General features: G+C 40.3%; 1 protein-coding gene across 4 annotated transcripts; it reads left to right on the forward strand.

Annotated features, from left to right (window-relative positions):
• The first annotated feature begins 4,360 nt into the window (after nt 1-4,360).
• On the forward strand, nt 4,361-36,193 carry MAP3K7CL (MAP3K7 C-terminal like). 4 transcript variants are annotated; one of them, XM_076352625.1, is made up of 7 exons: nt 4,375-4,428; nt 6,544-6,688; nt 6,891-6,951; nt 7,206-7,314; nt 16,072-16,130; nt 25,695-25,810; nt 34,310-36,193. In XM_076352625.1, exons 3-7 carry the CDS (start codon nt 6,934-6,936, stop codon nt 34,488-34,490), a joined length of 483 nt encoding a protein of 160 aa, XP_076208740.1. In that variant the 5' UTR covers nt 4,375-4,428; nt 6,544-6,688; nt 6,891-6,933; the 3' UTR covers nt 34,491-36,193. The 4 variants fall into 4 exon arrangements, with proteins under 4 accessions (XP_076208748.1, XP_076208768.1, XP_076208740.1 ...); XM_076352633.1 differs by lacking the exon at nt 6,544-6,688 and having other exon boundaries at nt 4,361-4,428; XM_076352643.1 differs by lacking the exon at nt 6,891-6,951.
• Nucleotides 36,194-62,746: the final 26,553 nt, after the last annotated feature.

Below are 62,746 nucleotides of genomic sequence, written 5' to 3' on the forward strand. Positions count from 1 at the left end.
TTTTTCACCAGTCAGGCTTTCAAATGATTCAAGATGCAGTTATTTCCAGATGGTCTTAAGGCAGGTGTAAAAATTGTTGGGTCAACACCTGTAATTCCACGTTACAGTGACTGAGCCAATTTTTTCATTTCTCTGCAACAAGCTCCTTCATTAGATCTGTGTGATCCTATGTAAGTGAATTCAGCTACTGCATATCAATTTGCCTATAAAGTTTCTTATGTGCTATCTTTAAAGTCAGTGCTCAATATATGTTTCATGCTGGTTTTAATGACTTAATTTCATCTGATAGGGTTCAGCCATTTATGAGTGTAGAGTGCGGGGGAAAGTACGTTATTTTACCTGTGATAAAATACTGCTCAGGCAAGGAGACTGGAGGTATCTAAGAACAGTAATGGAGTTCTCTGTTGGCTGCTCCACTTGTCAGGACTTGGGATGTTGGGTTGTGAGCGAGGTGCAACAAGACTAAATAATGTATATTTGATCTATACCTTTCCATTATCCAAAAGACAAGAAAGAAGTATTCTTCTCTGGTTCTGGATTTCTGGCTGGGAATATTGTGATTTGATTACATCATATTGGATCTTCTGATCTCACCTAGGATAACTGGTGCTGTAGAAAAAAACACTTCTCTACCCAGTTCCATGCAGACTTGAAAAGGTTATCCTTATGGACTGCAAGAAGAGATAAGGTCAACAAAGAAATTCTATTTTTGTGGCTGGTGTGAAGGCACTTATTGAATTACCATGGCAGACAAATGGAATATACCATCTAGATTTTAATATTTGGCAAATTCTGAGCCATGCAATCGAAGTGGTATTGGAAATTCGACATGACTTACCAATGTTTATGCTTTCAAAATCAATTCTCTATAGCATGGAGCAGCTCCACCCTGATCAGCCCCAGTGTCAGTAAAGGGGACCAAATCCCTCACACAGTGGGATTTTTAACAAATTTTGCTGCAGAAATAAGTTCATCAGAAATTGTCAAAAATGGGATTCTGTTTGTACTCAGAGGAATCTATAAAATGAAGATTTTGCTCTGTGTGCGGTTTTAGGCAAAGCATTTTTATTTTTTTTAAATTTCTTCCTGGAACATCTTCCATATGCTAGAATATTTAAAGTGTATTTTTAAATAGTGACTGGCAATCTGTGTAGCACCATTTTAGCACAAATGAGGTCATATGCTACTAGAATACTACTTATACTAGGAAACTGAGATTAATTGAAAGTAGCACAGCTAAAAAAGGGAAGGCAACAGGTGTTTTATTAGATAGCAGATATTGGCTTTTTTGACATCTGTAGAATAACTGATACTTCAGCCTAAAAATTGTTACGAATTTGCATGTTTCTACTACTGAATATCAGTAAGTCCCCGTGTTCCTAATTTAGAGTGTTTCTTTAATGTGTTTTTGATGACTAAAACATGATACCCTCTTCTAGCAGATCACCAGTTTCATAATGTGATACAGGACTGAAAGAATTTTGCTTGGGTACCAGGCATCTGATGACTAAGAATATGCTAGAAACGAAACAGGGCAGGCTGTGCTGCACAAAAAAACTGGAGTTATCAGCATTCTGTAATTTTCAGAGATGACAGTAAGATGTATGTGCAGCCTGTTATAAAGAAGTATTTTTTGTGTTGCAATGAATGGGAGAGTAATTTTCTTAGATGCGCAGATTTTAGTCACCTACTTAGTGAATAAGAGAAGTGGGATTTATCTCTACCCAAACTTACAACGCCTTGGACTATTGATTTGAGCAAGTCACGGAAGTGAAGCACCCTGGACTTCAATTTCCCCGTTGTTTAAGACTGAGATCTTCCCTAGTTTATTGTTATAAAGTAATTTAGAGAACCTTTTAAAATGTGCTGTTCAAATCCATATTATTGGGGATATTAGCACCATAGCCCCAATAATAAATAGATGATAAAACGGTTACAGTCAAATCATTCATCCTGCTGCTTCAAATTTAATGTTCTGTATACAGAATGCTATCATATTCTCACATTTTAAAAATACGCTGCCTTCCATAAAGTAGTAGTTTCAGGTGACTAATCATTGTGTAAAGCATGGAGCTGATATTTAAATGCAAATCAGGGGCCTTTTGGTTTGTGCAGTTTTGGTATCTTAGCACATGATTCATAGCTTTCGGGAGCAGCACACCTCTTAGAAGAGGAGTGTGCGTATTAAGTGAAGTACAGGTGATTCCACCTTCTTTTGTAAAGTGTGTATAATAATACAGATTTAACTAGAAACTCTGACATTTAAAAAACATGTATACAATGGATACAAAACATAAAATGATTATGAACTCAATTTGCAAATGCATATACTGTTTAAACTGAGTACAACTGAAGCATCAGTCTGGAAATGTGCAGTGTCAGAGACATCTGGAAAAACCACCCCTGGGCCATTCAGCCATCATTTCTGTCCAAGACCCTTGCTGTCATGGCTATTGAAGATTTTGCATGTCTTAAGATTTTACGTAGAGAGCCTTTTTTAGGCTTTGCTGTAATGGCATGTAATGAAGGCACTCATACCATCTAAATACCATCTGTCCATATAAAGCAGGAGAGGATCTTACGATTTGGGGGAAACCCTGGCTCCATGGAAACTGAAGCAGAATATTTTTAGTGACTTCACTGGAGCCAGGATTTTCTGTATCTTCAAACAAATACTTTCACAGTAATGGGACCTGGAGCTGGAGATCAATATCAACTGCTGATGGTATTGAGCTGTAGAATGTTATTTGCAATAACGGTAATGATCAGAGACAAATCTCTCTCCCTCCCCTTCCAAAGGAAACATATAGGGAGGAATCCTCAATCTTTTCAGAAACACATCAGGAGAAGAGAAAATGGTCAGCGTAGTCAGAGGCGCAGTCCCGCTTTTCACTAACTCTTTGGGGCAGAGCCCATAGTCTGCTCTAAAATCACACTGCAGTTAAAAAGACAGCCTCACCAGATACCTAACTAATGGTGTAGCTGTCTGATACCCTCCCGGGTCATTGCTGGGGGAAAGGCAGTGTGGGTAGAATATCTTTGCAGTTTAGTCATTTCAAGGGATGAAAAAGGTCTTTTGAGGCCACAAGGGCAACTGCTGGCTTCCTGAGATTTGCACCGATTAGATCAATCTTGGGCTAGGGCCAGAAAGTGAGGGGGTGAGGAAGGATGAAAATTTGACTTCAGACCTTCACGTCTCTATTTGTCCTGCAACCTCTCTGTATCTAAGCTGAGTCAAGAGAATCTAGCAGCGCACCTATACAGGAGATCTGGGTTAGCTAAACCTTTCCCATTTGGAATTTAAAAATATAAAATATACCTTCAAAATACATTTTGAAAGATAAAAGGAGGAGAAACCCCTTTTCAAGCACAGAACAATAAATATGAAGACATTTTGTATAATCATTCCGTAATTGTTCTCCATTTTTCTGCGTTTGATTTAATGACTGTGATAGCAGTCAATCAAAGAAGTCATATGTAGGCAGTACATGTGCGTGATACAGCTACAGAAAATAAAAGTTTAAGCCGAAGAAATTCATCTCTCTTGTGATACTTCAAGATTTATCTATTAATTGCTTGCCTGTGGTTTCAAAACTGCCAAAAGATATCCAAAATCGCACTAGGAAATCCTCTGAGTTCAGTCAAATCTCTGATTTAGTCAGCTTCAGCTATCACTGCCATCACCAGCTCATCTATAAATACATCTGCTTTCACAGCATACGCATTCTGAAATTTGCCCGTTGCCTCCTCAGAAGTGCAGGGCTATCGTCTGCTATTAGACAAGCCCAGCTTGACCAAAGCCAACATGAACCCAGCCTAACACGCCAAGCCCATCCCTTGTTGTTAGCTTTGATAGTCGCTGCTATCATTTGATAGTTTGCTTGTAGCCAGTCCAAGTTGGCAGTGTCAGCCCAAGCTGATTGGAGCCGCAGACATTTTTGCTGACTGGAGTCATGCTATCTTTGCCAGTTTGCTGGAATAGACACAGACACTGATTGGGTCATGCTGAAAACATTCCTGTCCTATGAAGCAAGTCTGTTTGTATTTTAGGTTTGCCAGGACTAATGAATTAAAAATCTTGGGCTCGCCACAGTTTGCTGCTTAATAATGCCTGTGACAGAAGGATTTTTTCCTCCCTGAAGCGTGACAGCATCATAATCCCTCGTCACTGGCAAGGAGAGGAAGGAAAAGCGGAATTGTGGAGAAAAGCGGAAAAGGGTGATCTTTTGGGACAGCAAAGCCTATGGGAAGTGCAGGTAGCAGCATGTTGCCCTGACAGCTGTCTCAGCTTCTCAGACCTTGTCAGTTTGTTGCTATGCAGCAGGTGCAGCCTTTTCTTTTATTGAAGCTTTACTCCATAAAGGCAACGACAAGCCAAGGCAGTGGCTGGCCCTGGATTATACAAGTGCAGACACTCCGCTAAGTGAGGTAAGGCAACAGGTGTGAAAACTGAACTAAATTGATAGAGCTGTAACAGCACTTAATCTGAGTTCTGCTGCAGATTTTTTATGGAGAAACAGCAGCCAGTTCTATAGGCAATTGTTGTGAAGAAGAGAGCTGCTCATTAAATCTTGTTAAATTCCAGGTTGCCCACTCACCCTCATCTCTGTCTACAGAGATATTGTTCTTCATGCAAGGAGAAGGCAGGTGGGGAATTGGGGGCAGTCGGTCTGCGTGTTTCCTGTATCACCTCATTTGCACACAGGCTGCTTCCATCCCTCTCTGTTCCCTTTGACTGCTTTTTGTGGTGAAGAGCTTGAAGATTCCGCACAAGAAGGAGTGAAGGGATAAATGCAATATAAAAAAAATGGATAGCAGGGTAATTGCTGCGTACAAAGATGAGATTTCTTTTTGGAATAAAATGAAAACGCTCTTTTGTGTTATGGTAGAATTGACCATTGCTTATTGAAGGGGTATTGATTTTTGCCCTCACATCGTAGGTGGTTAAAAGAGGTAATTTAAAGACATCACAGACCACAGAGTATGTGACTGGGATAAGACAACAGATTTACTCCTAGCAATATTGTTATGGCAACTTTAAAACCTCTAGCAGAATGCATCATTTTAATTTCTTAGGCTATGATACGAAATGTTAAGTATACTCTTATGTGGAAGACCACTTGAGATAGTAAGCAGATGTCAGGGGAATGTGTACCACCAACACAGAATGAAGAACAGCCTTGTTTCAAGGATGTGCTTATCATTTAAAATCTCTTCTTTTTTTTAATTTCTTCACCTTGTGTTGAGAGGTTTGGAAGGGAAATATGATAAAGAATTTTGGATTAGTAGTTCTGCTGTTTTTTAAAAACAGTGAGGTGTCTCAGATGTTTCTTATAAAGTGAGCATCTGGGGGGAAAAAAGGGATCAAGTAATGCTCAGAAGGTAGAAGTTATTTAGTCTAATGCAATGCACTTAAAAATAGAATATTTCAGTTGACTCCAGGGATCTTTTCCTGAGTCCAAAAACATACACTGCGGCAGTTTAGTTGACTTTTCTTTGTCTCTGCCCAGTAGATATCAGTTCAATTTTTGTGTGTCTTGATTATTAGTAATGGGGAATAAAAAACGATCCCTGATATCCTTTATGTATTAGTAGAAAGAGACACTCTCAGCTCCAAATGATTTATTCAAAGTAATGATTTTAGAATATTTGTTGTTATTTTAGGAAAAGATTATGCACATCAAATAACAATTTCTTGGGTAGCATTGCTACAGAGTAACCGTATCACTCTGCTAGCTAAATATTAAGACAGACAAAGCAAATAAAAAAGAAATGCTGAAATTAATGGGCCAAATGCAAATTTTATACTCTTCCACTGATTGCAAGGCAGTGATGCCAGGGAAGAGTTTGATTCACTTGTACATCACCGAGGAAGATTATAATCCTGAAATATCATTCTGTTTTACTGACTTTCTGAGACTGCCAAATAATTAAGTGTAAATTAGAATGAGTTGTTGGGATTTCCGTGCAATACAATAGCTGCTTTACTGAAAAACTGCAAGACTATTGGCTTAGGAAACTGTGTTGTGTTTTCACTAGCTAAATGCCATGTTGTTTACTGACATGTGGTACAACTTTTAGTAAATTAATTGGTTTCTAATTGACTGAGGAGTTTTTATGGTAATTTAAAAGCTACTCTCATAATTGTCCACATAGTTGGTATCGATACAATGCACTCTGGATAGCATAGTCTTCAGTCCTAAAATAATTTCTTTATGGGCAGATCTTTTGCGTGCATGAAGTCCCACTGACTTCATGTTCTCCACACATGGAGCTAATCAGAAGATTAATATCTGTGAATTTTAGCAGCTTTGTGCTAGGTATACAAGGAGATTAAGTTTGCGTTCAGCTATTTAATAGAGTTTAACCAAAACTGCTCATTCAAAAGGATAAATATACATGGTAGAGCTCTGAGTACAACTTTTGAGTGTTCAGAGATGCTTTAATTATACCATTACAGATCAGTAGTAGCTAATTCTTCTGTTGCTCAACAATTCTTTAGTGCCCTGCTTGAAATGAACTAGCAGTTTTCTTAATGGACAGGGTTTCATCTCAGTAAAACCACTTTTGGGAGTTGGTGGTCTCAGAAGAAAGACCGAGGACTGAATAAGGTCCCAGTCCGGGAGTCAAACCCATGCAGACAGACCCCTACACCTGCACAGAGTTCCACTGAAGAATCACCACCAAGGTTTGGAGACCCAGTAACTTTCTGACCATTAAGTGCGTGACTATCAGGCACAGTTTGACTGGGGGAGTATGGGTGGAAGGTAGGAGGACGGGTGCCTCCTCATTGACACCATGTGGAGTGGTGTGCACGTTTCCAATCACATGGCAGGCTTGGGGTCATGTTACTCTCAACTCCCCACCCCTTCTTCCTTCTTCACCTTCAGAACCAGGCAGCATTGCCACGAGTCAAGGCTTGCTGAAGGGGCAATGGCGGGGAGCAAGCAGGTGAGGAGAGGGGAAGCTTCCTTTGCCATCGTTCTTTCTAATCTGTAAATAGCAAAAGAAAGGCAGTCTCTGCGCTGAATTTCACTTGAATCCTTTTTAAATGGAAAAGTGAAATGGCGCTCCCTTGACTTTGATTCTAAACGTTGCTTAGCTAGAATGAGAAAGGTAGTTGTGAATGCATGAAAAGCATTAAAACTCATTTGTTGAATGGTGTCACATGCTCTGTAATAAATATATTGTTTGTATTATTGCAGCTGGAACAAACAAGTAAAAGCATTGACTCAAGTGCCCACATGATCACCACCGCCAGGGTACCTGCTGATAAGCCAGTACGAATTGCCTTCAGCCTGAATGACTCCCCAGGTACAGTTTAATTTATGGAGTAAACCACAATGAAATAATTGCTTTTAAATTTTACATGTTCTTACTGGTGTTTACAATATCAAATGAAGTCCAGTGTTATGGGTGGATTTTTTTCCTGAGTGATAGCATGTGATCAGTTTTCCTGTTTGATAACTTTTAATGTTTCCATTAACAATTTCATTAGACTAAAACCCCTAGACTGACAGTTTAGATCTTAGCTTTCTTTCAGTGCTTTGTGGAATATACTTAGGACTGTAATTAACTATAAAATTTACTTGCATATGCAGTGTGTCTGATTTTAAGGAATTTTAAAACAAGAAAAATAAAAGGGCATTTTGTACTGAGGATGAGGCTAGAGCAGGAAGAGACTTTCCCTTCAGCAGGAAGGTTGGAAAGCGCCACACGTGCCCAGCTTGGTGAAAGGTTTCAGGAAACAGATGCCCCACATGGCATGTTCCCTGAGAAAGCAGCAGAAATTTCATTGATGTTTATCCTGCCAGCTAGTGCTGATTGAGCATTAATTCCCCCAAACATACCCTGTACATAACATGGACCCTTTGGAATAGACAAGTATTATTAGTTTGCACCTTAAATATTATTAAGGTCTAGAGAGCTTGTTGCCAAACAGTAAAAGTCAGAATGGAATAAAGTAAATTGGAAGCTGGGAAGCATCCCAAAAAAAGTTGGCTGTGCTGTTGCTAAAGGTGAGTGCCTGGAGTCAGGGTTAAGATGTGTTTATGGTATAAAATAGAAGGATCTCTGTTAACAATAACTGAAACCCACTGCTGATGAGTGCTTTATGGGACGGTATGCATTGCAGGGTTATGTGTGAGGCCGCTTCCTGAGCTTTGTGTGAATAGAGTCTCAGCTTGAACACAATTTTCTCATTTTAAAAATATTTTAGAATATGCATTATCTTTCCTAGCTAATTGTTGCGTAATATTGATTTGCAGCTACAAGCCTGAAATAGAATCTCACCCTCTATGCAAGGGAATTTAAAACCAAACATTTTCATATATTATTGCACATAACTTCCAGCTCATAAAGATGAGTGACACAGAAAGATTGGGACAAGGAATATAAAGAAGCACATGTGGCTACATATGTGCCTTTTTTCATAAATTAAAATAATCTGGTAATTACATCTTTATTACAGAAAGTAATAATGAATCATTCTCATCTCTCAAGATACAGTAACATGGTAAATTTCTTACAGGAATTATGGCAAAGATAGGTCTTGAAGAGAGATGTAAAAGAAAGGGGAGTGCTCTTACAAATTATGGAAAAAGAATGCTTATGTGAGACACTGAAAACAAGTCAGGGAAAGCTGAGACCAAGGGAAAATCAAAGAGGGAAGAGTGGTTTGTGACAAGAGATGGCAGTAGGAAATGACAAGGTTGTGAATAGCTTGGAAGAAGAGGACATGAAAGGCAGGAAGCCTAGCTTCCTTAACATGGCATCATATTTTATTTTTTACTTTTCTATCCTGCTAATAATTCCAGCCTCTCAACATTTAGAGAAAGAAACTCGATTACAGAAAGGTAATCTTTTTCTGCCACATTTTGTTAAACTTTTCCATAATTTTGAGTCCTTTATTGTATATATGCAAGTGTTCCTGCAGTATGCAATCCAGAATCTCTGAGTACTGATAAAACTAAATAGCAACCAGTAAAGTGAGTGCCATGTTCTTCTCAGCATCACATTGCCTTGGGGGCTACCAGGAGGTCTAAATCAGCATACTGTTTTACCACATCACAGGAATTCCGCTCTTGCTCTTAGTGGTAAGCCTGAACATGGTTATTATATTTGATATATTTACAGAAGGCAAAGGAAATAAACTTTTATCCGGTTTAAAAATTTCCAGCAAACCATAGTTGAATCAAGAGAGTACAAATAAGTATTTAACACTTTTTTTTTAAAGATGAGCTGCAAAAACATTTAACAGATAGACCTTTAGGTATTCCATACTTGGCTTTTCTTTTTTTTTCTCCTAATTTTTTTAAATTTCTTTAATATTTTTTTTCTTCTTGACAAGGATATTATTTTCATTTCAAACAGGAGTTACCTGCTGTAAGTGTGATAGTAAAGCATAAGGTGAGGCTTGTGTACTGCTAGGGTCTATAAAAAAAGTCCTTCACCAGGGCTAAGTGGTGAGGGAATCTGTCTGACTTAAGCGTTTCCTTGAATTTTACCTCACTTGAAAGGCACAGTGACAGTTTTCACCAAGTAAGGCTGCATTCTCCTTCCGGGGGCTGTATAACTGCTTACTAGGAGGAACTGGCAGCATAACTGGATATAAAAAGGGGAAATGGAATGTTTCTTCTGGGTGGTGATTATCTCACTGGCTAGGATTGTAACCAAGCACTGGGTGTGAGGAGCAGCGAAAGGAGAAACTGCTCTCAACTCATGAGAAGAGATTACTTTGTGTTAAATGACCTACAAGAGCGGACCTGGCTTATCCTGAGTGTACAAGAAATAATTTAATTGTGTTATATTATTTGTCAGTCAACACCTGATGACTGAAATCCTGGCCAGCTTTGTGTAGTATTTTTAATGTGAAAGTAGGCTAACCAGTTCCTTAAAAGTCTCAGGAGCAGCCCATCAGCAGGTGCTATATAAGACAGTTTTATTGTGTATCGCTTATTCCTGTATATATATAGATATCTTTTACTCAAGTTCACTAAGCTGCCATCAAACATAGGTTTCCCAGGGCGTGTCTGCACACCATATTGCACCAGTTTGACCTAAGGTACCATTTTAGATTAATGAATTTGAGACATATTATTTCAGCCTATCTTGTATCACTTGGAAACTAATGCAAGTTAAACTGAATATGGTGTTCCAAAATTTAAATAAGTGTTCCCAAATAGGAAGTTCGTTGTAGTTTATCAACATCAATTTAATTAAACCAGTGAAATTCAGTATGTCCTAATTTATATCACTGACTCTTATTTACTGAACGTATCAAGATAGAATGATTATAACAGGAACTTTATTAAATTTAGACCAGTGGATTTGTTTTGTGTAATAGTTCTAAGGGAAGGTTTATAGGTAAACATCTCTTCACCTTCCCTCCTAGAATAAAAGCTTGAATCTAGCTGAAAAGGTCTGCTAGTGACATGTGGTGATAAGTGACTGGTTTTGAAATTATTAGTGATTTCTTTTGTTTGAAATTAGTCTACCTCTGATAGCACTCTCCAGAAAAATCACTGATAACAAAGGCAAAATATACATCTTCTAATGAAACTGACAGACAGTGGAACAGTGTAATATTTTTGCAAGCATAGCAAATGACTTATTTTACTCCTCTTTACGCCTTTGTTATCTAAGTGACCACGAAGAATTTTTTGCTTTTATAGTTAATCGTGCAAGACTGTTTTGCAATGGTTGCTTCTTCAATAGCAACCTTCAAATCCCTACTCCATCCTCATTCTGGTTGTAATGGCAACAGAGGCTTTCCAGCAGATAATGTATTAGTTGAAAACCAGTGGGGATTGCTAAAATAGATGGCTAAAATTTACAAAGCTAGTTTCCTAAAACTACACCCAACCTACAAGTAAGTGGCTTGATCTTTGGGAAGTTAGACAGGAACTTAGGTGCGGTACCCTCAAAGGGATAGTGGCTGCGCGTTTATCAGAGGATGCTTTAGGCTTAGGTGAAGGTATATGGAGTAGGAAGGCTTTGCTCTTATCTCTTCTGTTATGGGCCGTTGCTATTTTTGGGAGGTCCACAACTCTTATTATTGAGCAAGCCTTCATAGCCTATTCCTGGGTCAGGCAGTGACCAATCCCCACTATTTTATGAGTGAGGTAACTGCGAGGTTGTGTAAGGTCACATCAGGCAGGGCTGTGAATAGAAGCCCGGGAGCTTCACGCGGCAGTGCCAAGTCGCAGTCACTTAGCCACACAGCCTTCCAGGATGAATTCGATGAGTCTATGCTTGTCTGTCAGTAACCAGGGCTGGAGCTGCTGGATCTCACTGCCCTCCTAGGGCCAGGACTGGACCCCGATACACAGTTTGCCAGTGTTGTCCTGCTGCGAGTTGCAGTGCTTGCAGTTGAGTTTGAGCAATTTTCCTGTGTAAGGGCTGATCCACTTACAGGATAACAGCCTACTTATGTTACCAATTTAATTCTTTAATTTAGGAGGAAGAGATCTGAATACACTTGCCCACGCGTGCAGGAGAAAAAAATAGTACCTGAGTGTATAATTAAAGACTGGATCATAACTCAGTTACTCAAGGAAGCAGAGCTGTGATTGGCATTTCCTAAATTTTGAGTGCTTGATTTAGCAACCTTAATGTGCTTTCAACACATTTAAATTTTTATTTCTATTTCTGTCTATCTTTGTGAAGATCCTAGAGAAACTGTAATTTGTGAGTTTATACTGCAAGTAAATCAGAAGTTGTTCTTAAAGTATTTATTCATTAACTACTGACCGTAGCCCACAGTTCAGCTAAACGGAACAGACACGTAGGAAGAGACTGAGGTGTTACGCTTCATTGTACCAGACATTGTGTTAGACAGGCAGCGAAGTGTGAGGGATTTCGCTCGTTCATCTACGTGATGGAGGTCTGGGCTATTGGAATCTCCAGACGGCCAGAACATGATTAAATAAGTGAAGCTTTCCCGAAAGCATGATTCATTCCCAAATGTGCAACATTAGCATATATCAGGGGACTGAGTGCATTAGGACATCACTGATAGGTAGTAAGCCTTTTGTATGAAGACAATCAGTCTTAATACAGTTCAGCCTTCTAAATCAGGTGGCTTGTGTGGATCTCTGTGCCACACATTAGAAGCCTATCTCACGTTTGTATTAATAGGTGCTATCAGCAGAGAGACAAGAGCTCACCTGGACAGTGAAGGTTGAACAGCTTAGCCTTGCTGTCTTTACACAAAGCTGCCCATCACGCCATTTCAGCATGAAGGTGTGTTGGCTGGGCAGCATGCTTAGGGAGCTTGTTCTTTTGTTATGTTGTTTTGCTGTAGGAATGGTCAGAGAGCTGTCTCTGACATAGAAGGGTACTTTGTCTCAGCCTGACTGAGTGGAAAGCAAAAGGAGGAAGTGATTTCCCTGGAAACCCTCCCTCAGATGCTCTCTGTTATAATGACAGTTTTCAGCAACAAGCACGGCAAATGTATGAACCTGATGAAACAAACATGAAAGTCAAACTATTCCATACGCATGAACCAAGTCTTTGGTTAAAAAGAACATCAACTGCATGTGCAAAGAGTTCATCTTGTAATCAGAGTACAGGTCTTTACCTTTAGTGCGCTTGCAAATATAGACCTTCAAAATTAGTTTCGGGATCTATGGGAAATCGGGAAGTGCTACTCATTTAGAAATCGTGCAACAGATACTTTAACTTAGGTGGCTGTGATGAAGTCCCTGATCTGACTCTTTCACATCACAGGTTAGTGCTGTGGAGTTCGCTGGGATGGTCATAACATTCACGTGTATGTTTTTCCTCCTTTCTTGTTTTCTTTTGACCAGAATCTTGACTCATTTTCAGGTGCAGCAAGTTGCAGTCTCCGATTTTTTTATATTTTTATTTTTAAACAAAATATGTTTTCAACAACCAGCTTGAATTATAAATCCTTTTTCTTTATGAGTGACAGGGAAGGGAGCAGTAAAATAGTGACCACAGGGGTGAGATGCTGTTTGTATCTGGTGAAGAATCAGCCTAGTTATTTTCAGGGTTTTGTGGTGCAGAAAAGCCACTAACTTTATTACAAAGGGGGTCTTTGATTATATCAGTTATTCCTTATAACAATCTAGGCACTCATTAAATATTGATAATAAATTGAGAAAAGGAGAAAAAGAGATCTTTCTGAATTCTATTGTCTAGTTAAAGAGATGTAGAATAGAAAAGAAATACAGACAGGCAAGGAGATAGTTATGAGAGTGTTTTGATCTTCAGAGTATTTGACATTTCAGACATTTTCACTGTTTCTGATTTTCAGAGTCATAGATTTTTAAGGCTAGAAGCCAATGTGATTTAGTCTGATCTCCTGCGTAACACCAAGTATTCAAGCTTGTAAGGGCGATAGTGATTCTTTTGGAAGAAAATGCAGGAGTTTATATCTTTCCGCTTGACTTTCTGAAAACATCCTCAAAAAAGTTTTAGGAGGCGAATGACTGCTGTCATTTGCTTTCCCCTTGTGTGAAATCTAAACGTGTTTAGTTTTTATCAAGTGATCTTTGTTGTTATTGTTGTGGTTACTTTGACAACAGTGAACTACAGACTGACATGATGCAGTAATTTATTTCACTGGAAGCTGTGGGGAAAGTTTTTTGTTGTTCTTTTTGTGGAAAACAAGCTTGCAGTTAGCTGTGAAGATTTCTGTTAAACTAGTTACTTCAGCTGAAAATTTCAGAGGAGCCTAAGAGAATTAGGAACTCGGAAAAATTTCAAGCCACTGAAGTCCCCAACTTTTCTCGATGATGTTCTGCACATCAGATGATGATTTAAACAAGTCTTAAACTATCATAACTAAAAAAAACCCTAGCAGCTGTTCAATAGATGCTAGGGCAGGCCCATTATAAAATGTACTATGGTATGCCATAATGGTTAGGATACCAATATGTTCTATTTTTAGTACCATTGACTCAGTCACTTGAGTTCAAAAAATAAGCAGGGAACATCTGTTTATTGAAAGGATTTCCTCTATAGTAATTTCTCTCTCTATTCCATCCTTTTTAAAGTATTTCCAGACTTTTTTTTACTGGTTCTTTTCTGAAGATAGTCCAATATATTTTCTAATATTCTGACACTGCATTAATTTTGTTTTCATATTAATATCCGATGCAGTGAAAAAGTAATTTTTGGCTGATGTTTCTTGAAAATTCTTGGGGTTGCTTTTACTTTCTTTTTCTTAAGTTAAAATTGTTCGAGGTCCCTCCTTAAAGCTACTGTACCAAAGCTTGTACTGCTGGAATTGTCAAAACAAATAGCAGCTTAACTGCTGTCCACGACTCTGGTCCAATATCTCTGTCAGAATATTTAACAGCTATTCAGCCAAATATTTGTAGAGCAGCTGTACCCCTAGTCGGACTGAGTCCTATTCCGTCCTTCCTTTTAGCCTTGCCATATGATTCATCTTTCTTCTTTTAGAATATTAGTCTATTTTAAAATATTGTACAAGAAAGCAACAGCAAATTAAAGGTAAACACTTGCCTATCAGCGTGATACAATTCTATACAATTAAAGCAATTTAAGTATTTTCCAGAATGGACGTGTTCGGGACCTGGTGTGAAAAATGAAGGTGGGTGGGTGGGTGGGTATGACTTTTTGTTAATACTAGCAAGACCCCTACCCCATGAAAATACAGAACTTCACTTTGTTTCCTGAGAAAGTTCAAAAGCTTTTGCTTTTGCCCTCTGTATCACTGTATTTTTTTTTTCTTCTCTGGGCATCCCTTCCTAGAGGGTGCCCAGCTCTGGCTATGTTAGTTAAAGTAGGGCTCTGACATGTTAGCTAGTATGTTTATTTTTCGTAGGAGAAGGTGGCTTATTTTACTTGTTCCCCCTAACCTACTTTGCTGTATGACCACTGAGGGCAGGATGAAGATAACAAATATTTGACAAATAATTTAAATCCTAGTCTGAACTCTTTAAGAATATTCAGAATCCTGCTTTGATATGTGGTCCTTCTTTTGGGGGATTTTTTGGGGGTTTTGTTGTAGCGTACAAGTCTGCCAACATAGAGCAGTTTGCAGGATCTGACCTATGTTAGCAATTTTCTCCTATGAGAGTCATCCTTGTTTAATTTTGACACATTACAAATAACTAACTCTGTAAGCTAGCTAATAGTAACCTTCTCTTCACCTCCTGTAACCTGTAGTAAGATACATAAACAGTCATCACAATCCAATGCAAAACTGATAGTGTGAAAGTCACTGAGAAAGAAATATTGCAGTGGCTAGCTGTGATGCTACCAAGTATGATTCATATTTCTGATCTCAGTCCAGCTACTAGTGGGCAGGTGTCCACATCACAACACTGACGTAACTGGCACAGTCTGTCCCACCTTTGCTGGAAGCCTGTACTAAAAATAAAGAAATAAATAAAAACACAGTTTGGCTTGTTGTCATGAATGAACTAACTCTAGCCCATAAGGATTGTTATCTACAGGTTAGAGTAAAGACATTTCTTTGCAGTATGGAGAAACTTGTGGTGCTTCCCCATTCTAATCACATCTGTGTAGGTAACAGTCTTCTAGTGCCAGGGTTGCCAGGCTGGTTTGTATGTTCTTGTGGTTGCCTTTGGGTGGCGGGAGAAAAGGTTTCTATTATTGTTGGTTTAGCCCTGATAAGTCATTGTATTGTGACGGGGAAGATGTCTTTCCCTTCATTCTAGTAATGAACTCTTTGGTAGTAGGGATGCTATCCTTGGAACGTTCTTTACTCTGCAGTGTAATGGAGAGCTCAGGAAGAAAGATTGTTTGGATTTATTGTTTTTATTAAATTGTCACATGTTCTACTGCTCTAACTGGCTTTGTTTTGTTTCTTAATCACTGCAGTACAAAATAGGCTTTCTGTCTTCCAACACCTAAACACTTTCTTATTGCCAACCCACTAGTATTTTCAAGGAGTCTATTAAGGTATCTCAAGGGTAGAAAAATAAGCAGATGCGGAGGTGTTTGCCGGATCCTGATATTATTGTGAATATATGCAACGTAGAACAACATTAAACAGATCATTTGAAATGCCCTTTTTGGTAGACATTGACTTTTAACATCATGTTTACCTTTTAGATGATGCTTCCTCTGAAAACTTGCCTTTGGCATTTCCAGAACTAGAACAGCAGCTGCAGGTAAACTTTTTTTTTAAACTACAGTTCTACTTTACATTCACTAGATTTGTTATGATAAAAAACCTCTGGTTGTTACACTAAGGTGAAAGTTTTCAGTGGTGCTTCTCTAACCTATTAACATTTAATAAGACTGTATGTTTCCATAGAAGAAAACATTGTCTTTTCAAGATCTGCAGAAAAATTGATTTGACATTTTTAATTCAGTTGCAGGGAAATGACTATTTTAACAATCATCTCACCTGCTTTTTTTACAATTCCTGTGCAAAACACAGCATGTACTGCTGCACTGCAATCAAGAGAGTTCTTGTGGTTTTGATGGGAGAAAGAATGAGCCAGGTATTATATTGTCATGCCTACAGGCTGTGCTAAGACCGATATGATCAGCTTTCTCTGAAGCATTCCAAGAGAATTCAAAGGTATATGTTGTAGTGCCATCTTTTCTCTAATCTTGGGTAACTAAAGTCAGTCATCAGGATTGATGAGAGCCTCCTCAAAGTTACTCTAGTTCATGCCGCCGCATAGCCAGCCACCCTAACGGTTGCCCTAGCAGGTGTCTGCAGACAGCATGGGATAAAAGTGGTGCATCCTTTTGTGACTGGTCCGATTTTGTCAGCATAGCACAATGGAGCCCCGATATACTGGACAATCAGACGGCGTTGATGGCAACTCCATGGTTCACCAGGCACAGAGCCAGTTCTGTATCCAGGGATTATTTCCCTTTCCTCTGTGGCGGTTCTGGAGTGTTTGTTGGCTTTTGTAAACTACTTCAGATCATCTGTTTCCCAGGAGCATTTAGACTTCCTCTGATATTTCAATATGAAGGCAGTTGTTTCCTGAGTGTAAACTGAGAAAGGCATTAGCAGACCGTGTTGTCCAATGATGTCATCCTTCCTGTCCCCATCAACTAGTGAGACAACACTGGAGGGCTGCTGACTTAAAGGACTGACTTTTCTCTCCTGCTGCTCTCATCAAAAGGATGACTGAGGAAGGAATGGAGGATGACAGAGCCTCTTCTTGCTCTATCCCTCTAATCCTGAGAATAGGGGCAGGTTCTTCAGGCATAACTAGGAAAGATTATAGGAAATAATAGCAACTCAAGATTTGGGCTGAAAGGAACACAGTAGTACGTTGGCCTCTTTATTCCACTGACTTTCCAGTGCAGCAAAGACAATTGATATTTTTTTCCCTCAGAAGAATTCAATTTGAGAAAAGCAATATTATTTTGTGGCTGAAGCACTGAATTTAAAGTAAAGAACCTGCATTCTGTTTCCAGCTCTGTCAGTGACACATTGTGTGATCCTGGAGGAGTTGCTTCATCCCTCTGCTAATCTCTGAAACAAGGTTAATAATTTTTACCTTTTTTGTTAAAGAGCATTGAGATCAGTGGGTGAAGACTGCTCTAAAAGAGCAAAGTATGATTATCATTACTGCTGTTGGTACATAAAAACAAAATTACTAGTGTTAGATGTAGGTACTTTACGGGCCAAGTGATGATTTCTTAATTAGGACTTTTATGACCCATTTCTGGAACATATAACGTACTCTAAATGTGTAATTTCATGATAGACTGAAATTGCTCTCCTGGAAGCATTCAGGTCTGCTGGATAAATAATAGCCCTTCAGTAAGAGTTTTTTAAGTACACGCTAGAGCAGTTCCACTAAGTACACCCTCTTGGTCTGTTAAGTACCTGACATTTTTTTCAAGAGAACCTTCCTTTACTCTCATGATCTCAATATGATAACAAATTCAAAGAAACAGTCAAAGGCTTTGATTCAGATAATGTTCTTTTTATTATCCTTCAGAACCTTTTTTTGGTAATATTGAGGTAGTTGAAAGGATAACTTATGAGGACTATCTGGCTGACTCAACCACTCAAAAGTATAAAGTTAGTGGTAGTGCTTCATCCCTTAGCTTTTCAAGCTTGTGTGCATATTTATATTTAGATGCCTTTATGTTCAACCAGAGGCAGTTAAGTCAACACAGGCTTCTGAGCTGATGCAGAGGTGACAGGGCATTTAGCTTTAGCAATGAAAACTTGAGTTTCCTTGCTTTTGTCAGTCTGGATCACAGCTTAAAGTTGTAACTATTTAATGTAATTACATTATGTTTACACTGCTTTAAAATTTCAAACAAGAAATAACTGTAACAAAGTTGTAATTTACCTAGTTACCTTTTCTTATTAATTACTTTTAAAAATTGCTGTAATTCGAACTGCTAAGGGTGTGTCAGCTCTGTATAGCATGTGGTTGCAGTTTATGTTAACGTAACCATACCGGCTTTGAAACAGGTCACTCCTGTATTACAGAAGCAAACTACAACATGGGCTTCACCAGGACCTGCAGAAGTACTGAATGGTGCTGTCCCTTGTCATTCCATCCTTGCTTTTCTCTATCCCAAAGTTAGCTGGTATAAAGCAGCACACATGAAGTGTCATGTAAACGAACCCTTTAATCAACTGTGGCATAGCAGCCTGAAATGCTTGAATTCGTAAGAATGCTGGTACATATTTTCATAATAAAAATATCACATCTACAGCCACAAGATTTTCATCACCATGCCATAAATACAGTCAAAAGCATTTGTATTTTATTTAAAGAAGCAAACTATAAATGCTGGGTAGGTGGCTGTATAATAATAGGCACTTTAAATAAAAAAAAGAAGTAATAACTTGCCAGGTTTCAAACACACAAAGCAAAATTTTGAAACCTGTTTTAAAAACAAAACAAAAAAAAAAGGCCAAATTAGCTGATCTTCAAGTTGGATTTTGAAAGCAGCTTGAAAGCTATGTAAGTTCACCGAGTGACTTGGAAAATCAGAGCCTTAGAATTTTATGCATGCAGGCAGCAGACCACAGCCCGAGTACCAAGCAATTTGCACCTCTGTTTTAGGCTTCAAGCCCTTGTCCTTCTATGTTAGGCCCTGGCAGACAACTTGGCTGTTTGAGCAGAATTACCTAGTGTTCCCACTTTTCCCACCACGATCCTGCCATACCTACTCCCCGGGCACTGGTATCCAATGGCAGGGCAAAGTTCAGTGCAGCCTCCCCCTGACAGGGTAATAAACCCTGCTGTCCAAGCGCCGGCGCCAACTTCGCAGGGGTAGAGGTAGGATTGGCTGGAGAAAAGGTATTTCTGGGAGACTAACTGCAAATACCTAATTCTCTATAAGGACTCGTACTAGAGGACAATCCTAGTTGAAAGTTACAGCTTCTTTCTGAAGAATAAAAATGATCAGTCTCTAGTGTTCTGATCTACTAGCTAGGTTCAGATGAAAAATGTTGTCTTTTCCAACTACCTTCTTGAACGTTACATTTTTCTACTACTATGAGAGGAAGAAATTCCGAGAAGCAATTTGTAGGAAAATAAATCAATTCTCTAACTCAAAAGTTTTGCTTTTGCCTTTTTTTTAACTTAAAAATTAATGTATGGACAACCAGACACAAAAGCCCTCCATATGAGAACAGAGCAGTTTAAGCTATATGCAGGAAAAGCCTGGTCTCTTTTGCAGCTTTATCATTAAAAAAACTACAAAGAAGTTCCTGATATGCTACCAGTGAAACAAAGCTCATATGAATAAACTTCTTGCTTTCAAGTCCTTTTGTTTGCAGTATTGGAAATTATTCTCTTCCCACTGATGAGCAAGACTTTGAATGAGGCTAAAGCACTTGCTTATTTGGGCTTCAGTGTCATCCCCCCCACCCTTGCGTGAGCAATGTGGTGGGTAGCGGGGCGAGGGTAGGCTTGCTACATTTGCCAGTTTGTTATTGGGAAATGTTAACCTTTGCCTCCTGTAAAAGTTGGACTGGGCCTTGGAAGGCGCTTCCTTGATTAGCTGCATAGTGGGTGGTGGCCCCTCTGACAGACACTCTACTACGGGTTATCTGCTATATTTAGACACCTACATCAGCATCTAAGGCCTTGTTGTTTAGGTCACTGAATATAGAGGAAGGTATCTAGTGTTAAGTACCCGCATTACTATGCCCTGTGTGCTGTCTGTCCTCTCCCAGCATTTCCTGTGACTTGCTCAGTTCATCTCCCTCTTCTCCGTCAAAGTCTTTATTCCAGCTGGGAGTTTGATCTTGGAGAGGGAAGAACGCAAGTCACATACAGATGCACAGGGTGTTCTGTAATTCTTTATCACCTCTTCTCATGAAATCGTGAGCTTGAGAGAGGCATTTATGTCGTATTTTGTATTACGAATCTGTTGAGATCAATGAAGTTAGATGACTGTAAAATTGCTGCAACAGAGAAAAGGCTCCAACCATTTACAATATCGGTTTGTTAAGTCAAGGGGTAGTTTTTCATGCTTTAGTGGGAAATGTCTATACAAAAGAAGTAATGAAAATATGAAAGGGACAGTTTGTTGTGTGTGATACAAACATTTAGCAGAAATCTTGTTTACTCTGGAACTTTAATAATGGACCTATTGCTTCTACTGACTGCCAAGACTCCTGTTAGACACATAAATTATTTTAGAAAGTTTAAAAGTATACTGTATTTTTAAAGGGTATGCTGTATTTTTTTAATATGTATTAAATTCCAAGAGAATTCCTAGAGTACCGTGGTACTCTATAATTAGATTTGATTGCCTATGAACTTGATAAGTCTCCTGTAATGCTGCTGTGATAACTATGGTCTTATGTGAAGATTATGTAAGACATGGATGTTTACAAAGTCAGGGCATCATACTAAGGGTAGAAAAGAAGGGAAAGTCTCTCAGGAAAGGTGAGCAAAACTCTCGATTGCTCTCAGCCAGTCGACTTGAATTGTTTGGAGGAAAGAGAACTGCTTACTTTCATAGTAAAACTAGTCTAGACTAGATATATCCTAGACTAGATATCTGAAACTGGTTGAAGAGTTCCAGTTACACAAAAAAAAGTAGCTGCAGTGCGCAGCTATCACTTTTCCTTGGAATTATGTGCTTTCTTCTGTCATGGAAGAGTACACAAGGCCATATAATGAACATGGGCCACATGCAAAATACTGGCACTGAACTTTATGGTTTTCCAGAATAGTTTAGCTGAAAATTACCAAATTTACAAAAAGTGAGACACCACTCTAATTAGACCAGTTCTAAAGGCTGCCTTCTAGACGAGTCCACATGCTCAGCTGGCAAAACTGCATGATACCATTTTTTCTTTAAACTTTGACCTTTTCAGGAGAAAGTTTTGCACGTTTTTCACAGTAGAATCAAAAAGTAAATGCAAACAAATGAAGGTGAATTAAAAAATAATCTGTTTTAAACTTTTTGAACACTTGGTTGACACTATCAACTGTACAACTTTTGTGGATACGGAATGCTAATATTCATATGGCAAGGCAAAACACACTTTGTCATGTGAGCGAAGCAAAAAAAAAATACTGAAAACTGTCCTTTTGTGTCCCCCAGCAAAGATTTTAATTAGAACAGCTCATTCAACCTGTCTTAAAAAACAGGCAGAACCACTCAGACTCTTTCTATTTCTTCATGAACTGCCTTTGCATATCATCTTCCAACATCTTCCATATCTGCATTCCAAACAAATATCTAAATAAACAGTGCATATGTCTTGTGAAGATGTACATACGTATGTGCGGTTACAGAATAGCCTATAACAGCATCTCTTAATGTCTACTTGCTGGATTCTGTAGAAAGTTTGTCAACACCACAGTGACTTATTCAACAAAATACAAGGAAAAATATCAGACCTTGTTGAAAACCGGGTATAGTGGGATAGACCACTAATATCACTGAAAGCTCTAGCTTTTGTACTAGCTTTGTGAACAAAATCAGAGATGCTGTGTGCGCATATTTTGCCAGCACAGGAAAATGAGGGTGGATGACACTGAAGCCTGAAATAAGCAGGATTAAAAGTAGCAACTGTCACCATTAAATATAACTTTCTTTGGCAGGGGTGTTTTTTGCTTATGTAGCAGGTATGCTTTTATATATATTAGTTTATGGACGGGCAAGATACTTCATGAAGTAACAAGCTCGGGCTGTCCTAAGGAGAAATTAAAGTATGGCTGTTGGCTTCAGAGTGAAAAAAATATATACTACAGATGGAACTTTATTAAGGCCTGTTGTAATTAGTCACCTGGGTAAACTAGCAACTCTTACCAATAAAACAGTATACAGAATTCATGGATAAAAAGTGCTTTCTACTGGGAATTCCAGTTCTTTTCCTGTGCCACAGGAATGCCATCGAGGTAGCATCTGCAACACTTCCCATGGCCTGGCCACAGGCATTCAAAAAAGTCATTCCAGGTGGAACGGGGAGCAGAGAAGGGCTGCTTGGATAAGCTAGGGAAAATGGAAATTTCATCTGGGATGGATTAGAGGAATGCAGCTTTACCGAGGCATAGGTCTTGGAAAGTATATGAGAGGCCTCTATAAGTACATCTCAGGGGTAAAACAGGTAGGACAAAGAACCACCATTTGAATGAAAGATAGTGCTGGCACAATAAAAGACTGTACAAACCTGTCTTCAACAGAACCAAACTGGAAATGACAAACATGTTTCTAATCCTTGGTGAGGCTCTGGGCCAGTCTTACAACTGAGGCAGGGGACGTCAGCGTTTCTAAGACAGAACTGGGCAAGCCTGTGAATTGCAGGATTTGCTTCTGACAACAGGGGACTGGACTCGCTGATTTTGCAGGTTCCTCCCGTTCCCGTTTAGATGAGTATGGGCTAGTCCAGTAACTGTTACTATTCTGTTACTGTTTTCTGTGGAAATATGTTAATACCATAAATGTCTGCTGGCTAGTTGGAGTTACCCCTTTGAAACAAGCAAGTTTTGTCTGTTTCTGCATTTGTTTTTCAGGAGTTTGCCCTGCCTTCTTCTGAAAACGCTTCTCTTGGTGGGAACAGATGTATCATTAATTCTTTGCACTCTTGTTTGTGTCAAAAAAGTAGGCTGTTAGACATGGGTAAAATAATTTCTCTGTGCTTTTGTGTTGGCTTGCATTTTCTGGTGGGCAGCAAAGAACTGACCAGACTTGTGTCTCTTCACTTTTTCTTGTGATTGCAGTAGAGGTGTTTGTTAAATAATGAATGCATAAGCCTGTTTCATGTCCTACTGGCCAGAAATTACTCATGGACACTGTAGGTACTATCTCCAAAACCTTTCTTAGAAATTTCAAAATTACAAAACAGCAAACCAAATTGTCCAGTCATCTAGTCATATGAAAACATAATTGAATTTACATTTTAAAGTAAAAATACACTCAAAATTAAAAAAAGTTCTTGACATAGTGCTTCATAGCATCAGACAAGACTGAAAAGAATTGTATGAACAGAATATTAGTCAACTGATTGTATCTTTTGTTGTCAGTTTATTTTGAGTGATAAAATATCAATGTAAGAAAAAATGACACTGAAGAGGAAACAATGATAGGAAGGAGTTTGAAAGTCAGCAACTGGTTCTAAGTGGGAATTAGATACTAAGTCTCAGCATGACTAGATAATTTTTAGCTCTCTATATATATCTTTTGAGTGGGAAGCTGGAATATAGAAACTGAGTGCTGCTTTAATTTTTAAACTGGTTTAAACCAGCTAGATTTGCGGAAACTAAGTTGGAAGCAAAAGCAAGTGTTTTTTTCTTTTGAAGTATCACTGTTTGGGGACTTTCCCCCTGGGTACTGTTCAAAATTGTTTTATTGTGACGCATTTGTTGTTTGCTGATCTCTGGTAGATACCAGAGATGCTACTTTGGCTCACCCTTGCATTCTTGGATTAGAGCACTGAGACTTCTATATTCTGTCCTGTTAAATTTATGCTTATTATTTGGGTGGCTATATGAATGGTGCTATTGCTCATCCACATTGAAATGCAATTAAAAGCCCTTTCCTAGGGACCAGATTCATCAAGTAATGGACTGCCCTTTCCCTGGGGTCCCAAATTCTCCGAGCTCAGAGAGAATAAAACAATGTGAAACAATGTGAAACAGTTCTGCCACAGCATTTTTACATTTAGAACATGGAAAACGAGTGTCTGTTTTAAAATTTCAGGGAGGAACCACGTACTACCTACAAGTACTTGCAAGGTCCATAGATTAGGTACATCTGTGCACTGGGGTACATCTGAAGCCAACTTACCCTGCCTCCTGGATAAAAATACTTTTAATCTTTGTCTCTGAATATGTTTAGTAAAATTTAAATTTCCAGTTTAGCTAAAACAAAGGTTTACAAGATCATAAATAGGAAAAGTCTGAAGACTTATGCTTTTCTTTTCCTAACAATGTCATTGGAGGAATATTATACTACAGGGAAGAGTCAAAGTAGGACAACAAGAAATAAAAAATAATCTACTTATATTGTGAAAGGCAATTGGATGTTCTTTAACTGGACAGTAAAGGAACTATTTTAAGTGCTTCCTTTTGCTTCAAACAGGTGGCTCAAGCCTGCTATTTGGAGTTCATTTACAGTCAATTGATTCATGGCTAATAACTTAAAAATACTACACTTCCTGAAAGTATTATAGCCAAAATGTGACGGTCAAGCCTGAAGCCTAAATTAAGTTGCATTCTCTTTAAGGAACAAAAAGCACTGACATCTAACCAAACTGTATTTTCAAGATCTTGGTTGAAACTCAGGACAGAGTGGTTTTATTTGCCGTATTTATTACCTCCAGTGTGCATTGAAAAAAAATTAAAATCTTACTGCAATAATGTCAGTATTTAGGTTAGGAGGTACAGTGGTTTTGTCTTCACCGTGTCTTTTTTATCTGATTTTTTTTTTTAAATTCCTGTCATCATTCAACTCTCAATCTCACCTGCACCTCTCATGGAAATGTAAAACACTTTGCAAATATAGTTGATTGAACTCTTACAACATTTCTGCTAACTGAGTACGTCCCCTTCTTCTACAGGAAATAGAGACGAGGAGAAACTGAGTATGATCTTGAGCAAACTACTTACAGCTTGAGGCATTGCTGGGATAGAACCTATCGTGAAATCTTGGCTGCACTGGAGTCAGCAGTAGAACTCCTGTTGCGTCCAGCAGAATCAACCCCAGTGTCCCAATTCATGGTCCTGTCCCATTTAGTAATAAGCTGGAAGAAGCATCGCATCTATGACAAAAACAGCGTTTAGTCAATAGCTTTCCATGTCTTTTCTTCTCATCTTGCAGAATTGGAGAATAAGAGCTTGTTTGCACTCAAATTACCCTTCTGCTCAGTGCTGCAATTTCTGCAGTGAAAAAACGCTCATGTATTTTAGGGGTCTGACCAATGCATCAACTTTAGCATTCTTATCTGTAGCTGAAAAAGAGGGAGGTAAGGGAGAAAAAATCTTTCTCTGAACAATCTTTAGGGATACTTTGCAAAGTTGACAAGGAAAGTTCTGAAAATCCTTACAAGGTTTGAAAGTTTATGCATATTCTTATGCAGGGAAGTGGCTTTTTCCCTTCTGTGAAAGGCCATCACTAGGAATATTTGGCCGTATCCTGCACCTAGGGTGAAAAAAAATTTCTTTAAGCATTCTCACAGGAATTAAGACAAATATTGTATCTTTCAAAATATGTGCTTTTTCCTAATATTTCATTCAACAGCAGTATACATACGGTTTTTTCTCCTTTTCTTAAAGCCGCTGCCTCCTTGTCATGACTCTAAGGAATCTATGCAGGTGTACAAACAGCACTGCAAAATAGCAGAAGAGTACCATGAGGTCAAGAAAGAAATTGCTCTGCTGGAAGAAAGAAAGTGAGTAACTTTGCCAGAGTATTTACTGTTGTATATTCTCTTTGTAAAATCCTGTTTTGAACATGAGGGTTTCACATGATATTTTCTGACCTTATACCTCTGCCTGACGGTCACAGTACAGCACAACAGTTAGGCCATTGGTCCGTAGGATCAACTGGGACCACTAAGGACACAGAGCTGTCCTAGCTCTGGGCCCTCAGTTATACGGATGTCCCTTAAAACCTTCATTAACAGCCTCCAGGTCACTTAACAATCTAGTTCAGCTGGTGCAAGTCCCCTTTTTAGTTTTAGGGATATTTTTTTCAGTTTAACTTTAAGCGTTTTAATGAAGAATATAATTGATCCTCAGTTAGGTTTAGAGTACTTGACAATATTAGTAAACATTTTTCTGTGAGGTGCATTATCTCTATGTACATTGCATTATCTCTATGTACATTGACATTTTAGGTGTTCATACCCAATGTGCATAAGCTGGAGACTTTTTTTCTTGTCTACGGCCTATACTCATACCCCTGTCATCTTTGCATGACTGTTAAGTGGCAAAGAGCACTCTGTGACTCTCGGTCCCTTTCCACAAGAAACCCGAAAAAGAAATTCAGAGAGAGGAAAGAGGGTGAGTAGTGAAAGTTTTTAACAGACAGCCAACCCCAAGGAATAACAGTTACTGCTAAGTAAACTTTCGCTTTCAAATGCTTTTTTATTTTTACATTCACACTGAAGGTGACTTCAAGCAGTGTTGCCTTCCTCAGGGAAAGTTACCTCAGTGTCGATCTCTGAGACTTCTCGTGAAAGTGAAGACCACACCGTCATTCTTCCAAATGCTGCTTGAACAGAAATATTTGTAATATAGCAACAGGGGTCGAAAGAGCTCTGTTGCAGAGTGGGCTTTGAGTAGAAGGTGGGCCACTGTATCTGTTTCATAGCAATCTTCGCGCAGCTGACCATGCAGTTCAGCCAAGTTTGCATCCATGGGAGTCTTCAGCTGCAGAAGCAAGCTGATGGGAGGGAAACTGGTGAAATCCTGTAGTCTTACAAGTAAGATAGCCAAAGATCTCCTTGAATCCAGACTATGCAGGGTAAGAAAGTGAGACTTGTCTTTGTCGGGGTTGATGGCTACAGGCACAGTATAGTTAGTTGTTGCCTGAAGTGTCGGAACTAGTTGAGGTTTCCCACTACAAATCCCCTCCCACTGTAGGACCTGCATGGCACTCAGTGGCTGACAGGTTGGCACAAAAGTTAAAAAAGAAGAAAAAATAACCAGAAGAGATTAACACTACATTGTCCCAGTGTTTCCATTTGATTCATCATTAATTAAACTTGGCCAATCAAAAGTAATTGGTGTTTTTAAAAAGATGTAGAGAAGATAATGAATTCAAATAATTTTGCAATGATTCGTCAAATTTGATTGTCTAATATAAGCTGCTTACATGTGTATTTAGCAACCAAGTGAATTCAGTGGAAACCATGTGTATTTGTCTTCTCTGAAAATCCAAACTGAATATAAAATATTAAATGGTTGTTTAAGTGCTTAATTTTAGACATATAAACTCAAAAGGTAGCCTTAGATCATTTGGTTTTTAGAGTCTACTAATGTAAATGCGTTATTATTACTGTCACATACCTGAATCAGTTATGCACATTTATGAAGTAAGCTTGGAGCCCTTGAAAACTAGACTTACATATATATTTTTGCATTTACTAGAATGAAAAAAAATGCTGTTTGAATGCATTTTCATTTATCTATGGCGTCTGTGGTACTAGCTGAATTAGAAACATGTTGCTCCTTGGAAATGGCAGATACCTGCACAAAATTGTTCACCTGAGCTCAAAACTATCCTCATCAGCCTCTGAGCCCAGAAGTCAGCCTCTCAGCAGTGGTTGTCCTGGATGAATTAAGGGGCTTCAGGCTGGCATTTTCCTTCATTCCACCAGTGGATGTCAACAGTGGAACAATGTGAGGAAGCTTCCACCACTGCTACCTTTGCTGAACCTGTTCTGTGGATAGAAGATTTCGTGCCCCAGTAAACATATGTTAAAACAAGAGTGGCTGAATAAGGCAGCAAATAGAATTATATTATTGTGATTCCTATGTGCCTTCTATTTACATGTTTGTGGCCTAGATATTCACATGCTGTGTAGCTGTGAAATGCCTAAACATGACAAATACCAGTGCAGCACCTTTCACCACCTTCCAGATCTCTTAATCTGAAGAAGTGGTCCTACAAGCACTGGGATTGAAGATGCTTAATTTCCTACAGGTTGGTAATAACAGAATTTTGAGGTTTAAAAAGCTGCAAGTGCCAACTGAAGCTTTTTTTCTCCAGATGGGAACTATTTATGACCCCTCCCTCCAGGTAGATTCTCCATTTTGTAGTATTTTGGAGGAGGTCTCACAGTACTGCCTTTCCCCTTTGGGATGTCTTTCCTTTCTGTAGCCGTCTGTTTTTATGAAACCTTCCAGAAACTAATTGGGACCTCTTCACCACATGAAGTTTGGTTGAAATTGAAAGGTGGATTAAAAAGTTATTAGGACACATACACCTTTACACACATGTAAGCATACAAAACCTGAACACATTAACCTTGATTTTTTTATAGATTTTTATATAAAACTAGATAGAAAGAGAGTATAAGTGTAGAGGTGAAGGAGTAAGCAAGAAGTAAAAGAGAGTTTTGATCTAGTGATCACTGATTTATATCTAAAAATGATCTCAACGGTTACAGTTTGAAAGTTAAAGGAAGTTTATGGGGTAGCATATGCTGAATGAAGAGGAGAGTGGATTACAATGGCTGGGGTGGCATGCGTGTGGAATATTCCATTCTCAGAAGGGAAGGATGCTTTGACTTTTCTAAGAAGTCTGCTGAGATGCACAGCTTTTAGCCTCAAAAGCAGTTATGATCAAATGGAAAAGAGGGAGCTGTTTGCAGCTTTCTGAAATTTGCCCCTGTGGCAGGTGTCTTTATCTTCTACATTTGAATTTGAATGTATGGGAATAAAGATTCACAATTGCCAAACACACCTGCTATCTATTGTCTATTTCTTTTAAATATTATTTTGATAAAATGGACAAAGATAGAGTTTCATCCCTTGTAATGGGAATCAACAATTTGTGCAGTGGTCTTCAGCGCACATTTTTACCGAAGGCAACCAGAAGTGCTGTTGGATGGTGCCCCTGCCAGTGCTCTGAACTTCCTCTCCACAGATCAACTCACCTGTGGAATTAAAATGTCAAGTCCCACCTGGCAGTGTCTGCTCCTGTGGTGCCTACTGGTAGTACACTGTGCACACAGAACACTGAAGACAATGATTGTCAGGAAAATAGCGGAAAATGGATTGAGCAAATATTTTTGAATTGTTGGTTAGGAGGAGGAAATAATGTTAAGTTAACCTGACAAAAATGTCCGTACAGGTATTGTAGCTTTTTAGTAAAACAAAAAATGGAATAGTATTCATTCTACTTTAAACACTTTTTGTTCCAACCTCCAAAGTTCAGTGTAACCTTTTATCCGTGAAATAATGCCATGCAGGTATATTTCTAAAGGAGGCATCTTTAAGAAATAGAAAGTTGTATAACATTGTTTTAAAATAGTCAAAAACGTTTACTCTTTCGCAACTTTTCAAAGGCTTTTAATTCTGCTTAGCTTGACTTGTCTCTCATGGTAGTGTGAGGATCAAGTATGGCCGAAGTATAGAAAGGCAGTGGTATGAAATGACAAGGGTGCTTTCCATCAGGGCAGGAACAGAGTTTATTTGCCCCTTTCTCTTGTATGCAACGTAGATGGCAAGAGAATGTAGTAAGCTGGGAGTGGGAGAGAAGACAACAACTATTTCACAGGAAAATGGGAAATGTGAGAGAGAAAGGGAGGTTGCAGGTTCAAAAAAGGGAAAATCAAAGGACAAAGCAAATAAGAAGGGAAAAGAAATTACTCGGGAAGAAAACAAATGGAAGCAAGAAATTTAAAGAATTTAAAAGAACATTGGGTAGATTTTTTTGCTAGTACAAATCATTATAGCTTTGTTTGCTGTCTTCACTCAAACTCTTCCCATTTATACCAGCAATATGTAGTACAAGGGACAAGATCACTCTGGAATGGGAGACATGATCGAAAAGAAAGAAAAGGGTGTGGAAGCGAGAACACACCACATTTAGGTCACAGAATGTAATTTAATTTATGTTCCAGAAACACACATGTATTTCCATAACAGATGTTTTCGGGTATCTAAGTTTGGGTGAAAGGGATGGGATGGCTGGTTATTTTGAGCACTTGTTATATTGCTATTACTAGATAATGACCCTGGATTATGTAGTTAAATATTAGAGTTGCCATGGTTGCTAGCTATATCTTATATTCTTAGCACTGGCTGGTTTTCTCTTTTTCCTCCCCCAGACAATTCTAATATAACTCTCCAGAAAATATTATTTGACCACCACCTGGTTGAGGGTCACTCCTTTTCTTTGCCATGGATGTGATTTCTTTTCCTTCTTTTACACATATTACAGTGGACATGCAGTGGAGATGTCTGCTTAATTTTGTGGGATCCTTCCGTATGCTTTTGCATGCTCTTACGACCATAGGACTGTTTCTAAGGTCTCCAGTCCAGATGGTTTCTCCAGGTACACTATTTCTGGAGTGTCTTTCCCAACACTGTTAAGACAAGTAGTCTTCAGACTTTCAGGTACTGCAGAAAAAGATTGGTATAAACCATAAAGGCAACCTTTTATCTTAATAATTTTCCCATTCTAGACCTGATTTTTCATCATCTCACGTGTATCCAAAATACACGTTACTTGCCAAATAGTGGAAATTACAGCTTTCCTAATACAAAGAGAAACCTCAACTTGCCCTATTGCAGTGATGAATACTTGCGGGCCTTTTATGTGTTGGCATCTGAGAAATATTTTCATTTACATTAAAACAGGCTGTCTCATTGTTTTAAAAATTAATTAGTAGACTTTGAACACGCAAGGGCAGTCTCCTCAGACAGCAGTTACCTTACAGGGCCTCACGATTCCTCCTGACGTGAAAGCCATGTCAAATATGGGAAGAGTGAATGACCTTATGGCCACCAGAACACACAGACACATGTTAGCTGGGAAGAAATGTGTAGTACAACAGATGCATGATCCTGAATACGTTGTTCACAATGGGGGAAAGACAAGTCTGCCTCTGCACTCTGGAAGCTGTTTTCCTTGTGTCCAGTCCATCTCCAATACACTTACCTCCAGATAGATACATCTGCTTCGTCTGTCACTTTCCTCGGTATTTATTAATTGTGAATATTACTGTAAAGGAACTCTGTTCTCTGCATGCTCAGTCATTAAGGCCAGGACAAGAGAAAGAATTTCCCTAAGATCACGCTGGGTTTTTCTCCTGCTCTGGTATGGCTTGTGGTTTATTGGTTTATGATGCAAATCACACTGGTCTTCTCTTCCCACCCCAACACCTCCCCGAAAAAGAACACTTAAAGCGTACTTTACAGATTGTCTCAAAGCTTCAAGTACATCAGCACCATTTGAGAAAATACCGTATCAATGCTGTTAATATTTAAACTCAGGGTAACCATTAACAGAAAACACAGATTACACCGTGCTAGATCTATTTATTAAGCATCCATAACAAAGGCTAGATGGTGCAAGAGCTTGGTATGGTGTTCTTTAACCTCTGGAAGCTAAGTTCAAATCCTGGATTAGATCAGAAGCAAATGTTAGTTACTGTCCTCATCCTTTTGTGAGCTTCGTAAACCACACCATTCATAACATTTAGCAATTCCCTGGTACTCTAATTTTAGATCTCTGTGGCAGGCTGGCAGTATTTGCCTGAAACATCACCCTACCCTGTAAACAGGTGTTGATCCTGATGGGAAGGGAGTAAGTAGGTTCTGCTGACTCAGAAGTGGGCAATTTTACTACCTCAGTGCAAGGAAACTGCTTTCTGCGAGGGAAGTCCTAGAGTGTGGACTGCAGCAATGAGTATATTTTGATCTTAATGCATTTATATTTTATTTAATAGCAAAGCTAAATCCCAGGGAAAAGAAAAGTTTCTGTGCTGCTTGAGTATTACTGGAGGGCAGCACAAAAGCCGTGTGTGCACGTAGCCTCATCTTATCAAATCAGGACTGACATTCATTAATAGAGCTGTCTGAGTTTGCACACTGTCTGTCTGTGCCGCTCCTGGCTCAAGTCCAAAAAGAGTAGTTAGTACCTTTCTTTTACACGTACTGAAAGTCCCCATGGAAGAGGTTTACCGGCTTTTAAGATGCTGATTACTTCTTAGTGTGTTCACTGCATCTCCCTTTAAGAACCTCCTAAGTGTAAGAAAAGTAAGGAAGAATGATTCTGAATTAATTTGTTTGGAGCACTTCTGAGTCAACAGTCTGTAATTTGAAAGAGCTTAATTGAATCCTTCAGTCCAGCATCGCACCAGTAGAATAATTGCAGAGAAATACTGCTGAAACTCTCTTTTGGTCCCAAGAGACAAAAATCTTCAAGAGGAAGCCCTAAGAGACTGAAGTGATTAAAGCTGCTGGACGTGTAAAATCTCATTGTCCCTAAATGCATTTCTCACTCTCTAAAACATACATGCAATTACTCCTTTGCGGCCTGTAGTCCCATTAATAACAGCTGGAATATCGAACTGTCTAGCAAGATCAGTTCATCTTGGCCAATTTGAAAATTGGTTGATCTAGCATGGCCCAAGCAAAGAGAAATGAATGGCTTGCTATTTTTAAAATTTTTACAACTGTATTGTGCCAAATGTTAATAGAATTCTGCTGAACAAAAATATGCACTTGATATTTTCTCTTGAAGACCTGACTGAATACACCTTTCACCTGGTGCAAGGAAAGAGAAGAGGCTTTGCTGCAGCATAGCTGCTATGCATTATCTCAGTGGTATAAAACAAAGCCAACATCTTTAGCTACGGGAGGGTTTCTATATACTGTGACTTTTGGATGATTTAAAATTGCTGTAATGGCTGCTAACTCTTCCCTTCTGGTTGTTTTTTTTTTAATGGGAAACACAGCTGGGAGAAATGAGTGTGCCAGGGGCCTCTTCTAACTTGTGACTCCTTGAACTGCAGTAACTGTGACTGCAAACAGTCAGCTAAACCATGGGCAAACTGTGCTATCACCGAAAGCTGTAGTAAAGACAGAGGAAGACCAAACTGATCCTAAAAGAAGGCCGGATGATAGAAGTGTTTTTCAAAACCCAGGTGCTTACAGTTTTGCTGCTGCAAGTGGTAGTTTTGCAGCTATAAGTAATGCAAGTGATCAGCAAATACTGAATGTTAACATTTCATGAATACTTTGACCTGTGGCGATAGAATTACTAATCTGTAGGAGTTTCCTGTCTGAAAGCACTGGTCTAGCTTGACAAGAGGGCTCCCTCCTTTAAAGACTGCGGCAAAAGCTATCCACTTTGAAGGCATGACATCTTCCCACTGATGATCTACAAGCATTGTTTTGACATGACTGAGAAATAAAGTCACAGGGCTATGAACAGTTAAAGATTAACTGATCTCTGAGATAGAATGATCAAAAGAACTAAGAACCTTTTAGAAGAGACTTCCTGTAGCAGGGGTGAATAAATGATTTGACTCAAAGGGGGAAAAAAGCAGAGGCCAGGCTAGCCTGCTGGGTAACTAAGTGGAGAGCGATTAGATACCCCGTGAGTTACTCATGCCTTCAGTGTGTTTTAAGACCTCTTTTATCTTAACTTCTGCTGAGGTAATTTCAGTTGATACTATACAGGAGACTCCAGCTCCTGGCCAGCTCTGGGAATACAGGGCACTGTGTTGGCTCCATCCAGAAAGAAGCAACAGCTTGAATCCTCCTGCGTCTGTTCTTAAAAAGACCAGGAGGGGTCAGGTTTGCAGCTCTAGCGCTCTTCCTCTGCAGCAGGGCAAAGGTCTGAGCATAAACACATTGTTCAGGTACAATGTATGTGGTTCAGATTCACGTGCCCAGTATTTACTAGAATCGTTTTTCTTTGTAGCAGAGAAAAGGAAACCAGGTGTACTCCACAGAATGTACCGATAAAGCTAACCAACCGCACAAAAAAACCCTTGCTCACTTTCAAATGTTTGGTATTGAGAGAAAAATAAATCGTTATTCTTCAGGCAAAATATTAGCATGCGGTCTCCAGGAACCTGATTCTCCCCCGTGAACTGCATGTTCAACTCTTTCTTACTGAAGTTAGAGAGATACTTGAAGGTCCTCAGCATTTTGCAGGTTTGGTCACTGAACAGCAAACCTATCAGAGATAGGTTTGTTCAGCAAACAAATCAGAGGTTTTGGCAGCTTCATCTTTTAAAGGGAGAAGGACTCTAACAAATTAAATTTCTAGGCCTCTGTTTCACAAGAGCTCAAGTAATACCGTACTCAGCTATAGCTATAGCTAAAGCTATAGCTCAACCTATAGCCCCGCTTTAAGCTAACACACGACGACAAATCTTTGCATGCTGCCGTTTTTAATCTTTGGTTTTTTTCATAATCGTCAGAAAGGAGCTGATTGCCAGGCTGGAACAAGTGGAGAAAGAAAGCATGGATGCTGCTCAGCTGGCTAAGGAGTACGCAGAACTGACAGAGGAGAACCGAACACTGAAGCTGGCCCAGACGCAGTGTGTAGAGCAACTGGAAAAGCTCAGAATACAGTACCAAAAAAGACAGGGGTCCTCATAACTCTCAACTAGCTTATGTGAGGCAGTTAATACAGGATTGGTCCTGTGCTGGAAAGAGATTTTAGAATAAAGGTCTGTTTAATATGTTATAATACTTTACTACAGATACAGAGTATGTAGAAGTCTATATTTGATTAAATGCTTGCCAGCCAGTAGCTTAATATAATGGATATTTCATCCATTATATAATGGATATTTTATTTCAAGTAACATAATTGAAGTTAATCTATCCCCATTATATGTTCTAGTAGATCAGGTTTCTTTTCTAAACATATTTCTTCCAATTTAAGAAGATATGGACACACTAGAAAATGATATAAATAGTCTCTGTGTTGGGAATTTGGACCATACTAAGGCATACAGCAGGGACAATGTTAATATATGGAATACATGTATGTTAATTTTAGTTTGGTGAAGATTTGTTTAATTATTTTCCTCGTGCCTAAAGTGTTTGAAAGTTATCTTAAAACGGATCTCCTCATGCGTAGAAACTATACTTTGTTATCCCATGTCAACTTTACATTCTTGTATAAAATCTGAGAAATTGCACATTAAAAATGGAAGTAGCGTAATGCTTTTTTATCAAACGAGTGTACTGCCAGTAATAATTTGCAAGTTATGAAATTAAAAGGAAACAGATGAGGTCAAACTTTCCTTCCTCAAGCATAAAGATAGCTGGAGAGTCTTTTTATTGTACTTTTTGGCATGCAAGAAATGAAAAATTAATGTATGAATACTACCATCATAGTTTCGACTGAGAATATGTCGGTAAAAGTACTGTGAGGATAATTTTGTTCTTATTTTCCGGTCTGTTTTGAAACACAAGTGGCTGTAAGTAGGGACAGGAGTTCCGTGATATACAAATAACCTGGAAGTAAAATGTTAGTTTTACTTGCTCTATTTATCCCTGTATTTTCCTAGATCAATTGAAAATCCTTTGTTATACCTCCATTTCTATTCATACAGTATTTTTTTCATTAAAAGCAGATATAGAAAAGCCATTTTATGTTCTGAATATTCTTAAATCACCCTGTATTTTTAACTCTGCTTGACAGATGCAGCTTGTTACATCTTCATGAGGTTAGAATTCAATTTGATGTGTCATTAGTACTGAAATGTGTCTTAGTAATTGAAAACTATGAACTTCAGATTTCCGCCAGAACTTTAGCTTTGATTATTATCACTAATCTATTATAAAAATGGGATTTTATGTTAATCAGAACAGTTCCTGGCGAAGTCTTTTGGCACCAAAATGTTCCCCAGCGATTCCGGCACCAAAGGGGACAAAAAACCACAAGCTGCTCCTTAATTTCCCTGTGCTGACTTCCTACAGCATTCCCTCCAGCACAGGCGCGAAAACAGGCTCCACGTTACTATAAGCCCCTGACGGTGCAGTAGGAGAGTATGACGAGGTAGCGGGAGAGGACAGCCGTGTCTCCACTTCTCCTCCCGAGCTGCCGGGACAGGGGCAGCGTACGCGCCCGGCGGCCCTGCTTACTGCCTTACCCTGGCCAGTGCGGAGACACGAAGGGAAATCGCCACTCCGAGGCATGCGCTTTCTGCTGGGATGCTCCACCGGCAGTGTAACACTGTATTTGTCCCTCTTTCAGAGCACATTGTTACCTGAGGGTCCAGTTTTCACTGTATCTTGTGAAAGTTGGAGAGAAAAAAAACATAATGAATAAAAAGCACTTGGGATGTCAAGCCTGGGAGTGCTGGAAAAGCCTTGTCTGAGTTTTGTGCTGATGGCAAACATACCCTGTACAGACTTCAGGGTTCTGCTTTGAGCACGGGACGCTGCAGAATCTGGGGCGCGTTATTTTTGTCTGTATTTATGTGTTTTGAACAACAGGATTGTCATTTTCAAAATTAGTTTGTTGATTTAGTCACAGATTTTTCTATCTAGCCTTGAAAACGTCAGCCAGTCTGTTTGGTGATTTCAGTGAATTCATTAGAAACTGCACAAGATACATAAAATTGTTTCGTTAGCAGACCGGCTTTGGATGCAGATGGATCAGACAGCAGAACTTTACTTACAGATAACTTTGTTCACCTTGAAATTTTCTATTTAAATGCAGCCATTACGTTTTAGATGTCAGAATAATACCAGACCATACTCTTTGAGAAAAACCTGAGGGAGAGCCAAAGTCATGTAGAGAAGTGAAGCTGGGCATCATTTGGGACACGCAGCGATTTGAGAGTAGCCAGGGAATAAGGCTTTTCTAACGTATAGAGACTGACCAGTATGGAAGTCTTCAGGAAACATTTTTACAGGTGTACAGACGCCAAATTTGTGGTGTGGTCCAGCTACCAGCCTGGCTAAATATAGAACTCTCAAAGCATCCCAAACTAATTGAAGTCAGGGATCGGTATTTAATCTGGACTGAGGCTATTTGCAATCAAATTTTCCTCCTACTTTTAGTTATGGTGAAAGTAAAAAATAGCTGCTTTGTATCAATGTATTTGCCTGCCAGCATGGATGCTCATGTGCCTGAGAATAGTGACTCAGAGAAGTTGCATCACAATCCAAATGAGTAAAACTGAAATAGAAGTACCAAGGAAGAAAACTTGAAGTATCCCATGGAAACTAAATTTTTAAAGAAAAAACAGCAGCGAAATGGGATTCAAAGACAGGAGGGTAGATAAATGGAATTGTCCAAAAATATTCATAGGCAAGTGAAATTAAAATGTGGAAAAGTCAACGTAACCCAGAAAATCATTCAAATGTTGCAAAGAGTAAAAATGGCTGGAACAGTCTTCTGAGAGGTAACTGCTGTATTTGTTTGTCATATTTATGCTGTATTTTCCGAAGAGAAAATACGATTTGTGTCCTTTTGTTATTTAAGGAGAGACCTTAAATTGTTTTGCTAGCTAGGTCCATTGTAAGTATAGCACTGTAAAAAAGCGTTTTATACAATTATTTCAAAGATGGTTTTACATCGTATTTCACCCAAAAACTTAGAAGCCAGTTTCAGCTGTTGAGTTCAACTGCCAATGAAACGTTCAACTTCATAACTTCTGACTACAGCCTGTGACGACTGCAGTTGTATTCAGCGAAACAACAGCGCAGTCTGAGGCTCCTGCTCGCAATTCATCCGCGGTCAGAAGGCAAGGAAAGGCATGTGAAAGGCTCGGATGGCAACAGAAGTTGCTAAACGCATACAGCTACGTACATACAGTCTGTTACACAGATAAAGTGTGTTTCTTGCTATTAGCCAGGTTATTCAGGTTAGCAAAAGTAAGCATGCCACTATGACGACAAATGCATTTGCTTCAGAACACTTCAAGAAAACAGTTAGTGAAGTACATGGGTTTAAAAAAGCAAGGCCTGTGCTTTCCATTTCCTATTATTACTAACTAACTAACTTCCATCGTAACAAATGCTGAACAAGCTCAATTTAAGCATTCCAGTTAGCAAGGATATGACTCATGTCGTCTTGAAACAGACAGAGGCTAGGGTGATTTTACACTTGAAAAGTCTGGAAGATAAGGACCTGTGGGTTTGGGTTTGGCAGCTTTTTTTTTTTTTTTACATTTCTCTTTCCAGGATTACCTTAATTCTGGCTGGTTTTGTGAATTAATGATCTTTGGAAGTGTGTCACCTCCCCCCAGAGGCTTTATGGCCATCTAGGCCTTTGTGAGCATTACACACTCTTCATAGCGGGTACAAATACGCAAGGGTACGACACAGAGGTGTTCTCAGCCTTCCTTTGGGCTATGTGGTTGGGGAGCTCTGGCACGTGTCCGTTTGCTGCTCGAACTCCAGTCACAGACCGCCTTGCAGAAACGAGCGAGTCGCAGTCTTAGTCATGGAGTCAGCCGGTGTTTTTTCCTACATAAAATTCTTTGCTCGTTCAACATGCAAGACAGAAGTGTCTAGAGGAGCAGGGGAGACTGCTGTCTGGAGGAGCCTTGCCTCTCTTCTCGTGGAGGGTGCAAAAGGTGCAGTGACCGAAAAAGAGGATCGCGGGGAAAGGAAGTTGGTCCAGGCGGTGACGTAGCAGGAGGAGCGCTGGCCCTCGCCAGCAGAAGTGTGAGGAGAGTTGACAAAACCTGGGTGCTGGCATGACTTTTCTTTCCTACGCACGTACTTCCACAGACATACGTGCACGCCCACAGCCCTGAGGGTCTTCTCCTTCTCCCTCCTGTTGCAGTGTCCTGGCGCGTATACGCATGGATAATATGGTGATGAACATCCTTGGAAAACCCATGATGAAACTATTAACTGTCTTCATGACAGGCCTGGAAGGTGTGCAGCAATGAAGGCCCAGGGCCATTACTGAACAAGAACTGAAAAGCTGGCCCCCGTTGTCCATCCTGCTGGCCGCCTCCGGGACAAGACCAGACATTGTGACTGCACGACTGAACCACAGTGCACATTAAGGAGGGGGGGAAGCAAGGCAGAGTTGGATGGGCGGCTTCGACCTTACCCTTTCCTCCACTGAATCCCTTGGTTTTGCAGTGTTAAACTGGGAGTTATTGAGATGGTCCTTCAGATACACACCAAAACTGTGCAGCTGACATTTAAAATGTAAAGAGGTTGATTATTTTATAAGAATGAAAAAAAATCTACCCTGCTTGGGACTGTGCCAGTCACCTCTAGGTTCTTCAGTGCTCCTTACAAGGAATGTCATGTGTTACTCATACCCGTATGAATGAAAGATGACAATCATTCACAAATTACTCTTAACCTCGACCCAGGCTTTCTAGACTGCACAGTCTGGTGGTTTACACTGTAGAAAGCACAAGATTTAGCGTATGAGTCACTCAGCTTTTCTACACGCCAATCATCAGTTCCCCCTTCTAAACCTCAGTTCCTTTAATGCCCCCACCCACCCACCCCCCCCGCCCACAACCCATGCATCTGTACCCCCTACTGAGGAAGCAGCATCAGTCTAGAGCTCAGATCCAGTTGACTGGTGATCTCATGACGTGGTTGTGATGATCGCTGTGTGCTTGAGATGGTTTCCAAACATTAGAGTCATACGACGTTTTGTGATGCGGTGGTGGTATACGGCAGCAAGGCACTCTGCCAGCGTGCAGGTGCTGGCTGTGAGATACGCCGTCTTTCTTTGGACTGGTTAGGAAAATACGAGAGCAGGTGGTCTGTGGCTTTAGTTATTTGTCTGAATTTTATAGTAAACTTTAATACAGAAATTAGGGAAATGAAATGAGGATGTGTGTGCTGATGTAACAAATGTGCAGCCAGATGCCAGACTGTGCCTTGGGTGCTCAGAATGAGTAAAGTGATATGAGAACTGTAAGTGACGGAAAGGAAGTAGTTACAGCGAGGAAGAGGAACTGGTGAGTGAGCTGTGTGCCTTTACTGCTTGCTTTCTTGCTTCTTACGGCTTGCACCAGTGGGATGTATAGGCTGTTGTCCTTAGCCCAAAATTAAGCAGCTTTTCTTTGGACGTTTCCCAAGGCTTTTCCAAGCCTAGTCTACACAAACATTTTATACTGGAACATTTACTTCATCTAAGGTTATGTTTTTGTCTAATATGTTTAGTATCAACAGAGCTGTACTGTGATAAAGGTGCTTGCAGCATTGCAGATGGTTCTTCTGTAGAAAGAGGAATAACCAGTGTCAGTATATGACTCTATTCTGCTAATCACAGAACCATAGAATATCTTGAGTTGGAAGGGACCCATAAGGATCATCGAGCCCAATACCACGCCAGCTGCTGTATTTGCATTAAAGATAAATAAATTACAGCCTTGATAAATAGCCTACGTATAGTAAAAAATACACTGAAGCTAGAGCACTTTTGTACTGAAATAAATGCATCCCCACTAATGGGCTTTTGCTGCTTTCACTGCACAAGCAGAGCTTGGTGCTTTTATTAACTAGATCCCCAGCTACCCACATGAAGGAATAGCGATGTGGTGTTCTGTGATCAAAAAACTTCTGCCTGTCTTGTGACTTTCCTACAAGCATATGACACATCTCAGTGCACAGCCCAGATTTGCCTTTGCCTACAGACTTTCTCCACAGCCATTTCATCGCAGCGCTCTCCCCAGCTTGTTCCCTTGACTCTTGCCTGTCCCATTCCTCTGCTGTGCTTGGATAGCTGAAATAAGTCAACCACTCCGACTTGAGTAGTCAGAAGCAAATGCATCATTTAAAAACATTACCTGCTAAAAACCTTGACTGTCTTGTGGTCAGACCCTTTTGCATTCACGTTCTGCAAGTACGTCAGTATACGGGTTTACTGATTAGATGTCAGTACAAAAAAATACGAGGCAAGTGTTAATATTCATGCAAGAGAGAGAGGCACATTCAAACATACTCATACAAATAGCATTCTAAATGTTAGAGATCACTCTCTGGTTGTGCGTCTAATCAGAAAAAAAGCCCACTACTCACATATGAAATAGTACCTCCTTATGAAGTTATCTGCACCAAGAAGAATGTGAACACTTATTTTTTGAAAGAATTTCAAAAAAGGAGTATCCTTTCAAGGAAAAAAAACCCCACATAACAGTTCCCAGCTCATATAAATTACACTCAGCTATGCACTAACTGCTAAAAATGTGCTTAAATCTATTTATAACCCTTTAAATAGCTCCCATTAGTTTACGTCTGTAAAAGATACCCTTACATTTGACTGTATGAGCTCCCTCTGGTGGGTAATGTGACATCCACCACTACTATTACGAAGCAAACAGAGATACCTCAGAAAATGTTTTGGGTATAGAGTTATGTTTATCCAAGTAGAGTTTTGTTTATTTAAGTGTTTATAGCTACTAATTCTTTCTGTTATCTAGGTATAGGACAGTATACTAATTTCTCACCATCTGATCATATCTGAAACTACCAAAAGAGTGATATCCAGTATTTTTAAGATACTGGAGATACTTGCACAAAGGTGTAGTTTTCAACAACACATTGGACAACAGCTAACATGAGCAAGTTAAATGAGTTCTGGCATCCTAGAGAAGCTGAAAGTGTTCGTAATACTTACAAATTATATCGTAATGTCTTTATTTGTCCCAAGTACTTCTGTTGAGTTCAGTTGGATTTACACACCTGGAAACCTGTCCTATAGGGCTTTACTTTTTCAAAATACTAGTCAGTACTAACTGATTGCAGACACTTTATGTAAAAAGTATTTATTTAATGGTACAAAGAATCAAATATGCTTTAAACAACACAGTACAGAACAGCTAGCTAATGTATCTCTTTTTTGCTGGCAAATTTTAATAACCCTTACATCTCATACAGCCTGGTATTCATGAGTTACACTTTTATAAAGAAAACACGAGTGTTATCTTCCTATTTTTCTCTTTGTATTTAGGTTAAGTACTCTGAAGACAGGAAGTGTTAGACTTCGGAAGAGTGCCCTAACGCTTGGGCAATGGTCCAGCCACAGTTCAAGTTTCAACGACCCAATGTGGTTGTGCTGGAATATTAGTACTGTTTTACCAGCAATGAATTTGATGGCTCTTGCACACCACACAGTTTATTTGAGCAACCACGTTTTTGGAAAATTTGGGTCCCTAGAACATTTTGGAAGGAAAAAGAGCAGAAAAAGCATGCTAATAATTTTGCTTTTCTACTTTAGCTGTTTCAGAATTCCCCTTTAATTAATAAGAAGAGGTTTATGTTTTGTCACTTGGCTGAAACCTGGCAAGAGGCAAAATTCTAGTTACGCTGTATGTAAAGGTGAGGCATGAAAAAGAAAGAAGACATAAGCAGGATTTTATCAAAGGCAGTGGACAACATTTTATCACAACAGTTTGTGAAGCTGTGTATCTCCTGAGTATGACTGTACATGCAGTGTTTTCAGATGTTTATGATATCATCCTAATCCTGTAATTTCTATTCAAGAGACTGTTAATTCACAGTCTGACCGCCAGAGTGCTCTGAGGTAAATCTACCACTATATTGCTGTCCAAAAGGGAATCATCACTGAATTTTTTTCTTGAGAATGTGGCATTTACAAGTGCTTAACATTGCTTCTGAAATGAGGGTGTCCACATCTAAGTGAGCAAGGCTGCCTGGTAGGTAATCAGCAATGCCAAGGCGGCACCACATGGTACACTGGATTTAGGCCCCGGTTCAACGCAGCACTTACCGTGGGGCACTGCGGCCACATCAGACAAACCTCTTGAACACATACCTAACTTCAAGCGATGAGTAGTTCCCACTGATTTGCCAATAGGACTATTCACAGTGGTAACGTTTTATTCACCCACTGAAGTGTTTTGCTGGATCAAGGCCAGAGAGACCAGCACCTCAGCTTGAAACTTGACTGTTAAAAGTCCATTGGAATTTAATTACGTGCTTGGAGTGTTTAAACACCGTGCTGCATCAGGGCCTTTCTGTTGAGCTGTCTGTCAACGAGCTAAGCAGGTCCTCACAGCGTCTAATAGTGGGGAGGACCTTCATGCTGTGAGGTGCGTACGAAACTCGGGCATCTTGCTCCAGCGCTTTGAGCTGGGTCTAGATCCAGTTGCAGCTGCCGAACGAGCCAGACGCTGGCATAAGATGTCAAAGTAACGAAGAAAATGTTCTCTTTTGTCATTCCTGGTAAGCACATTTGTTCCCACTCGCACAGCTGCAGCCATGCCAACCCTTATGAAGTGGCTCTGTAGGGTCATTATACGGAACTATATGAGTTTTTTTAAAAAAAAGCAAGCAAACACAGAAGAAATGTCAAATATTTACAAAGCACTATAAAATATGTCTAGAAATGGCTCTTAACTAGAAGAGTAACAGCATAATACTGTTAAAGAATTTTAGAAATACTTCTCTTGCTTTTCTTTTCTTTGTAAAAATTTATCAGAAATATTGGACTAGGACGAAAATGCCATGGGTGTCTCTGCCAGATAAGTCCCATTCCTCCCTTTCTCTCCCTTCACGTACCCCTCCCTGTTCTTCCAGTAAGAGGAGATCTCAGCTGCTTCAGAGATGACATAGAGAAATAAAATGTTTCTCAGAGTTGTAGTTGCGGCACCTTTTTCTCGGCGAAAATCCCCTCTGCTTTTGATGTAGGAACTGGGCAGAGGAGGAGTGCTTGGGCTAAAGGTGTGTTCTCTGCCCTCCACGTGAATGCCTGCTCAAATTTGGATGTGTAATAAGCATATGAAATTTTCAGTTTGCATGTGGTAAGTAGAGACTTAGAGCTAAAATATTTCCTAGCTGAACTTACTCCGTAACATAAGAGCATCAATGCAGCTGTGACTGTTGAGCACACAGATTGCTTTCCCCCGCAGATGCATACTTCAGACAGGCATATATGACCGCAGACAATTTTGCTTGTGATTTCATCTCACAATTTGCTTCTCCCATGCTGTCAATATGCTTCCTTTGGTGATTGTAAATTGTGAAGTAGGAAGACGTCATGTTCAAATACAAAATGATTAAACACCTGGACCCAGGAAGGAAGAAGAGACTGCCTTTAAATTTGGCTAAAACCCATTGCCACTTTTCTGATTGCTTTATCATCACTAATAACTACTAATCAAAACCAAAGCTTTTCCTTCTTTGTCTTTCTCCCTTCCCTTCCCTTCCCTTCCCTTCCCTTCCCTTCCCTTCCCTTCCCTTCCCTTCCCTTCCCTTCCCTTCCCTTCCCTTCCCTTCCCTTCCCTTCTTTTTTCCTTTCCTCTTTTTTCCTTACTTTTTTTCTTTTCTTCTTTTTTATCTAATCAGGAGTAGTAAAACATATGCTTACAAAAGATAAGCAACTTAAAGTAGAGTGCCTTTATAACATAGATAGGCAGTGAGCTCAGACCTATTATGATATGTACAGCTGAACAAACAAAATGACTATTTCAGTATGATCTTAAGCATTTGGAGCTTTTTGTCTGATGACGCACTTTCCTATTTCAAGAGTAGGAATTACTTAATATCTGCATGAAGCAAGCAGAGGATTTATGAAACACATCATCTTCAGCTAGTCCTAGCCTTACTGGAGCATTATTGAGGACTTTTATTTAAAAATAAATAAATAAAACCTTCCAGCCCCATTTACTTATTTATTAAATACATTTATAAACATCATTTTAGTTACAAGAGTCAATGCCAGTTAAAGGACGCGGTTAGAAGAAGAGGAGTAGTCCACAGTGGGCTTAGATTGCTCACGATATAATTCAAGGCAAGTTTTCAAAACTAAGTAGTGTTTGGGTCAGCAGCATGCAGTAGGCTCTCCAGGCTTCATCAACAGGGACTGGGTAATAGGGCTTTCTGAATATCAGATTTTTTAAATAAATCAAAATTGACACATCACAGCAAGCCAGACTTCACCTTTGAAAATTTAGACTGTATGAAGATCTCCTCTGACATCCGAGAAGGACTTGGACAACACAGAAAGTGCCCCAGTTCAAAAAAGATGTGAGCAATTCAGATTGCATGTTATCTGGGGCTGACGCTATTCTGGGAACAGAGTCAACAGCAGGGAGTAGGCATTTATTCAGACTGTAAGGACCTCCTATAGAGGTCTTCTACTTTTCCACTGACCGTATAGGGAGGGACCTTGGGGTCCAGTCACCCACCAGCTGGGTCTTCTTGGGCCTCTTACTTACCGCATCTTATATTTGTATAGAAGAGCCATTCTTTCACTTAAAACTTGACACACAGCACTTAAGTATTAGCCTTCTGGGAATGCTGTTAAGACTGAGACTCCTGGCACTCTGAGTCATGCTATGTGGACACAAAAAGTACCCAAAACTCTTATTCTGAGTAGCATTAGCACCACATTGTTCTGTCTTCACTCGAAAAACCCCTCTCAGAAACCAAATACATATCAACAAACTATTCTGCCAGCCACACAAAGGTGGGTATGGCATGGGTACGAACTGAGCACCCACGAGCAGCAGGGGCTGCTCCACACCTTGCCTGGCTCATTCTGCCTGTTGCTCTTCATGTGACCGGCAAAAGGCAAAGAGGTCTTCAGAGGACAGAAAACGTGGCCATTTGTCACCGGGGCTCCAGAAGCACCATCAGGGGGCAAAGAAGAAGCCGAAAAGACTTCAGACCTGCAGACCAAACGCTCCTGCAGCTCCGTAGAGGTTCTAGGGCACTCGACAGTAAGAGGAGATAAAGCAAATGAGACAATGGAAACATTCCTGCCAAAAACAGTTTTAAAAAATATTACTGTGGTGCTGCTGCAATGAAGATGTATGAGATACAAACGGACAGTTGTCTGTACTATATGGACAACTATATTCAAGAAGAACTTGAGTTTTTTCAGGGTTCAGCCTGAAGCTTCTTCAAAGTGGAACAAGATCATTTGGTACGTATGTAGTCTGTGAAAGAAAAATAAAAAAAAAAACCCTGAAGAAATGCTGTCTCTGTACTGCTTCTGGTCTGAAGCCTGATAAATTAAAATCCTGGAGACAGACAGCTGACAGGTGGTAGGACATTGCTTTTTTTAACGTGCTGGAAGAAGAAATTATTTGGTGTTTTGAGCTAAGAAATATGGGAAATACACCCTACAAACACGTTTGCTCATCTGCACTCTTTGACCTTCAGAGGGTTTTGATGATGTCTCAGTTTAAGAATAGATTTTTCATTCTATCTTAGTAGAGTAATAAAGATCTGGAAAGCAGATAGATATGCCCTGTAAACCTTGTGACAATGTATGTGGGTCTTTTGGGGCTTCCTTGGAAAACTGTTTTGGACTGTTTCCTTCATGTGCAGAGGACGGGGAGAAAAGCATGCAGTGATTTCTTACCACCCTCCTCCCCAGTGTCGGTCTGTAGGCCCTAAAAACCCAGGACGCATCTGCTGACTCACCTCCGCTGCTGCAGGAACTCCTGGGAACTCAATCAGGAGCACACCCACGAGGGAGGGAGGGAGGGAGGCATAGCGCCCGGGCTCCCCGGCATCCTTTGCCATGCCCCCACCTGCAGCCCACTTTGTCCGTTCACTCTGAACAGCTGACCAGCTGATCTGGATTGCTGGTTTTTTCAGTTGCTATTCCAGGTGATTCCTTCCTGGATCTTGTTACCAATTTTGTTTAAAGCTGGGCCACGCATTCTGTGAAGTCAGCTCCAATTTCATCCTTCCTTCTGCCTAATTATTTCTGGAAAATCTGTGTGCAATTTATCCATGTATCCATGTTATGCACCAGCAAGCCATTTTGATAAGGCAGAAATGTTTAATTTTAATGCTGCCTATAAACAGTTTCAGGACTGAACTTTTCTGTTACCTGTTCTTTCTGCTAGAACTTTTGTTCCTCATTTCCTTTTGTGAATTGAACCATTTCATTGTGGTTTTCGTTAGAACTGCTCCAACCTGCTGTCAGATGGCTGTTTTACAAGAGTTTCTCCCTCTCTGTAGAAAAATTAATTTAATACCCACACCAAAACTTTATTAAAAAAAGGAATTTATTGGCAGCAACCTAATAACTGTCTTAATTTATTAAGTCAATTAACTTTCTTCATGGGCAGCTTTTCTCTGATTGTAAGAGTCTCTAGCAATAAACTACTTGTTTTATAATTATTCTGCTTTCCAACCTCTTACTGACCAGTTGATTTATTTTTCCTCAATGCTCTTTTGAGCCCCTTCTTTACTTCTTTTTTTTTTTAACCAACAGCGACAACTTTTCTCCTCAGTATAAGCTTATTTCTCTTTCACCACCTGTAAGGTAGGGAGGGGACTCTATCTCTAGTATGTCTGCTTTGGCACTGATAGTCTGGAGGCAGCTTTCCTACCCATTTTCCTAGAAGTTTGTTTCCTGCCTTTATCTGATAACGCAAACATATTTTGTACTTTCACAGTTTCTATAAGCAGGATGACTTTAAATTCAACAGGCAACAATACAACTTCTCTCAGCACTTCTAATTTGTTTCCCGGAGGAGTTTTTGGTTAATTAATTCTACTTCATTCCATCAGTGGTTAAAATTTATGCTTTCACTGTAAGGATTTTCCAGGGCATTATCAACCTAAATACCGTATTTTTTTCTTTGGATGAAGCTTCATTTTTATTATATGCATCCCAATAATACTTGCTCAACTACGGTGGCCATCTAGCCAATGAATCAAGCACATCTTGGATCTGGAAGTCAGCTAGCATAGTTGGCAGTATGTTGTATTTTGCTGTTTGAAACCTTGACAGCATCTGAACAAGCTCAGGTTAATCCCAGCTAATTTTCACATTTTTAATGGCCTGCTGCTTATTTTTATAACCCATCAATTACAAGCTTAAAATATTGCACATGGATTAAAATAAAATCCTTGTGATGTGTTCAAGAGAGTAGCTGTTTGATCAACAGAAACAGGCTAATACCTTGAGAACTAATGAACAGAAGGAGATGAGAAGAACTAATGAAAACTGGTGACGGCAGTTTTGTTGTCTGTGACTTTTTAGTAATTTCTACCAAAATCGTTCCAGAAGCGCTCAGAGGAAAGAATTGGAAAGCCTTGTCAGCTTTGAAGACAGTGTCCCCATCACCGGAACATAGGTTAAATAGGTCAAAGTGCACATGCAGAGGACGAACGCTGATCCTCTCATGTTGCAAGTGGGTCCCTGTACAGCAAATTTTGCAAAACCTGTGAGCGAGGGGAGAGCAAACAAGAAACAGGGCCCTAATATTTGGGTACTGGGGCTCCCCACCCAAATTTTATGCATATATTTTTTGATATAATTTGCAGCCCTGAGGTAAGGGGCTGAGTACTTTCTGTTTCCAGCTAGGTGCCCCAGCCAGAAGGCAACGTGCTTGTCGTGGTTTAATTTCAGTCAGCAACTAAGCACCACGCAGCCGCTCACTCACTCCACCCCACCTGGTGGGATGGGGGAGAGAATTGGAAGAGCACAAGTGAGAAAAACTCGTGGGTTGAGATAAAAACAGTTTAATAATTGAAATAAAATGATAATAATAATATGATAATAATAATAATACACAAAACAAGTGATGCACAGTACAATTGCTCACCACCCACCGACCGATGCCCAGCCAGTCCCCGAGCAGCGGCCCCCCCGGCCAGCTTCCCCCAGTTTATGTACTGAGCATGACGTCACATGGCATGGAATGTCCCTTTGGCCAGTTTGGGTCAGCTGTCCTGGCTGTGCCCCCTCCCGGCTTCTTGTGCACCTCCAGCCTTCTCAGTCAGTAGAGCATGGGAAGCTGAAAAGTCCTTGGCTAGTGTAAGCATTACCTAGCAACAACTAAAACATCGGTGCGTTACCAACTTTGTTCTCATCCTAAATCCAAAACACAGCACTGTACCAGCTACTAGGAAGGAAATTAACTCTATCCCTGCCAAAACCAGGACAGTGCTGCATTTTGCAGGCGGCCTGGCCTTGCCTGTGCCCGTTGGATGTGCTGTGCTCGCAGACTGCAGACACTGGAAATGCCACTCAGCACTCCTGCACCCTGATATTCAAGCAGGGCATTTAAGCGGGGAGAGGCACCAACTTTCTCGCACCGCGGCTGGCCTGTGCATACTGAGAAGCACAACCAGAGGCACCGAGATGATGCTCAGGTCAAAGAAGGAAGGGTGGAGTAAGCTGAGCCACGTTCAGGAGGCGAAGCAGGGAACGTATTGCTTGGTTCAACATTTTGGATGTAAGCGGGCCTCAGTTTTAGATAACTAGGTATTTTTATATACCTAGATATACCTAGGTATATTTCCAAACTGCTCCCACAGTCTGGTATTTGCAGTTGTGCTACTCTATCACCAGCTCATGACTGCTGTTTTAACTCCTATACCAAATGCAGTATGTTTAAAACACACAAGCTATTTGATACGTGAAATTGCCTTCCTCCCTTTTTTCTCTGGTTAATATTTTACATCTTCTAGCTCCCCAGAAGAAACACTGAAGAGCAATGCTTGCAAATAAATTGTGGTTCTTCAATTTTTCAGTGCAAGTTTTTCTTAAAGTCTTTAGTAATTCTTTAGGCATAAGCTAGATGTCCTACCTCAACTTAGGGTAGAAGTGCAGAGGGGTGCATCGACCCCAGCTAATACAGTGACCCTTCCGAGGACAGACACTGAGCACAGCAGATCCCCTCAAGGCTGGCCTGTGCAAACCGCTGGAAAATTCCCGGGGTGTGAGTCTGCTCAGCTCTCTGCGGGGGCACTTGGTTTCAGAATGTGACGAAGGGCCTGTAGGGTCGTGCTTTGCTTGTCAGGGAGCCCCATCACAGGCCTCGTTTGGTGAAAATGCTGTCTTTCTTGAGTGAGAGACTCATCATCTTTATTATTGTTCATCGGGGTATACTGATTTATAGTACCAGTGGAGTTGTGTCACCTTGCACCAGTGCACGTTAATTCACATCCTTCTGGTTGTTCCCCTGTTCTAGTAAATCATAGCTATCTGCAGCAGCAGATGGCTCCTCTACAATACGCATTATTCTTTACATAACTGTTACGATACCGTGTCATTTAAGTCACATCATGACAAAAAAGATAAACGAGACATTTAATTTTAACATCATTTTAGATTTAATATCGAAAATAACAAGACATGACTTAAGAAGTCGCTTCTAAGGTAGATTTCTCTATTCTTACCAGCATCAGCAGCGTAAAAGCTTGGCAGAAGTTGAATTCAAACAACTGCACCACTTGTGATCATCTATAGAGTTATTTCAAAACCAGAAAGTACCTAGAAAATACAACTGACTCTTCAGTCAGCAGTTTTTTGTGCTGCATCATTTCCACTGCAATTGGCAAATAACGAAAAAACAAGCAAGCTGTTCATGTCCTGACAGAAATGAGGCTTCCTTGGCACTGTACAACTAAGAACTTTTAAACCCAAATCTATACTGCAACATGCATTTGAGAAGTTTCTACCAGTTTTTAAGTGGTTATCTAAAGTATTTCTTGCCTTATGCAATGGCAAGTATTGCTATCAATGAAAGCCAACTTTGTATTAATAGAAACATGTGAAGCTTAGTCATCACACCCTTACAAATACAACTGCCAACAACATAAAAGCAGTTATAAGTTTCTTGTTGGTAGAAGAACAGCCGCTAATCCGAATAAACATGACTCTGCTGACACATGACCTCTCTCAGTCAAAGTGACAAGATTTGCGCAGTGAGAGACAGAACTGGTAGAACCTCAAACCGTGTTTTATTTATATATCAGTTTACATTTTAGCTAATCTGAATGAACTTCAACAGACAGGGACCAGCTGGGGAAAAAAGCAATTTTCCAAAGACAGTAAAATTGGTTACTATTGATTATTACACAACAGCGCTCTCTTAAAACTGTTCTTATACAAAATATCTGCTATTTCTTGTTTTGTAAGATCGGTGTTTGGAAGTTTCCCTCCCATTCTGCTACATCATTTCAGTCTCCTAACTTCTATTGTGCCACCAATGAAACTGCCAAGCAGTGTTAAAATAACACAAATCAAAATGATGGAGAAAAAAAAATCTCTCATATTTCCTGCTATGCAACAGAACAGGGTATGTTTTGAATAGATTTTTAAAGGCTTGCTCATTCAGATCTTAGTGGGACTACTCCTCTGCTTATTGACATGTACTCTGTTAAATGTCTTGGCAGACGAGGGACCCAGTGTATACTATATTCCATTTTACTCTCTCTTTGGAGTATTTAGCACACAACCCTAGAGTTCTGTAATTTTGCATAAACATTACTCACGAGGGCTATAAATGCCAATGCCAAAGCCTACATTCCCAGCTGGAGTGGCAGCTCATTTGCCTTCCTGAATGCTTCTGTTTCAGTTATTGCTTTGTTCTAGAAACACTATTAAAAATGCCCCTGGATTGTTCATTCTTACCTACGCCTTACAAACTATTAATAAGGCGATAGTCACTCCTGTGTATCTACATGCAATTTCTGCATGTATTTATTAAGTTCATAAAATTAACTTTTGTTCTACTCTCTGCATGCAAAAAAAAGCATGTTTTTGTTACTTAAACTATCATTTCAAGACTTCTTCTCCTAGCACTAAGTCAGCTGTGCAGTTTCTGCTACGTTTCTCTGCCTGAAAGGAATATGCTGTATAATATATCTCATGGTGTCATATAATAACCACTGTACAACCCAGTCACTAGCTGCCTCAGTTCAGTACATCCTCCCCATTTTCTGAGCCCGTACATGAGATGTGACAGGTGGTGTCATTTTTTACTGGGTAGTGATTCATAAGCATTTAACTAGAACATTGGTATTTTGTTCTTTCTTAGAGGGACTTCATGTGAGATAATTACCACAATTTCTGATTTACAGCATTTGTCATAAAGTACAAGGCATTTGCATTTTCTTAGGCAGTAACTTGTTTTCACATGGCGGGAAGGCATGCAAATGAGCACTCAGAGCTGAAGTTTTATATCTTATCAGGACCAAACATGACTGTGCTCTGCTGTGGCTGCACATAGGGATGTAAACAGGTTGACTGTGACTTGCAAAACTCCACCTGAAGCCCAGAATCCCAAATTTTCCAACCCGTTCTTAGGTGGAGGGACGTGAGGAGAAGTAAGTAATATGCACAGGTACAACACACCCTGGAGAACATTGCTCCTGTGAGCAACTCACAAACCCTAAACTGACCCTGGGTGTTTTGAGAGGTTAGTCAACAGGAGACTGCTCTGCCGAGTGCTCCCTCTTGAAGCCCCAATTGTAGCAGCGTGCTTGGCAAAAGCAGGTAGAGAAGATACTGCTCTGGAGATCCTATAAACGGTCACATCCCTTAGAAAGGCTGTAGGGTCTTGACCTCCTATGGAGTACACCATACCATAGACAACAGCCTTGCACAAAGTCCTAGAACAATCTGCTAGGTACTCAGATAGTCTTTGAGTCAATATAGCCAGAATTTGCTAGATAGACAAAAAGATGAGGATTTTGTACAGGAGAAAAGAAATCATAGTGGCATATGAAATAATATGAGAAAATGAATCTCCTAGGCTAAACAGCAGTCGGAAAACACCTTACAGGGAATTCAAGGTCATGTTTGCAATTCTCCTTATCAGGAAATAAGTGTGTGTGCAAAGAAGTACCCACAGGAATTTGATTGTCTTCCACCTTTCTGGTAGAGCGGCAGCCCTTCCCTCCCTTCACCTTCCCTCCTCTTCATCACCCCTCTGAATGCTTGTTGAGAGGTAAAGCAGCCAACATGTAACCCAGCCGGTCTCTTCTGGGGACTGAAGACCCTATGTGAGCTCCGCAAACAAAAGATAGGGGCTCATTTCAGGAAAGACACAAAATATGCAATAGGAACTATCACCAACATACTCACAGGCTGCTTTACACAACTACACTCAAGCCTAAGATATGTTTGTCCAGTTTGGATATTGAATCTGGCACAAGGCATAAGGTAACAGTAGGCTGCTGCCTGGTCCAGGATGTCTAAATAAGTCTTCACTGACTTTTTCAGGTGTTTTTGCAGAGTGTTTTGAAAAGCTCCCAGGCTAGGTAACCTCTGGCTGGGACAGCATCCAGGCTTCAGCAAACACCCAAGACCTGCGCTGTCATTAAGTGCAACATTTACACATTTGCCTGAGAAAAAGCAAGTCTCAAAAGGTGGTGTAATCATTCGACAGTAGCAAGGACAGCACCAGAGGTTTTTGCTGAGTAGGTATGTCAGCTTAGTCCCTGACCAGGCAGCTTGGCCTATTTCATCCCTTCTTTAGTACTTCATCCCCGTTAAGGGAAGGCTGAGGGGGGATCTCATCAATGGGTACAAATATCTGAAGGGAGGGTATAAAGATGACGGAGACAGGCTCTTCTCATTGGTATCCAGTGACAGGCAATGGGCACAAACTGGAACACAGGAGGCTCCATCTGAACATCAGGAAACACTTTTTTACTGTGAGGGTGGCCGAGCACTGGCATGGGTTGCCCAGAGATGTTGTGGAGTCTCTATCCTTGGAGATATTCAAAAGCCGTCTGGACACGGTCCTGGGCAACCGGCTCTAGGTGGCCCTGCTTGAGCAGGGGGGTTGGACCAGATGCCCTCCAGAGGTCCCTTCCAACCTCAACCCTTCTGTGATTCTATGAAGGGAAAGGAGAAAAGAAACAGTGTGTTCCTGAGATAAACTTTGAAAGTGGTTTCAAGAAGCTCCTACCTTGCACCATGAGAAACCCAACTCCAAAAGGTTTCTAAAAAAGGTTGCGAGTCTCCTCCAGTGCTGGCAGAACCATTCTCCACAGCTGAGGATCATCAGCTGTCCGAAGAAGGAAGAGGAAAAGCAGGAACAGCAGGAAACTGCCCGACTATTGTGTCCTAGGCGATACCCCATAAGACAAAAAATTAACAAAGAACCAAGTTATCAGGAAATGACACTATACAATCAGTTCCATTATTTCTATAACAAGTTCCAGATTTGCAAGTACACTTTCCAATTGTCAACCTGCTGTTTTCAGCAACTTTCATCCTCTGGCAAGAGATGACCACTAGTTTGTGCATCTTCTAATGCTCTGTTTTTGAGAAGCAACTCCACCACAGTCAGACCCAGTACAGAGAACTGCAGGTACATTTCTCTCTTTTTTTGCATGTTGATGGCGATACCTCCTTCTGTGTCTTATTTGCACTGGGTTACCTTTTGCTGTGTGTGGCAGTTTCGGGCTCTTTGTGACTTTCACAGAACTAAGCTAGAGATAAAATCAAAAGTAGAGTTAAAATTGGCCTCATTTTCCTTTCGGTATGAGTTGTGCACTTAAACCATGACTCATCATGGCTTGCAGTCACACCCAAGCGCACGATGAACTGACTGGCCAGTCGCTTGAGAACAGGAGGAAATCCAGATAGACACAGCAGATGGGTGAAGATTGGCTCCCTCCTCTTACTGGATCACCGCAGTGACAAACAAACTAGTAATCACTCCGGTTTCTCAATTGAGACTCCGACTCGGTAATGAGTCCCAGAAACTGAACAGCTTCTGTTGTGGGGCATTTAACGTGCAGCTCTAAACAGAAGCAGGCACTGAATCAATTTTTCCCCTGTTATGGCAAATGGGAAAATGTACAACCTCAGAAAAAGAAATCCCTTTTTCAGAAAGCTGTGACAGTAGAGTTAATATGTCGAACAGTCAGACTGCCTTCCTGGCAAGTCATTGTGTGATCAATACAGAAGTAGTAGGTTATAATAAGAACCTTATGCTGTGAAATTAAAACCTAGCCAAGTATTTGAGTGTATGGTATTTTTTCCTAATTTTGGTATGCTTTCCAGTCTTAGCCAGGTCTTCAAATAAATACATCATTCACTTTTGCAATCATCCTGCGTAGCAAAAGCAAGCTGGGTGATCATAAAGAAGAACTTATTCAAGCAAAAGAGTAGCTTAATTAGGTACTTTAAAAAAATTATGTTATACTATGCTGCAATCATATGTTGTCTTTTCTTTATGCCTCTGTCGGATATCACCAAAAGCAAATGCAATTTCATTGTTCACTGTTCTGGTCCTGGTATACTTACAATAGCCTTCAGACAGCCTAAGTGTAAGCAAGTCTTTCAGAAGCTTTCTACCAAAACATGTTAAAATTAATACTTCTTCAGGCATTAGACTCGAAAGGCAAATATGCTTAGATATACTGGAATGACAATTCATTTCCATATTTTCTTTCAGAGGGCTTGAAATGTTTCTGTCTAATGCCAGAAAACCTAGCCTTTTGAATCATTTAGCCAGTGTTTTTGTTGTTCATCTGTCCGTTTTGGTTGCGTCTGACCTCTGTGATGATTGTAATAGAAAAAACATTCAGCTTTTCTTTCCTTTCTTCATTATGACTCAACATCCTTCTCCTCTCAGGGGTATGACTACAGTTCTTAGGGAACAGGTCCAAAGTTTCAGTGTTTCGAGTATCGCAGAGATTTATGAATCTGCAAGTGTGTGAGAGAGAAGCCACTTCTTTCCTGCCTTCAAGGGTCTGACCCACAAATACTTTTGTCATTTAAGAAAACCCAGGGTACCTCCTTCCACAGATATAATGAACATTCCCTGGGCTTTCCTCTGGTGGAGGGTTTGCATTTTACTAGCAGAGAACAAGCCAGTACTCCAGATAGCCCTGATGACGTAGCACTAACGAGCCGACTCCTCAGTTAGAGCAGTTTAGAGTGAAAGCAAGAGAAGAGCCCCAAACCAGACACACATGGGAATAATGCACTACCAGCTCTTAGTCCTCCTAAACTAAGGGTGTGCAGAGGGGCCATCCCAAGTTGCTAATTCGGGAGACTGTCAATAGACTATATTATAAATTAAAGAAAACAGATGGGCTTTTCTTTCCCTGGTACCGCAAAGGCTGTTTTCTGAAGAGATGACTTTCTTCCCCAGCGTGACCCTTTCATAGGGGGAGGGCACACGGAAACGGTGGGGGCTGCTATGCATTTAGTTTGGGGTCCTGTGAGTGCACATCCTCAGCCCCCCAGGCATGAGGTGTTTCACCAGGTCTCCCTCCATCTTCCCAAAACCTCGGTGTTTCCATAAATCTGCTTGCAGATCTGCATCTGGCTGAAAGCTAAGCTTCTGCTGGTTTCAGGCTTAGTGGTTTTCTGCTGCAGGGAGCTAATTCACCTAAAGCCCACACAGCTGCGATCCCACGGCATTACTTGAGACTGCAAACACTCATCGAGCCCCAGATGACATACGCTGGCTTTCCCACATACACCGAGGTTTCCTCCCAGGCTTCAAAAGAGCCACTGTGTGATAATGCCTGGTCTGGACAGTCTGGCTGCAGGAATTTCACCTCACCTCCTGAACATTTCTGGTCTTTTCCCAGATCCCTCAGACCAGGCGTTGCTGTCTGACAAAATTACAGCCATTACCAGTTTTACTCCAGGTTTCCAGGAAAGCAAATCCATTTTTCATGAATAAATCAATTGTTTTTCTCTTTCAGGCTAAGTACCCAGATGGGGCTTTTTTAGCTGTCCTGCTGCAATTCTCATTCTTTGGTCTTTTCATACAACTCCCTCAGCCTATCTAAGCAGAGCTCTTATTTTCCACAGCTAGACCCTTTTACGTCTGTTTCCCACCTTTTTGCCATTGTTTACACACGGTTTATAACCCTTCTCACAGAATAAAAAAAAAAATCTCATTTTTTTCCCATTGAAATATTACTGTTTAATTTACGGTTGCTGTTTTTAAAAATAATATCTGGAAAAAAACCAGTTTTAACTGAAAGGCCAGTTTTCATTTTAAGAAGCTTTGATGAGAATTTGGACCAAATTAGCCTTAGATTTAAGATAATCACTTTTATAATTGCATTTTAAAAGACAGTTTAGTAGAATAGGATTTACTTCTGGATGAAAAGCATTTTTTCTCTTTATTTATAAACAGGGAATTTAAAAATATTTTCCTTGTGATTAACAGCATGCTTTCCCAGAATGAACAAAAGACTTTTGTAAGCAAGAAACTATGAAAAATAAGCATGTGTGTTCCTAAGAATTAGAACAGTACCACACACATACAGCAAAAGACAGTATGGAAATAAATTCTAAAAGAATGTATTTAAAGACTTCAAAAAACATTTTAAAGTAAGAGTCAGATTTTCAGCTTGTACATATTGGCAGAGCCCTGAGGTTTCAGTCACTTAGATACATCACATACCGTAGTAGCTCCTTGATAGCTCAATTTACAGTTAGAAAATGTTACCCGAGTATAGGTTAGAAAACAGCTTTTGTGTTTGCAAGTTCACAGGAGGGAGTGGTTTGGTTTTCATTTACCAGACTGTAAGCGGACTAGTCTTCTATATGACGCCTACAGAAGTCATGTTTGGGGTGGACGTGTGTACAGCGGGGTCTTCAGCCCCTGCCCCGTGAAGCCAGGGTGGCGGTTTCCACCAGGTGACTCCTGACACAGCTCGTGGTGTCGACGAGCGCAGGAGTACACCAGAAGCAGGCCACGAGCTCAATTAGTTGTTCCAGAGGGACCAGGCCGGTCCCAGTCGGGATCTTTTCCCACTCCACCTGCCATCACCGCATGCATGTCTTGCAGATGTGCAACACAGCTGCTGTACATACGCACGGAAAATCTGCGGCTCCGGGGAAATACTGGAATTGCTGCACATTCATGAATGTGATTTACTGCTTACGACACTATGGCCAGTGCTTCCAGGAAAGCATCGGACATACTCCATATGTGCAATGCATTCAATCTATGTGTGTAAACCTGGTGCGTCTAGGACAACAGCATGTCTATTACACCCGATTTACTGCAGTGATCTGTACGCTCATTTGGCTTATGACGAGAAATGCTGGATTCGTTACGTATGTGTAATCAGTCTGGTACAGTGTAGGTAAGGGACCAAAGGCAGAAACCCCCTTCTGACACTGAGGTAAGTGTCCTGCTCAGCCAGAAAAAACTGGACATTTCATGATGAAAGGATGAAAAGGCCCTAAAAATAGGGCCTTTGGCACCTATTTTTCTCAATGACTCCACAACACTTTTGCTCCAGAAGATTCTGATCCCAGCATCCTGCAGAAGTATGGGGGCACAGGTTCCATTAATGCGTAGTCCTCTGAGAGTTATGCCTCTAGCCTAACCCAGTTATCCACGTTCCCGCCACAGACAAAGGCGTGAGACAGGCATCTCCAAAAGGAGTTTCATCACATCTGTCTCAGACACCTACCATAGGAAGGGAAGAATTACTCCGTGGAGATGCCTATCTAGTTCCATTGACTGCACGGGAGCCTAGATAAGTAGCTTAGACTAGACAGCTAAATTTTAGATGGATAAAGATAGGTGAGATGAATCTCACCTTTAGCGTTGGGATATGTTGCAATTTACCTCTGGAGAATTTATTAGCCAAGTTTCTGTGGTACGAAACCAGCTTCAGCATAGGAAGAGAGGGCAAGGGCAGAAAAGATCATACACAATATTAAAGATGGCCTAAATGTTCCTTCTTTTAGGTTGTGCTTTGTAGTCAACACAACTAACCTCCAGAGACTAGACCACTTTCATCTCTCTGGGCCACTACCCATCCGTAGACTAGCCAGAGCTCAGTGAAATGGAGCCACAAACTAGTGCTAGCTGAGGCTGGTGCATCTAGTGTGCCAGAAGCAGTAAACACCACTAGCAAAGAGACACCTATAGGCAGGCTTCTTAGGGAAATAACAGCATTTGATATAATGTGACTTAAAATCCCATTAATGTCATCAATGTATCAGGAAAAAAATCTATTGCAAAAAAAAAAAAGGGACATTTTTCTTTGTTTTCTTCTAATTATATTGTTATTACTTGTTATCATGCTCACTAATTCTGTGAGTGTTCATCTCAGTTTTTATATTGTTTTAGCTTTAAAACATTCATTATTCATCTGCAGGAAGAGGTACTTCCTTGTTTTTCAGCTTAGCTCCCAGATCTCCTTTTTGCTGGTTTTACTTCTCCTTTTTAGGAAAAAAATGGACTAACTTTTTTACTTTTCCTCTCTCCAGTTGTGTCTAATTTCAATGAGGAAAGTACTTATTCAGTTCTTCAGTCTGACTATGAGTGAGAAGCAAGCTATTACGCTATAATTTCATTCCCTATTGTGTGGGAAGTCAGCATTGCATCGAGATGCATGCAAGTCAGCACGCAGGATCGAGAACAAGAGATGAAGAACCCTTCTTGGTGGGTGCGGACCAAGATTTGGTAGCCAATCGTCAAGCCTAAGTAAGACCTCCTTTTGTTTTGATTTCTTTTTGTTTTGATTTCTTTCTTCTCCCTTCTGTTCCCCTCTCTTTGCCGCAAAAGTCTTAAGTGTAAGACCAGGGAAAAAAAAACCCTCTTCATCTAGTGGTAGGTATTTTAAGTTTTCTGCTTATGCTTAAACATTGAGAACATCCTGTATTTCTGCAACTCAATTTCCACCATCTAAAAGTTGTCTTAAAGCTGCTTTCTTTGCATCTGAGTACTAGCGTATTGGGAATTACCAACACGTGTACGAGCATGAGAACTACAAGTCATAGAAAACATAAAGAGCAACTGCAGAAACTTAGATTCAGAATACGTTAAGAACTGGTAGTACCCAAAAAGCAAAAAGGTCCCATTTGGATATCATTATCAAATAGCTGTCCTTAAATTTATTTGCCAACAAATTGCTTATGTTATTTTGTAATGAAACTCCGGTTGTACCGGGGAATATATTGACCAACTAATAACAAAAAATAATTAAATGCTGCCTTCTTAACGAGGTGAAAGGCAGTTATCGAACAGTCGTTGAAGGAAAATCTGTATTAGCCTCTGTCAAAACTGAAAGCCTAAGAATTTTGTTCAATACACTCTTCATATGAACGGCAGAGAGAATCACGCCCTCCCCCCACGACGTGTGGTTTTGCCGAATCCTGTATGAGATTAAAAACATCTCAGATGCTCATTTTATAATATAGCTGTATTTAGCAAATTGAGGCCACCAATAATTTCTTGCTTAATCAAAATACAGGAGTTGTATAAACACAGGAATAACAGTTGTGTTACATACAAAGAGAACTGTCAGAGGGGTTATTTTGATTTACGAAGTACTGGATATAACTTGTTCCTTTAGCAGAAATACACATGAACAGATTCGTCAGAGAATTCCCAAGGAAAAGGGGCGAGTGGAGAGGCAATCCCTCCTCCTAGTGGGGGATTCTTCTCGCTTCAGAGGCATCATACCTCCTTCAGAGAATGTTCACAAGATCAGTGTGTAAAGTGAACAAGCAAAGACCACAAGTGTATGTATTTTTAAATTCGTAACTGAATATCCAGTTTTGCTCTTAATTCAGCAATTACTTTTGAATCTTCCATTCCTCGCCTGCTCCCATCCTTTACACTGCCGTTGTTCTTCATACTCTTTCAGCACCTCTTTTGATTTGATACCCTCTTTGCTTCATTAGCTCCAGCGTGGCATAGGTACATTTTTGTCCTGGCTGTTAGCGCGGATGATCATATGGCTATATAATCCTGTTTACTGCAGGCCCGTCAGAGAAAGCATTGCTTGACTAATCTCATGTACAACCAACACAGTAGATTGTTTACTTTATTGGTGTTGCTTTTATTTGGTTTGTATGATTGTCAGTTACAAAAGACAACTGTTACTCAGCTGTATTAGCCCACAATAAAAGACTCCAGGCACGTGTAAAAGTAAAATGAAAGGTCTGTCGCTTTGGAAGACAGCTACAGTTTATGTGCCAGGCCTACAGCAGGTGCAACAAAAACACAGACTGACTTTCACCTGCTGCAAATCTATACAAGGTCTTAACACCTATCTTGAATGTTGTCGATGGAGGAAAAGACAGCTTTTATTTCTCAGACTTCTCCATCTGCATGCACAATTTTCAGAGGAAGTACTATGAATTCTCAGAGCCTGGAGCAACTGGGAACCCTTGAGTAAGTCATCTGGAACTGCTACTTGGGGTACATGGTTGCACACCTGCTTTTACAGTGCTTCGGGTTGTCATTTTTATTTTGGGTGCTAATGAAGATGTCCGATTAAAGAAACGGAGACTGAAGGACTTAGAAATGATCCAAGGAAAAGTGAAACCCGTCTGTGAAATGCAGCCACACCCCACTTAAAAAAAATCCCATTCAGAACCCTCTTTTCGGCTAGCAAACAAATTAGTAAAGCAGCAGGGATTTCCTGTCTGTTACCAGTTTTAATCTGGTATAATGACTTTTGAAGAAATTGAAAAGTTCCTTTCTAATTTGCTGTGAAAACGAAACTGTTTGGTTCACTGGGCGGGGGTGGAATCAGTTCTAGATCCCTTAGACCTCCTACCTGTGTAATTTCTAATTGGCTTGCCACTGAAAGTGAATAAAAGAAGAATTTCATTAGCATTACCATTGTAATGGTAGTAACTCTGTAGAAAAGAGTATTAATACATATAGGAATAAAATAAAATAATATAGAAAAGTATGTTTAAGAATGACACTCCATGCTTTTCAAACATAAGCATTTTTCCCCCATGGTTTCATCTGTTTCTGAAGGTCAGTCATTACACCCAAACATGAGGGTAACTCCCTCCCCTTTTATACGCACCTACCATTACTAAATATTACCAGTAAGATCTCTGCTCATACTTTCCCCAAAAATTCTCAGTAAGGCTAAAATGAAGTTTAGAATATCTACTGTAAAAACAGCTCGAGAAAGTTACGTGACACTTAAATACAGTGTAAGACAGATTGTATGTTTCTTATCTGCTTTATGAGGCACAAATGCAATCTTCTAATTCAAATGCAAACAAAATTGCTAAACTTTGTTAAAATTTCATAACAATGAAATTCTTTGCAGTGCATCTTTTGCCATCATTAATGTTTTATTCAGGATAAGCAGCTTCTGGAAGGAGGTTGCCTTCAGTGGTGTCCTTGAATAAACAGGTACATGGAGTGTACCCCCCTCTGATCTGGCCAGATATTTTTTTCCCTTTTAATATACAAAAGAGGAGAGGTTTTCTTCCATCTTTCAGTTTCCCTTTGCATTGCCTTCAAGGTGATACTGGGGAGAACAAGCCGCCCTCTGGTTATTTTTAGCAGAAGGAGAGACCTTACTGCTACTTTTAAGTTGCTTTGGAGGGGACGAATAACACAGCAGCAGTTTCTAAGACATCCTCTTAGCTGTCTGAGGCTGAATTTGTACATGAGATGGCATCACACAAAAATACTTGTCAGGACCTGAAAACGGCATGCGAGCTACCTTCACATAGCACTCGACATCCTAGTCTGCCTTTCAATAGGGATACTAGCTCAACAGTAACACCACACCACTTCCAGTTCTAGCACTGGTGTATCTGTTGCTAGCTGAAGACTATCTCTTCACCACAACTTGCTCCGCAGTATTTTTTTTGCCTTATTTCCTCTCACATAGTGCAGCACGGAGCTTGATAGCTCATCGACAGATCAGACCCAGATGAGGACAAGGTCTGTCAGCAGGACGCTTCCAGCAAATCACCCTCACATCAACGCAGCTTGGGCTTCCGGAAAGCATTTTAGACCACACGACATAAGCTCAGCAAGTCAGTAAGTTATACCAGCAAAAACTCCCTCAGGATGGTACCTTTACAAAACGTTAGTTTAACGTTTCCTGGCACAAAAGTGTCACTAACCACGTTACTGGTCAAGCCTGTTAATCGGTGGCGCTTCCCAGCACCGGCCTCGCACCGCATTTCTAAAAGAGCAAGAGTTTTACACCAGTAAAACACAAGAAGCCGGTCCTGCCCCGTCACGTCCCCCCCTCAGACGACACACGAGCCGACCGCTGCCCGGCTGCGGGGCCGGCAGGGCAACCAGCACTTTCCAGCCAGCAACGGCTGCCCTTCGGCGGCACCTACGGCTTCCCGCCCGCAGAGCCCCTTCCCCTCAGAGAGGCGGCGGAGGGCCCGCCCAGCGCCCAAGCCAGCCCCCCGCGGCCACCACGGCTTTTCAAGCTGCCCCGCCGGGCGGGGAGGCTCCCGGCGGTGC

The sequence above is a fragment of the Aptenodytes patagonicus genome, chromosome 1 (genome assembly GCF_965638725.1).
Source record: "Aptenodytes patagonicus chromosome 1, bAptPat1.pri.cur, whole genome shotgun sequence".
Lineage (NCBI taxonomy): Eukaryota > Metazoa > Chordata > Aves > Sphenisciformes > Spheniscidae > Aptenodytes > Aptenodytes patagonicus.

Bases quoted from the DNA above. Each gene is read 5' to 3' on its own strand.
- MAP3K7CL (XM_076352633.1), top strand. The intron at 7,315-16,071 runs GTACAGTTTAAT...TTTACCTTTTAG, and splicing joins CAGCCTGAATGACTCCCCAG to ATGATGCTTCCTCTGAAAAC. The intron at 16,131-25,694 runs GTAAACTTTTTT...CTTTTCTTAAAG, and splicing joins AACTAGAACAGCAGCTGCAG to CCGCTGCCTCCTTGTCATGA.